The sequence below is a fragment of the Hibiscus syriacus genome, unplaced genomic scaffold (assembly GCF_006381635.1).
Source record: "Hibiscus syriacus cultivar Baekdansim isolate YM2019G1 unplaced genomic scaffold, ASM638163v2 tig00110809_pilon, whole genome shotgun sequence".
Classification (NCBI taxonomy): Eukaryota; Viridiplantae; Streptophyta; class Magnoliopsida; order Malvales; family Malvaceae; genus Hibiscus; species Hibiscus syriacus.
In genome coordinates this window covers 279104-350135 of record NW_024062869.1, presented here as the reverse complement: position 1 = coordinate 350135, position 71032 = coordinate 279104, and the positions used below count along the sequence as shown (strand labels likewise).

Here is a 71032-nt window from a genome sequence, read left to right as displayed (position 1 = left end):
TATAATATTTAAACAATTTTGCACTAACATGACAATTTAGTTTTTGAATGTTTCATTCTTATAATTTATTATTTATATAAATTTTGATTTATTAATATTGTGTATTATATATATATATATATATTACAATTGATGAAGGAATTTGATGGGTAAAAAGTTCAAAATGATTAAATATCATTTTGAAGAGTTAAGTACAATTAATTAAGCTAATGCCGTGGTTGGTGGCCGGTACATGCAGTACCTTGGCCTATAAAAGAATGTGAATAAATTGTGAATTTTAGGTAACACTGCATGAAGCCCAATAGAAGAAAGTGAGCACAAATGGGCCGCTTCCTTAAAAGAATCTTAGGCCTATATTATATCAAATCTTGAGTCCGAGTTAGGGTAGCCATAGAATTGGGAATAAATAGTTCCATAATTTATTTTTTAAATTAGTATGAGATGATTATATTATTAAATAATATATATTTAAAGATTTTTAATTATTTAATAATGAATATTCACACATTCTTATAAAGGTTGTATTCAAACGTAAGATCTCAAATGAAAAAAGTAATCCTTTAATCACTAATTTTTTTAATTAATATTGTCTAACTAATATAAAAATACTTTAATCCCATGTATTTTTTTTACATTTGTACCTTGTAGTAGGAACACCATGGCACGTGTAATGGTCACGGAAATTTTTTTTTTTTGATAAAAAAGCCAGCCTTTCATTAGAGAAAAACAAAGTGGAAAACAACCCATATGCACCGTACAAATCACACGTTAATAAATGGTACAACTACTAAAAGGTAAAGAAATGAAAGAAAAGTAAATAAAGAAAACAAACAGACAAAAAAAAAATCCTCGACTAGCTTTCTTCAACCTTGCACGAAACCACAAAAAATTGATAGCAAAAACGCAATGAGCAAAACAATCCATGACAAATAGATCATGAACTCAACCGTAGACCTGGAAAGAAGACTAAGGAGGGTCAATCCAACGTCTATCCTCGGGCGCCTGTCTTTCAACGAGGAAGGGAGCTTCCTCAACCCAAAAACGATCTTCCGTCCCAAAATCTCGATCTGCAGCGAGCAAGTGAGCAGCTTCATTCCCTGATCGTGGAGAGAACTGAAACACACATGCATGAAGAGACTCGGCTTGCTTTAGAGCCTCCCAAATCAGAGTGCTCACTTCCGAAAAGTCCTGGGCTGAAAAAGAGAACTTCTCTATTATCTTACGCGCATCTCCTTTAAGATGATCAAAAACCCATGCCCACGACGAACTGAATAGAGTACACAGCTACCATGGCTTCCGCCATAAACGGAGAGGAAATTCTTAAACAGCTTCTTATGCAAGCACCCAAAATATACATACGACTCTTTCGAATAATAGTTCCTGACCATGCTTGTTGTTTCGATTGCGAGAACCGGGCATCAAAATTAGCTTTCATGGTTGGGAGGGAAGGGGGAGCCCAACGAATAGTGGCTGAGCGATCGGGACCCTGGATGCGAACATGAGTGTAATACCCCCAATTTCGGTTAGTGATTAAAATGTAATTTTTAAAAGTTTGGCGACTAAAATATAAATTTTATAAAAGTTTAGGGATTAAAATATAATTTTAAAAATTATATATTTTAGCTCGTAAATGAACAGTTTGGCCTAATACAAGAATTTTTGTGGTAATCGGATTTTCGATATAAGATTTGTGTTAAAAGCTATAAAGTGATAAAGTTCGGTATACAAATCGGATAGTCGAATCGAACCGAAATTTTACGAAAATTTAAAGGATGATAGATAAGGGTTGAAAAATATTATTTTCAAATTTTAAATCAGAGAAATTTAGCACATTTCAGTGTAATTTTTCATAATTGGTCGAACAGTGGAAATTTAGTGACAAAGATGCAATTTTTGAAAATTGCATGACCAAAGTAGAAAGTCAAACCTAAATTGGTTCATTTTTGACTAAGTAATATTTTAATACAAGATAATGTCATGACATTTTTGTAATTATCAAGGTTCATTAATGGTAAAAATGAAATTTCTCATTAATTGAATATTAAATGCAGTTGTATTATATTAAACCATGTGTTAAGGATTATTAATACAAAATAATCAAGAAAATTAGCTATTTTCATCCATTTCTCTTCTCCAAGTCGTAAGTCTCCATACAAGGTAAGAAAAATTTTCAAGTTAATTTTTAAGTTTACATGATTGATTTTTGGAATAAGTTGTAAAATAGAGTATTAATCTACATGAAATTCTCTATCATTTGATATAAATATTACATGGTGATCATGCTTATTTTAAGAGATTGGAAATTAGGGTTTATGTAAGGTTTATGGATTTTGAAGAATTGATGAAGAATTCTTATGTTTTTTTATGTTGTAGATTAATTCTAAGGCTTGTGTAATAATTAAAATTATGTGTAAAACCTTGTATTAAATTCGACCAAACTAGGGTTTTAAGGGATGATTGAATTTTGATTTAATTTGATGTTGTGATGGTTAGAATAGCATGAATTTGGTGTAAGGAAGTTGAATTTATGCTTGAAAATGAATGAAAACCTTACCCTAACAGACTAGGTAGATTTGGCCATAGGGAGAAATTGGGGGATATTGAAAAAATTCCTATAGTCTAGAATTGATATTAGAAGTGTTCTATGTAATTTGGAGATTGATTTGGAAGCTTGAAATTGAAAATGGGTTAATTTACAAGTGTTGAGAATTATGGACATTATAGCAAGAATGTGATAATTGGGGTGTTCAGTTTTGAATTTTAATTATGCAATATTGGAATTTTAAGTTGGAAAGTTGTTTGGAACCAAATTTGCAAATTTGGTAAATTACAAGGTGGAATTCGAAAGGTCTTGACACTTTAGGGACTTAGTTGCAAGCTTATTAAATGTGAAAGTATTATTTGGGTAAAATATTATATTGTTGGAAATTTTATTTATATGCTGATTTTTGAGTTTAAATGTTGAGTTAGGATCAAATTGCAAGTTTATAAAGGTGGATGGTTGAATTTGAAAAGTAAAATTTAGGATGAAATTGCAAGTTTTTGAATGTTAAAGTATTGATTTGTGTATTTTATTAAGGTGATGGAAATTTTAGTAATTAATGTGCAATGATCATAATAGTGAAGGATCATCATGAATTTAATGGAAAAGTTAAGATGAATTCTAGAAAGAATTCATAAATAGTGGCTTGATTTTATGTAAATGACAAAGTTGAAGGGTTGATGATGAAAATAAATATTTATGGAATTGAATGAATATTTTGAGAAGTTTGAAATTATGATGGAAGTACGATTTAGTTTCATATTTATTTAAGCATCGATTTTATCTTTATCGAATTCTATACTTAAACTTAGATTATGTTAGTTCGATACTAACATACAATTTGAATATTTTATGTTATTATATGACGTCGTCAAACCACGATAAATCTAGTGGTCTAAGTAACTTGAATGGGAAGGAAAAAGTGTGGGATTGAGAAGATTATTGTAGAGAAGGTTCAATAGTGTGACAAATGTGAGTGTATATTTAATTTGTACTTATGTTATCGAATGAATATTGACTTACGATAAGCCAGTGATAGAGTTATTATGGTAAGTAGTGATTCCTAAATATTATATGATTTGTGAGTCATACATATAAGTTCATTTGATAAGCTAATAGAATTGTGGAATAAGCTAAGGACGTTAATTAAGGCAAGCAACCTAGAAATTATAATTTGAACTGTAAGTTTAGAAAGTCACCATAAATTATAAAGAAGTGATTAGAGGATGAACTCTATACCGCTGGATTTGAATATCAGTCTAGTTTTATTTAAAACAAACGGTTATTGATTTCGAGGTGTATACTAAAAAATATGAATTTTTATTCGATGATAGGTTAGAAAACAAGGCAGCAAATTCTGCTCAAAACAATTTCTATAATTTAGATTTGAAAATTTGTTATACATTGTACAAGTTGAATTAGAAGAAGTTCCTTATATGGTTAGATTCGTATTCGAGTCTAGTTTTTAGTGGTATAAACGACATAATTTTTAAATATTTTACATAATAATACTTCTATGAAGGTAGTGCAAACTACCAGAGTATGAAATTAAAATAAATTATGTAGTTGAAACTATTGAAAAACAAATGATTAAACCTAAAGCTTAGTGAGACTTATATTTTGATTTATAAGTAAAGTTTCCAAGTGATCACAACTAGTTTATTTAATTAATCTGATTGAGGACGATTTGTGATAAGTCAACCTCGTTTTATTTTAAAGTATATATATTTTTTAATTTAAGTATGAATTATTTAAATAATGTTTGTATAAAGTTTTATCGATGATAGGGTATGAGCTGCCCACGTTCTATTTTAATGATGATAAAGTAAAAATGATTCTGAATTTGAAACATTGATTATGAAACGAATAAGATATGATATGAAAGCCTATTGTATGTTGCATCGAGAGTCGTTGGTACAATTGGCATGTCATGAGGTAGAGTGATTATGATATGGTACATTTGTGTACATTATGTGTAGCACCGTTGGTGCAAATGTAACACCCCCAACCCGTACCCGACCCGGATCCGAGTCCGAGGTGTCACAATGACTTTTCAAAACGTTTACTTGTATAAAATAGTGAGTAATTTAAAACTTTTATACATGTAACTTATTCAAAAGATTTCCAGAACTATTCAGAGCTTAAATGTTTTTGCAAAACCGATCAGAGTATATACAATTCAAAACATTAATTACATGCCAACTATTTTCAATATACAAAATACATCTAATTCAAGACATCTTTTCTGATCTGATCTTCGGTAAGCAGTAACTGACATGGTTTGCTCCACTTTTTTCTTTACTCTTCTTACTTCTGCAATCTACGTGTGAAACAATCACACGCTAAGTCTATGACTTAGTGAGGCAAATAAACATGTAATATAAACTATAGCTTGTAATCATGCATGAACACTTACTGCTATCACTCATACCCTTATTCATGTAACAAATCCCTATAACACCTATGCAATACATCATTTCATGTAAGAACATATATACACACACATATATTCATCACTCATCATTTCCATCTTTAGCCTTATTTCATTATCAATATTATTATCGTTTATATCACTTAATACATATCCTCTTATACCTAGTATTTTAACCAACATTTGACCCATTTAATCATACCATCAACATCTCATCATATAAATTATATATACTATCATTCATAGCACAAAAGCATACAAGTCACATGTTATATGATGGTTGTTATTTCTTTATTAGCCCATGTACACATGTGAGAACTATGAATATGTGAGTCTATAGAGGTTGTGCACTAATGTTGTCACCACAACTCATATAAATTGCACCGTAGTTTCACGTAGAATTTTGCACCGAAGTGTCGCGTAGAAATTTGTCCCGAAGGATCGCGTAGAATTTGTCCCGAATGGCCACATAGAAATTCCTTAAGAATCATATATATATATACAAAGGATCAAGCATGTGTCTCAAAAGACATCACACATGTTCCAAGGAATACATATATGTCCCGAAGGACCGCGTAGACCCTCGACTCTTGGCATGTCAACTATACCTCTAGCTCTCAATACACTTAACATGGGCATTGTCATTTCACATATTCATATATACACATAGTTCAATTACGCATAGAACATTTTCATATGATTCACATTTACATGTCACATAGCTTATATACTTTCTCACGTAGTCACATAGATCTATGTCATATAACATATATCCCAAAGTGCATATAATCACATATATCATATCATATAGCTTAGATCATTTCTCAGGTATTCATATAAACATACATATCATATCTTGTTCACATATGATCATATATGCTTCATATAACACATAGAAACACCTAGAACACTTTCTCATAGCTTATATCAATTTTCAGAGTTCTTTCATATTACCTGATGCCATATATCATATAGGTATATAATAACTGATATCATATCATCTACCTTATGCTCCATTTCTTTGTATTCCCTTAGATTATATAAATTATGTTGTATTTCTAAACATATATCATTTAATAGTAGTTTTATTTAGGTACTAATTTAATCTCTTTACTTAATTCAATTTCATATATTCATTATAATATTTTCATATAGCTCCATAGATATTTAGCATATAACTTATCTTGCATATTCGTATCGTCCCTTTATATTCAAGTTTCCTAATTGATATACTATTTCCATTTCATTCTATAATTCAATCTTATTTAGTTCCTTTAACTCTCATTAAATCAAAAAGCTCTATTATACTAATTCTCATAATAAATCATACCACTGTGTACTTGTCCAACTCATGTTTCCATTATGCATATACTATTACCCATGTTTACCTAGTTCATATCACTTCTCATGAACTCACTTTCATCATATTTTCCTATTATTACATATTTTATCTCATAACCATGTATTCACATAGTCTTATATTTCATTATCATATTACTTATATTTGTTCTCCTATGACTCTTTATAAACATCTATTTCCATTTCCCTACATCTCTTGACTTATCTTCTATATTCCTATAATTTCATAACTTATTTTATATTCTCTCATTAACACTTAATCGTGTTTTTACATAAACCACATGACACATACAAAATATATCAATTCAGATAATCAAGTACATACACTCATTTTCAACTCATGCCTTTAATCATGAATTCATATGTAACACTTCAGGAAATAGACTCATCGCAAGTCTTATTCCCATCACACATCATATACTATTGAATATGCACTCACCTGGCCTCACTAGTCAATCTCGATCTCTAATCTTTCCCCTGATCGATCTTACTTGCCAAATGTTCCGGAATTGCCTTATGCTCAGAATCTACATAAATATACATTTTAAGGCAATTATTAGATACCTGCACCTTGCAATTGGATACTATCAACTTAAACGAACTTATTAAACCCATATTTTCAATTTTCCTTTAGGGGGTATCGATACCCTATTGGGGGTATCGATACCCTACTGGGGGTATCGATACCCTCATGACATTATGGAATTCTGTTCGTTTGAGAGGGTATCGGTACCCCTTTGAATGGGTACCGATTCCCTCTAGCCCAGAAATCATTTTCAACTACGAAAATTCACTATTCCAACTTCAATTCTTCATATTTCAACCCCTTTTTATACTCTTAACTCATATATACATACTTAAACTAATTTATACCCATTTATATCATCTTAAACCTCAAAATTCTATTCTCCATATAGAAATCAATAATCATACCAAATTTTCCATGTTACACAAACTTAATTCTAACACTTCTAGCTTCTTATTCTCATAGATGACAAGTCAAATTCATAATTAAAACTTCAAAAACCTCTTTATTCTAACAATTCATTTCTACACCCTTCATATAATTTCCTCTTTAATTCACTATTTGTGATGTTTAAAGCTTATATAAGCTTTCCTTAAGCTTATATAACACCCAAAGAATCAAAACCAACTTATAAATCCAAGAATTAAACAGCTGAAATTATACTTACCTTTGCCATGGAGCTTACGGGAAGAGAAGAAGAAGAAGGTTGAACCAAAGCCTCCAGACTTTTCTATTTTTTTCATCCCTTTCCACGTGCCATCTCCTATATAAAGGAGAAATAAAAATCTTTCTTATGGAATTACCATTATACCCTTCAAACTTTCCAAAAATTACCATTTAATCTAACACTGAAATTTTTCTATTTAAATCCTTGAACTTTTAACTTGTTTCGAAACCGAGCATATAGTTTTCAAAATTTGCAATTTAGTCACTGACCCTGATTCAGGATGTTACAACAAATGATATGAATTCACTTGGAGTTCATATTCTAATTACGATGTTAGCACTGAAGTGCTTGCTACTCACACTAGTTTGACTCGCGTACCTTATGCTCCCTTACATATACATTGGACTATGAAAGTAACTGTAAAAGTTATTATTACAAGTATAAGAAAGTAAAGACTATGAAAATGAAATAAATGTTCTAGAATATGTATGAATGAAAAAGAATAAGAATTGTTTGTTATATTTTATGTTGGCTTACATGATTTTTGATAAAATTAGGAGATAATGATTTTCAGGTTTTCAAGAGGAAAACGACTTAGATAGCTCGGTTTGAAAGTTTTAATGTTTTTGTTTAATTTACAGTTTTATGTTACTTTATGATATTTATGTTTTGTCTCACCTTAGCTAAGTTATTACCTCACTAAGTTTTACTTAGCGCGTGAAGATTTTCATGCATAGGTTCAAATAAAGAAAGGAACGTGAAGTGAGGAGCCTCTTGAGAACCTTTTTCAGAAAATCATATTTAATATCGGTATCAATAAGACATCTTATCTTTGATTTATTAGTGACATGTATATTATATATGTATGATGTTTTATCAGATTTGTTTTAAATGGTCTGTAATAGTAAACTATGACTATTTTTTTTTTGGTTAGTCTAGTTATATCCGTATTTATAAATGAATAGTACTTAGGTACGTTTATGTTTATAAAATGGTTTTCAAAGTAAGCAATATTTAGGCAGGTTTTAAATAGTTTATGAAATAGGACTAAATTGCCTAAAACCAGTTATCAAGCCCATGACATACGTGGTGTAATTTCTCAGGAACCGAGCTGATAGCCTCCTTCCACAAGTGTTCCACCTCCTCCTTACGAGAGTCCTCTAGCAGCCAAGAGGCCTTAAACTTAAAGTTTTATCTTCGAATAGCGGTTGAAGTCGAATCCGTATTCAAAAGAAGAGGACAATGGTCCAAAAAAGCATGCACCAAATGATTTAGCATGTAACTAAAAAAAAGAGACATCCACGAGGCATTTGCAACCCCTCTATCAAGACGTTCACGAATGTTCATAGTAGGTTGTTGCCCACGTTCCCAAGTGAACCAAGAGCCTGTGAATCCAAAGTCCGAAAGGCCACACTCCTCAAGAACATTACAAAAGTCCTGCATCTGGCGATCATTGCGAACGAGACCGCATTCCTTCTCAAAAGAAAGCATTATTGTTAAAGTCCCCTATCACAAGCCACAAAATATTCGAAGAAACATTCAAATGCCTCAATAAATCCCAAGATTCAATCAACGAGCTTCCTCCGGAGAACCATAAAAACCAGTCCATCTTCACATCAAACCATCAGAATCCTTCATAATAACATCAATATGTGACATCGAGACAGATCGTAAAGTCACATCACAATTTGATTTCCAAGCAAGACAAAAACCACACTGAGTCCTCCAAGGCTCTACATCAACACTATGCAAAAAGCCACACGATTTACGAACCTTTTCTATATAAGAATTTTGTAACTTCGTCTCCATTAAAAAGGCTACAAATGGGTTAGCATCTCTCAGCAAATGTCAAAGACGGCGAACCGTCTGAGGCATCCCAAATCCTCGGGCGTTCTAGCTTAGGAGTTTCATTGCTCCTGATTGGCATGGGAGCTCAGGCCTACCGATACAGAATCATTCGCAGTCACTTGATCCAACGAACCAACCGAAACTGCTGAGGCACTTCGTTACCTTTTAATATTCTCGTGTTTACTGAGCGAGTTATCTTCCTCAGCTGAAACCATGACAACATCGATTCCACCACTCACTACATCGCCTTTGCTCGGAAACGAACCAAAAGCCTTTGTCACACTCCTTTGTCTGAATTTCCATAGTATTAGGAGCGATTACACCTTTGGAAAGGTCTCCCGATAAATCTTGCACCACTCCCTCCCCCATGTTTTCCTCCTTGAGCCATGGGCTAGGCGTGATTCCCCTCATTATTAGTGGAGCACGAAGAGACACGTCCTATTGAGGGATCAAATCCTTTTTAGGACTCACAAAGGACAAAACTTTTCACCATGGCCTAGTTTCTCATAAACAAAACAAAACAGTTTTAAGTTTTTCATAATGAAAGACCACATAAGTAAAGTTTCCATTTGATAGCCCTAGTTTTTTCATCCGCTTCAAAGGCTTTCGAACATCAAGCGCCACCTTGATACACATGCTCCCCTTATATCCTAACGAGATCGCAGTAGTATCGTACTCCACAAAACACCCCCAAAAATTACCAAAATGCTGAGCAACTTGTTCAGAAACAAACCCCATTGGTACTTCATTCACCAACACAAAAAAATCACCATATATAGCGCCACCAACCAGCCGGTGTAAAACAAGCAAATGAGAGTTGAAATACCATGGCCCCTCTGCTTCAATATGATCACCGAAGATAAAGACTCAAGATTCATTTAAAAAAATTAAGTCACACCCATTTTATCAATTGTTTTCCATTTAAAAAAATCAAAACAAAAATAAATTATCTCCATCAATATTCCATTTTTCTTTTAATTGTATTCATTTTTAAGACATTTTTTTTAACTCCAATAATTTGTTTAGTTCAAGCATGCCACGCGGCGAACATGTCTGTTTCATTGTCTGGCAAACGAAACACAGATGTCAAGTGGCTCACAATTAATTCAATCATAAGTTCAGCTTATTTTGCTATCATTATTATTTTTTAAATTCCATAATGATGTAAGATCATATTTTATTTGTGAAAATATTTACAAAAAGATGTCTTCAAATTATGGCTTAAATTTTAAATTGATTCTTAAATTTTAAAATATTATATATCGATCTTTAAATTATGACCCCAATTAGTCCCTAAATTTTAAAATATTTTATATTACTCCCCAAACTATTAGTATCATTCATTTTTATCATTTCATTAACGTTTCATTAACATTACTAGTTAAAAAGTAATATATTTTTAAAGATCCTAAAAATTAAACATGTGACATTTTTAAAAAATAAGATATTTAAAAATATATTAATTTTGAGAATGAAATTGTTCAATTCCAAGATATTCAAAAATATATTAACATTTCATAATGTCACGAGTTCAATTCCCAAGACCTTTAACATTAGTAACATTAACAATACATAAGAAGATGATCAAAATAGAACGATAATAATAGTTTAAAAAATAATAATAATATATTTTTTCTTAAAGATTAGGGGCTGATTTAGAATGTGATTATAATTTGAAGATTGATACATAATATTTTAAAGTTTAGATCAATTCAGAAAATAGTTTATAGTTTGGGGACCTTCTGTACAATTAACTCTTTGTTTATAATGTCCAACAAATTTATTAATGAGAAAATAACCTCAGTGACAAAAAATGCCTTATAATATATGATTTTAACCAATTTTTTTTGGATTTGCCAAAATGACCAACTAAATCGCAATGCGATCGATAATTCGCAACGCGATCTCCGGTATCGCAAATCAGTTTCCAGATTCGCAACGCGATTCTGACTATCGCATTGCGATTTTCCTAATTCGCAATGCAAATACGTAAATCGCAACGTGAATTTGGAAAATCGCAATGCGATTACGTAAATCGCAATGCGAATACGTAAATCGCAACGCGAATCTGACTATCGCAACGAGATTCTGACTATCGCAATACTGAATTTCAAATTCGCAACTCGATTTCTGAATTCGCAACAGGTTTTAGTTTCGCAACACAAATGTTTTGGGTATATAACTACGCAGCAGCAGTAACTCATAACCTAAATCCCTAAATCACAACTCATTCCATCTTCATCTATCACTCTCTCCGGCGACATCCGTTCCTATATCCAACGACATCCTTCCCCATCCGACAACAGGTTTTAGTTTCGCAGCTCGTTTGTTTAGTAAATTAATTTACAATAATGAAATCATCTAATGTTGATCATGTTTGGATAGATTTGTGTTTTGGAGGGTCATGGGAGAATGTTCATGGTGTTTTACAATATATGCCTTTACCCATGAATCTTCAACTAAAACTGTCATTAAAAAAGTTAACTTATGAAACTCTAATGTTACGTGTTGCAAATAAATTGAATTTAGAGCCCCTAAGTGGATTTAGGCTATCTTATCAGAGAAATGGTAAAGTTTATTTGTTAACCGACAATGAAGATGCTGAATGATTCATTGCTTACATTAGTGTTTCAAGTGATGATGTTACATTGTATGTTGTTGAACCTAGAAGTAGTGAAGTTGGATCAGTAGCGGATAGTAATCAACTAAGTTTTTCAACCCCAATTTATGGTGCTCAAAATTTAATGGTTCCACCACAATTTCATCACCAAGCAAATATTGTTTCACCACATTTCCAATATCAAACACAATCTCAAAACCCACAACCTTTCCCTAATCCAAATCCCAATCAACTTTCAGCACCAAATTTCGGTTTTCGTATTGACCAGTTAGACGATGATGAGCCAACAGAAAAAATTGTGAGTACTAGTCAGTATTCGAAATTTGATCTTGGTCAATACCCTGACTTTGATCTTGGTCAATACTCAGATTTTGATGATTTTTCAGAAGAAGAAACAGACCCTGCGTGTAATGATTTTGATATTGGTCAATACTCGAATTTTGATGATGAAACAGCCGTTGCCGAGGAAGATGTTGTTGATGATAATGAGGAGGAAATTACGACTGTAAATGCACATGTTGAACATCCATTATGTAATTCATATAACCATGAAGAAGAAAAAGAAGAAGAAGAAATCCCCAAAGAAAAGTCCCCGAAGAAAATACCACGGGAGTATAACTGGAATATGCCAGAATTACTTCAGATACCGGAAGAAGAGTTGGTAAAGATAGTAGTTGATTGTTACACAAAAATTATTCGTATAAAGAAAGATGATTGTTTTGATACAAAGGAAGACTTGAAGATGGCTATCAACTAAAAGTGTATGATTGACAAAGTCCCCGAAGAAAATGCCACGAGAGTATAACTGGAATATGTCAGAATTACTTCAGATACCGGAAGAAGAGTTGGTAAAGATAGTAGTTGATTGTTACACAAAAATTATTCGTATCACGAAATGTGTGGAAGATGGCTATCAACTAAAAGTTAACAAATCAAGCAAAGATCGTTTCGAAACAAGGTGTATGATTGACAAAAACTATATGTGGCGTATGATTGCAAAGAGGATAAAAGATTGCGAAATGTTTCAAGTTAGGACTTTTATTGATAAACATACATGTTCAATAACCCAAGTTTTTCCTCACCATAGACAGGCAAACAAAAAGGTGTTGGGTGGTTTTCTGGCTGAGTTAATGTTTTTGAATGGCAGGGTATATCGGGGACATGAAATTATGACTGACATGAATGCTCGGTTCAAGATTAGTATCTCATATTCTCAAGCTTGGAGAGCCAAATGTTATGCCTTGGAATTGTTGAGGGGGTCGCCAGAAGCATCGTTTGCCCAACTGCTGGCTTATTGTCACAATTTAAAGCTGAAAAATCCTGGGTCGGTAACTCATATCAAAACAGATAGAGATGGACGCTTTGAGTTGCTGTTTATCGCCATTGGTGCTGCGGTTAGTAAATCAATATAATTTTGTTGACTCATTTTTGTTAGTTACATGCATTTCACATTTAAATGATTATATTTCTTGTGTATATGATTTTGTAGATTCGTTCGTTTATTACTTGCATGCGCCCAGTTATTATAGTTGACGGAGCACATTTAAAAGGTCGATACCTTGGAGTAAACTTATTAGCAGTAGCCATGGATGCTAACAATGGGATACTGCCAATAGCTTACGGGGTTGGCAAATCTGAAACTTCTGATTTATGGACATGGTTTATGGGGCATCTTAGGGATTACATAGGTCCTATTAATAATCTGACAATCATATCCGATAGGACAAACTCAATTGACAACGCTGTTAGAAGGTGTTTTCCAGATGCTTTTCATGGACTTTGTGGTGTTCATTTGTATAGAAATCTAAAATCAAGGTCTGCTGGTATAAAAAATCACAAATAGACATACTGGAAGGCTGTAAAAACTTATCGGGAAGTGGATTTTAATAAGCATATAAACTGTTTAAGACGTGTTTTGCCTCAGTGTGCTCAAACACTAGAAGATGTCGGGTTTGAAAGATGGTCAAAAGTACATCAACTTGGAGCAAGATATGGTTTCATGACGTCTAATAGTGCAGAATCAATCAACGCTCTAAGTCGTCATTCCCGGAAATTACCCATTACTATGTTAATGGAGTTTTTTCGAGCCTCTATTCAACAGTGGTACTACAAGAAAAGAAACCATGCATGTATTATTTCTTTAAATTCGTAACTTATCATATATTTTACTAAGTATTATTTATTTAAATTTACATGAACATTGGAACATCGTGTTACACCATGGACTGAAAAAAAGATACCGAAACGTGTTGTGAAGTCAACGTCATAGAGAGTTGAACCATGTTCAAACACTTTGTTTGAAGTACTGGATAATAACTTAAATGGGCTTATCAATCTAAATGCAAAGACGTGTAGTTGTATGAAATGGAAAACATCTGGTTATCCGTGTTGCCATGTTATAAAAGTTGCTCTTCATCTAAACCAAGATGATTCAAGCGCATACGTTATGGATTGCTACACTACAGAAGTATATCGACAGACTTATGTCGAGATTGTCTACCCTATTCCACATCCTTCTGAGTGGGACATACCAGATGACTTACAAACAGTTTTGCCACCAGCCATGGACAGAAGGCTACCTGGCCAACCAAAAAGTCACGATCGTATACCGTCTAAGGGTGAAGAGAAGAAGAGATCGACATGTAGTCGGTGCAAGGAAAGTGGTCATACAAGGTTGACATGTGGATCACCAGTGCCATCACAATCATCTTTTCCTCTACCAAAATATGGATCCTCATCAAAATACCAATCACAACCGGCTTTACCTTTTGGGACTGTTAACTTAGGTGATTTTTAAATGCAACCGTTGTATTATGTGTATATTATGTGTGAACTTTTAATATTTTCAGTTAGGCATGTATTAGTAACTTGAGTTTGAACATTGCTATGATATGTTCAGTTGTTATCACTTATTAAACATTCATTTGACTATCGCAACGCGAATATGACTATCGCAACACGGAAATGACTATCGCAACGCGGAATTGACTATCGCAACGCGGAAATGACTATCGCAACGAGAGAATCGCAATGCGATTTTCATTTCGCATTGCGATTCTCTCGTTGCGATAGTCATTTCCGCGTTGTGATAGTCTATTTTGCATTCAACATAATGCAGATTGAAATCAACAAATCAACTATTACATTTCAATCAATTAAACAAGCACAAATAATAATTATGTACACATCAATTAAACAAATCAACATTTACAAATCATCTTTTACAAATCAATTAAGCAATCAAAAAATAATAATAAGAATTATTTCCTCATCAATTATTGAATCAACTTTTGCACCCATACATCCATTTCATGCAGCTCACTTCAGGATTAACCTGCAGAAACCAAACATTGAATCAACAACACTTTCTACACATCTAAAACCTACAAACAGCAAATTATTGAATTCTAGCTACTTAACCAAACATTTTCAAACCAAAAATAGTATATATGTTTAACAACACTTGCATTTGACTTACAAATTGTTTATGGACACTTTCATAACGCAGATGCAGGTAGGAAGCGTCTCGCATATATCGCTCTAGCCATAAAATGCCGAAACCACAAGCCTACTGCACCTCTATCTCTATCGGTGGGAGGTAGAAACTGTGTACTTCCTGTCGTCAAACGCTCTAAGCACATGCATACGAGAGGACCACAATCCTCTCTGGCTTCCTTCGTTTGTTATGGCGCGGTCTCGTCTCTGATAACTGTAACATTGAACTTCTTTGGCTTCTTGTTTCCAGAATTAGTCCAATAATTAATTGCATCCAAGAATTTAGCCAAATGAGAGCTCAATCCCTTAATAATATCTCTCAAATCAGACAATGATATGTAATTTATCATGCTGTCATATACTATTGTCTTTAGGGATGGGAGCTAAAGCTCGACGAGAAGCCAATGAGTACGTTCCAAAATAGGGATAAACACCTGCATCGAAATGTAATAATTCAAATTGCGCACTTATTTATGAACACCTTTAAAATATTTAAACAAATATACTAACCTTATCGACCTCCCACCATGCAGGATAAAGTTTATCTTGTCCATTAGCCAACACATATGATTCATGTCGTTGATTCTTCAAGTGAACTACGTGAAAAGACGTCGGCATAATTGTATATCGCGTTTTTTTATATTTTTCTTCAATTTCCTTACAATTAGATGACGTGTCACCCATGCATCAATATGCCGTTTTACAAAAAAAAGACATATATTAGTGAATTACATAAATTTTAAAAACAATTAATCAAACTGAAATATAAGAAGAAATATAAGACTTACCCCCCAATCGAAATAGCCGTTGTCTTCAACCCCTAATAATACACTCCACCAAGACCGTTCAATCAACAAATGCATATCATCGTTGAGTTTGTATATGTCAGCGTAACACCCTTGGCTCCGCTCATGTAGATAAAAATCAACTGCGGTCTTAGCCCAAAGGGGATTATCCAGAATTGTTTCCGGTAGTTGTTTCCTCTCCACTTCATCTGCCGGAATGGTACTGGCCGGTAACTTATACGAAAGCCAACAGTCATCCATCATGTCCGACACGTGAGGGGGCTTCTCAATAATTTGATATATTACGCCGTGTGAATCGGGCTCTAGAATGTTGGGAGGGACCTCTTCAACGATGACAGTGGCCTCTTGAACGGTGGGAGGGGACCCTTGAGGGATGATAGGGGCCTCTTGAACGATAGGGGAGGCCTCTTGAACGATGACATGTGAGTCGGGTTTTTTTCTTACGGATTCTTCGCACTATTAGGGTGAACGGAGACGTAATGACACGTGCACGCCGTCTGATGCGTGAACTCCGTCTTGCAAGAAAAACCCGACGTAGAGCATCCACCTTAACGGGCCGCTAAAAATAAATTAATACATAAATCAATAAATAAACAGACATGATATTAAACAGTGAAAACAAAGACAAATATATTTCAAACTTGCACGGTATTCACCCAAGTCATTATTATATCATTGTTCACAAAATGCATCAGATAACATTCCAGAAGTAAGCACTTATATAAACATTTAAAAGGACAACATATAGGTTTAGTGCAGGTTCAATGACAACATAAAGAGTAGTAGTTTATTCTTGAAACTTAAATTTTCAACACTGTGAAGTTAGTATTTGTCTCTTGGTTGAAGTAATGCAATTCATTCAAGTTTCAATTTGCAGAAGAAGAATAGAATATGAAACTTAAAATCGCAACGCGAAAATGACTATCACAATTCGCATTGCGATTCTCTCGTTGCGATAGTCAAATTCGCATTGCGATAGTCATTTTCGCGTTGCGATTTTGTTGTTGCGATTTTCATTTCGCATTGCGATTCTCTCGTTGCGATAGTCATTTTCGCATTGCGATAGTAAACTATTCTTCTTATGCAAATTGAAACTTGAATGGATTGCATTACTTCAACCAAAAGACAACCAAAAACAAATACTAACTTCACAGGGTTAAAGAATAAACAGTTAAACAGTATTGGCAGCAACCGAATGAATTTATTAAGCAATCTAAGTGAAATTTGAAATTTGAAAAAAAAATACGCGTTGGATACGAATGGCGCTATGTAAATCGCATTGCGATAGTCAGATTCGCGTTGCGATTTACGTATTCACATTGCGATTTACGTATTCGCATTGCGATTTACGTATTCGCATTGCGATTTACGTATTCGCATTGCGATTTACGTATTCGCATTGCGATTTACGTATTCGCATTGTGATTTTTCAAATTCGCATTGCGATTTACGTATTCGCATTGCGAATTAGGAAAATCACAACGCGAATTTGGAAAATCGCAATGCGATAGTTAGAATCGCGTTGCGAATCTGGAAACTGATTTGCGATACCGGAGATCGCGTTGCGAATTATCGATCGCATTGCGATTTAGTTGGTCATTTTGACAAATTCAAAAAAGTTGGTTAAAATCGTATATTATAAGGCATTTTTTGGCACTGAAGTTATTTTCTCTTTATTAATTTGTCGAATAGTGTTACAACTGAAGCGTAATTTTCGCTTTCGTCGGCAATGAATAATTATCTTACGTTTTCTGAATTTTGAGAAATAAGTTATAAAAAGGGTATCAATTAGGGGTGAGCGTTAGATCGATTCGAGTCGAGTAAAAAAATTTGAGGTATTCAAATTGATGAGTCATATTTTTCAATTCGGATTTAGTTTTAAATTTTCTTGAGTCGAGTCGATTTTTGAGTTTCTGTTTAAATTTAATTGTGAATATTTATAATATTATAATATTATTTGGTTCCAATTTAAGTGAATTTCTATAGCCATATATACAATACAAATATGTTTCTTCATATTTTTTCCATATGTGATATACATATATTATACAAATTCGAATGACTCGACTCGAACTTGAAAATAAATTTACTAATTACTAGAAATTTTGAGTTATTCGAGATGCATAATACAACTCGATTTAAATTTGAAATTTTGTCGAGTCGAGTCGAGTTTATAAAATTCTAACTCGAAGTCAATTCGAGTCGAGTCGAATTTTGCTCACCCTAGTATCAATGTTATTTTATAAAAGTTATTAAAACATAGACACACATATAAAGAAAAATAATAATTCCATAGTGAGCTATCCTTATTTATTCGCTTCAAAAATATATAGATTACCTTAATTTTAAAGAGAACCGATTGAATTAATTTATAAATAGATAAAAGTTTAAGAAATACTTAACGTGTTGGTTCAACTAATAATAAATTAACATTTTTTATCCAAATATTATATTTTTCAAAATACAAGAAAGATTAAAACATCTTTTTTAACAGTAGAAATACTAAAATGAATATTTGGGCATAATAGAGGGACTTCTAGTTGACTGTATGGCGTAAGTAAATGTAAAGAGTGAAAGTGGAGGGGTTAACGAAATCAGTGTCGGTCACTCCCCACGCGCACCTCCATTAAAAGCTTCCTCCTCCACGAATCAAAGTAGCTGGCCATAGTCCGTGATTCCCATCACCAAGTAAACCAATCCACTTTACTTTTAGAAAACAAATTCAGAAAGAATGAGCTAAAAAGATTAACCAAATGAGATCCTCAAGTCGTCACTAACTATTTTTCTTTCTCTGTAAAATGCGGAATAGTAACCGTTCCATCTCTCCTTCTCCGCCTTCTTCTCCGCGGTTTCGCCACGGACATTCCAAGAACTTCACTGCTAGTGGCGGCGGCGGAGGCGGATGTGCACGTGGTGGGAAGCTGAGGGCGGCGGATAGGATAGTGTTCCTGTTGATATCCGCGGTGTTCCGCAGAAAAGGCTTGCTGTTGTTCGCACCGTTGTTGTATATCTCGGGAATGTTGTTGTTCATGGGGTCTTTAGGCTTCGATGTCGCGAGTTTGCAAAACGCGGTTTCTGTTGTTCATAGGCGTTTGCCGACTGGCTCCGTTTACTGGAGTCCTCAGTTTTTTGAGAAGCTTTGGCCGTTTATGGAGGCTGATAGCCTTAGCAATGCCAGTCATAACGCGGTACTGTTTTTTTTGGGGGCTTCTACTGTCTATTTATTGTGCTTTGAGAATTCTAAGACATAATCATGATTTTTTTTGCTTATGGGAAGACCAACTTCAGTAGAAACAAATTGGTACATCGAGCTAATTGATGTTCAATATTATAGTGCTGCATTAGGCCGTGTAGGCATCAAAGTTTCATTATCTTGGTATTGTCTGTTCCTGGTTTACCGAAGAGTGTTTAAACCGTTTCTTTCTCTGGCCGCTGGCTTAGTGTCAAATTTTGGCCTGCACTATTATATCCTTCTTTTGAAAAGTTTGTTTTTGAATTTGTTATTGTGTTGTGATGGGTAAGGAAAACTCAATCAATTAGATGGAAAATTCTCCAAGAATCACCAACACCCAAATCTATTTTCAAAACTCATTTACCTATCTAGCAGCAACTATTGATATGAAATAGGTAGTAGAACAGGATTTCCAGAACCGTTACATTTAGAAAATGAATTCAGCTGATCCAAAAATAAACACTTCATAAGAGCCTTCGTAATTTGTCTAAACCCAACATAACACCAAAAGTTATCATGCCTTAGTTATGATTTTGCAAAGGGATTATTACTAAATGCCTTGTATTGCAAAATTTAATTTCTAAATTGGCTTTAGCTATCATGCCTTGGTTGATCAAGAAGCTATGATCCCAGCCTCTGGCTCTGAAAGGGGATAAATCCTAAGCAATCAGTTTAGGCACTTTCACCTAGTCAGAATTGTCATGCAGGGGCCCATCGGGAGAGTGGACAAGCTTTGAGAAACGGCCTTTAAATATACATATGAACAAATCCCCCTCTATTGTACTATTGCAGGAGGGAAAGAAGATCTTTAGGTTTATGCAAATCATCCAAGTTGATCTTGTAAATACGGTATTTTAGAATCCCTGTTTGAGGGTTCATAACTTCATATTTCAACTTCATCCAGAATTTTATGTGTATTTTAAATGCCTCTCTAAAAATTTCTGAGTTTTTGGCGGCTTCTCCTTCATGTAGCACCTATGAAGCACTGACATAAGGTGCCTGTTGTTCCAGTGTCCGACACAGATTTATAAGCAACATGGAAAAAAACATACACTACACTTGAAGAGAAAAATAAAATAAAAATCAAAGGTTACATGCGCGGACACAAAATGACAGAATTGAGATGAGTGGTTTTTTTTTGGATGGGGGGTGGGGTTGGGGGGCTAAAAGAGATCTGACACATGGAGGATGACATGACATCAGTGTTACGGGTAACAGTAACAAACAGATTTCTGAAATCTAGAGAAGAGAGGCAGACCAAAATCAAATTCTGGTTATCCTGAAAGAATAAGAACTTAGATAGAGAATGAGAAAGAAGTGAAAAAAATGGGGCCTGTAGTATGAATAGTTGCTAAAATCTCTGGAACAGAGGCTTTCTTTGTGCTTAGCAAGAATGAGAACGAACACATAGAGAAGAAGAGACAATGAGGGGAAGCTTTCAGTCTTATGCCAAGTATGAAACACACTATTTGGGAGGAGGAGAAAAAAGGATAATTACCTTGATCTATTTCAGCAAATTAGGCCCACCTAGCACAATGAATCTTAACCATTTGATTAACAAATATTTCATCATTCGTCCTTTCCATCCTTCATAGTTCATACCAAGCAAAGCCTTAAGTTTGTAAAATCCTGATTTATAACTAGTTTTCTCACTTTTCAGAAACTATCATCGCATGCTCATGATATATCAGATCCATATTATGTGTTCATGTCCATGTTTGTGCTTCATAGTGTGGCAGTAGTGAAAACTCCATATCTGTTATTTCAAGGGATTAGTCGTTGTCAGGTTGATGATATCTGCAATTCTATTTACCCGTCTCTTGCCTCTTGTAAAGTTAGAAATTAACTGCTGCCTTTTTTGTTTTCAAGGTTTTTCAGAATTGCCAGAGTCTAATGGTTTCCTTATAATTGAAGCAAATGGAGGCTTGAATCAACAACGCTTATCGGTTGGTTTTAGTTGTTACTGATTTTGGTTGCCCCTATTAAAACCTCGAATCGATAAAAATGATTGCAAAATGCTTGATTGCTGGAGTGATTGCTGTTAGTTCCTCTCCATTGCTTCTTCATATGTTATAAATAGCCATAATGTGCGCTATATTACATGGCTTTGTTCTTACCGAAACTATTTAATCTGCTGCTTGCAAGTATGTTGGACCGTTGGATGCATATGATAGGGCATTCATTCTCAAGAAGTCAAGAACTGTTAAAACATCTTTTTGGAGATTTCCTTTAACTATCGTGAGGCAACTGTTAAAACACATTTTTGGAGATTTCCTTGAAATATCGTGGAGCATCTGGTTTTTAGTTTCCTCTATTGTTTCTTCATACTTGCTTGAAAAGATTTAGCTGCACTTTCTTTTATATGCATTTCATAGTTGAATGGCTAATTTGACAGTATTTTAGGCGCATGGATCTTCATCTGAACGTGTTCTGATTGTTTTACCTTACATCACAAGCCCCAACTAAATATTAGACTGACCATACTTTGTCAAAGTTTGATCATTTTGAAAATCATACAGTTTAAGAAGCCATAATTAGTTATGACACATTTTTAATAATTTTCAAAGTCTTGCTTCAACACTGTTCTTTCCTAAACTTAAATAGGATGGAGTTCTTAGTACTAAATATTTTCAATCTTTGTTGTCTTGTCTCCTTGTAACAATTTGGGTTCACATGTTACTTGTAGTACTGCTTTTTGTTATTTCCTTACACTGGTTGTATTGAGTAAAAGAATAATAATTGTTTTGGACAGTTCATAAAGATCATGCTAAAGAAAAAAGAATATTTTGAGACTTCCTAGAAATAATATGGACGGGTATTATGATATGCAAGGAGAATAATATTTGATACGTTATATTGATTTGCTATATAGATGGCCAAAGATGCAAAACGATTGACATTTCATCTGAGAATACATTTTAGTATGTACGTTTGGGTATCTGGCTGAGACCATATCCATCAGTCTTCTTTGTATGATTTTTTTTTTTATCTTTTCATTGTTTTCTTGAAGGGTTGACATGATGAGCCAATTTGTATTTCTGCCCATCAGGCATGTTGACTTGGTAGCATATGTTTCTAGTTTCTTCAGCTATTTTGTTCAATATTCAACTTGAGCTGAAGCTGTGTGCTTTACTAGACTAAAAAAGTTTTTTCAACTTGTATGTCTGAATAATTCTTATGACGGACACAAATTGAAAAAGTACACATCTGTCAATTGTTTATTATAGAGGATAATGATAGTATTATTTGATTGCATCTTCACACTTTTGATGCAGATATGTGATGCTGTGGCTGTGGCTTGGCTGCTAAATGCAACTCTGGTCATTCCAATTTTTCATTTGAACAGTGTTTGGCAAGATTCCAGGTTATCATCATCATCCTTTTAATTATGAGTGCACGTTCTGACTAAATTCAGGTTTGAAAGTAATTTTGACGACCATTCTCTTTGTGTAGAAGAAATGGGTTTTTGACAACTTCATTACATTACAGTCACTATTATGGTTAAAGGTTTCTAACTTTCTATTAGTCAGGCCTATGCCATTTGTTCATAAACAATTTCATTGGGTTTAAATGTCGAGTCTTCCTGGTCCTATTGATGCATAATATGATAAGGTACTTAAATATATTAATTTTGGTGATCTTGTTCTCTTTTCCTTTCAGTAGTGTTATCAAAGTATATCATTCAAATCAAAATGAAAAACAAGCTCTCTTTTCCTTGCAAAATTTTGAATTTTATGGGAGAACTGCTACTTGTCTTGGAAATTGTAAAGGTCTCCAGCCAATCTCAACCGAGACAACAGTTACTATTGGTAGTATTTTTTATTCATCTACCTACAATTGCCTTTACATAACAAAGGGCATAATTTTTATTCTGCCTCAATTTAGACTTATAGGAGAATAATGCCTCCTGGAATGTATTTTGAGAAGAAGTTACAAACAAGAAGTGATTTATTATTTATTTGAAAAGGACCTTAGATGTTTGGTTAAATATCTATTTTGTCTGAAAGATATCCCATATATATATATATAGACCACAGTAAAAAATGTTTCAATTCTTTAATATGCTTTCTTGTCATTTTTCATTTTATTGCAGCAAGTTTGGAGATATTTTTGATGAAGAATTCTTTATACATGCACTTAGAAATCATGTGAATGTGGTCAGAGAGCTCCCTGAAGATGTACTTCAGAGGTTTGACAATAACATTAGCAACATTGTTAACTTGAGAGTAAAAGGTTGGTCGAGTCCGGCTCATTATCTCCAGAAGGTTCTTCCAAAACTAAAGGCAATGGGGTATGCAATTTACTCTTTTCTACTATGAGTACCCAAATTTTAATTCCCTGGAGGGAAAAAAAACTTGTAAGAAAATTAAATCAATGACAATGATCTTGCAATTCCTTTAAAATGTAAATGAGAAGCAGGTGAAAACTTAGGTGGTCTGGTGTAGCAAAGTATATTCATCTCTATACGAATCACAATTTCTGACTGAAGGATGATGAATAAGAATAATGTCTAGTGCTGTAAAAACTTTCTGAACTAGTTGGATCAGTTAAAAGAATCCTTCTCGACTCCTTTTGGTTTGGGACAGCTAAATAAATTTCAGGAAAATTTCAGCATTCTGAGTAAGGAGGAAAGATTTACTAAAGTTCAATTTTCAAAAAACTGATGGGAAGTGACCCAAAATTGCCTTTAAATTGCAGCATTTAAACTTCTAGAAAAAGTTCCAAAAGGTCAAAATTTGTCTTGCCAATTATCTATTCAACACATGACGTCAATTTCATCTCAGAGATTGCTCATGTTGCTCTCTTTACTATCAAAACTTTCATGTTCAGAGGAAATCAATTATTGATAGCATTGCTGTTCTTCAATTTTGTTTATTTCACTAAACATGCCTTGTGATGGTTAGAACATAATCTTATTTAATTTTGCTGTATATATTTCTTTATATATCTGCAGAAATTTGAGGTCTTTTATTCTTTTGGATTGGTTTAAGTCGTAAGTATTACATATATTTGTTGTAGAATGCCTTTATATGTTGCAAACTGCAAGACCTGAGTTATGTTCAGTGAGAGCTGCTAATATTTTAGAGATGTACGGTTATCACTTTTTTTGTATCATCTACCCTTTCCCATGCTCAATTTCTAACAACAGGGAATATGATTTATTGTCATTGATTTGTAACACATAAGTAATGAGTTAATTGCTATATGATTTCATTTTTTCAGGGCTGTTCGCATTGCACCCTTTTCTAACAGGTTGGCATATTCAGTTCCTTCAAATCTACAAGGGCTTAGATGCTTATCCAATTTTGAGGCACTGAGGTTTTCTGAACCTATATTGGCACTTGCTGATAAAATGGTTGAGAGGATGCTCAAGAATAGCTCCCATAGTGGAGGAAATTATGTTTCTGTGCATCTTCGGTTTGAAATGGTATTTTTGTTGTTCCTTGTGCACGGATGAATAATTCATTGATTCTTGAGTTCTCCGTTTAGCCACTGTGCTTTATTTTTGAAAGATATTTTTCTTTGGGAAGGATATGGTTGCATTTTCATGCTGCGAGTATGATGGTGGGGAAGAAGAGAGACAAGAGATGAATATTGCACGAGAAAGAAGTTGGAGAGGAAAATTTAGGCGAAGGGGCAGAGTTATAAGGCCAGATGCAAATCGTGTGGATGGAAAATGCCCATTAAGTCCTCTGGAGGTATCCAACTATAACTTGTTTTGCTCCTTTTTATGGTAGGGCATAAGTTATTCATGAATATTCACTAATTTATTAATTTGGTCCTGTAGGTGGGAATGATGCTTAGGGGCATGGGTTTTGATAAGAATACTTCAGTGTTTGTTGCCGCTGGAAATATTTACAAAGCAGAAAAATACATGGCTCCCCTTAAACAGATGTTTCCACTTTTAGAAACAAAGGATACAGTGGCTACTCCAGAAGAACTTGCTATATTCAAGGTACCAATTTCACTTTTAACCTGTTGCTTTGTTAGATCGGCCAGGGCAAAATCTAATAGTAACTGCCTCGGAAGAGGAAGAAAGAAGAAAGCTAGAAATGAATAAATTTTGTAACATTCTAGTTCATAATGTAGGACCATTCATCTAGGTTGGCAGCACTTGACTACACAGTTTGTCTTCACAGTGAAGTATTTGTCACGACACAAGGTGGAAACTTCCCCCACTTCTTAATGGGTCATCGACGATATTTATATGGTGGACATGCTAAAACAATTAAGCCCGACAAGAGGAAATTAGCACTGCTATTTGATAGCCGCCATATCAGGTAAATCGTGGTCGAAATCTACTTAAATCATCTCAGTATTGTTTTGATCGATTAGTTAGTTGTTTTAAAGTGTTGTTTTTGGGTCATGTGCCATTTGTGAGTTATCTTGGACTGCTGCCCTAATAGGCACACCCTTCCTTCCTGAGTAACTTCTTGCTATGTTGCTATGATTTTTCATTTTTCTAAAAGGACCCAAGTTCCCCACCAATGATGGACTGAGCCAGTCGCCTCTCCTAAAATGCTCAAATTCTCATATATTTTAGATATTTTTTTTGTATTTTCCATTGATAATTTATATTCTATAAGTTTGTCCGCCTCTAAAATATTATAAGTTCGTCATACCTATTATAAAATCTTACATGCATCCCTATTCCCCACATTTTAGGCATTACGACCCTCTAAATAAATAGAAAAACTTAGAAAAAAATTGAACATATTTGTTTCGACATATACTTGCATCCAATACTCACACCCGAATCCAAGTCACACCCCTCTTCTCTATTATGCTTGGTAATTCGCTTTCGGATTTTGTGTGTTGAATGATCAGCTTTATTTACAAGATTTTTGTAGTTATTATGTTGAGCATAATGATCAGCTTTACTTACAATGTATATTCTGCATTCCCTCAAGTGCATTTCTATATCATATTCTAATGTATTAGAGTTTATAACATCGACTGTCTTGTGTTCCATAGATGGGAAACCTTCAAACAGCAGATGAAGGATATGCTACGCCATAGCGATGCGAAGGGAAGTGAATTGAAAAAACCCACCGGCTCGGTCTACACTTTTCCAATGCCAGATTGCATGTGTAAGCAAACAGAATCCGTTCATGAAAACGGCAACACGACTAAACTTATATATAGTTAAGTTTAAACCCTCTTGGTTAAGATTTTCCACAACCTATAATTTATAGTGTATTATACAACCAGTCGAGTTCTAGAATTACAAAACATTAATTCTTTTTTATTTATTTAGGTAATAGTTTCAGTTTTTTGTTCTTAAATTTCTTTTTTTTTAACATAACTTAGTTCACTGTACAACCGTTGCATGTATATGATACAATAACAGTTTATTGTATGTAAATTCCTTTCTCCTTCGCTTGAAGACCTTTGAATACTGTATTATTCTGATATGGGTATGAAATACTGTTTTCCCCTGATTTTCATTGTTTATATATTTTGAATAGGGCTGTAAAAAGCTGGCCCGACCTGTAAAACTGACCGAAACCGACTTGAGTCAAAATTGTTTTTGACCTGCATTGTGGCGATCCGAAATCGACTCGAGTCGAAATTGGTGTTGATCTGAACCCGATTTGGACCTGAAAATTGTAGATCCGAACCCGAACTACATTCGACCTGAGAACGACCTGAACCCGAATTGAATCGAAAATATGATACCCGAACCCGAACTGCATCCGATTGATATGAACCCGAACCCGAGATTGACCTGGTAAATAACTGGTATTACCCGACCTGTTTTCAACCTGACCTGTTTTTAACCTGACCTGTAAATGATCCGACTTGTTAATGATCTGATATGATATTTACTTGACTTATATATTTCAATGGACGAAGTAATTTATTTTATATAGTATATATATATATACTATACATGGTTTATACATACATATTATATAAAATTATTTAATAAAATTAATAAAATTATTTAAATATAAATTATATAAAACATGATTAATTAGGTGTTAAATAATTAGTATGTCACATTGCATATTATATGGTTCATAAATAATAGTACATGTCATACTAATTTCATTTACATAATTAATATTTTAGTTGCATATTAGGTTAATTCACATTAATAGCCCATTTATTTTATTGTTATGAATAAGTAATAATAAAATCCAAAAATAAGTCCATTTGCAATAGTGATAGTCCATTTACATTAGTTTACATAGGCCCAATACATAAACTCATTCTTTTATTACAAATATATATGCATTAGTGATAGTCTATTTATATTAGGGTTTATGGTTTAGTATTTAGTGTTTATGGTTTAAAGTTTATGGTTTAAGGTTTATGATTTAGGGTTTAAGATTTCTATAAACTATATACTTTATATAGTTTAAGCATAGTGTTTCTATAAACTATATAAGTAATATACTTTATATAGTTTATATATATATATATATAGGTTATATATATATAGTTTATATATACTATATATGGTTTATACATACATATTAAATAAAATTATTTAATAAAATTAATAAAATTATTTAAATGTAAATTATATAAAACATGATTAATTAGGTGTTAAATAATTAGTATGTCACATTGCATATTATATGGTTCATAAATAGTAGTACATGTATGGTTTATACATACATATTAAATAAAATTATTTAATAAAATTAATAAAATTATTTAAATGTAAATTATATAAAACATGATTAATTAGGTGTTAAATAATTAATATGTCACATTGCATATTATATGGTTCATAAATAGTACATGTCATATTTCATTTGCATAATTAATATTTTAGTTGCATGTTAGGTTAATTCACATTAATAGCCCATTTATTTTGTTGTTATGAATCAGTAATAATAAAACCAAAAATTAAGTCAATTTGTAATAGTGCTAGTCCATTTATATTAGTTTACATAGGTCTAATACATAAGTTCATTCTTTTATTACAAATATATATACATTAGTGCTAGTTCATTTATATTAGGATTTAGGGTTTATGGTTTAAAGTTTAGGGTTTATGATTTAAGGTTTAGGGTTTTTATACACTATATATTTTATTAATTTATGTAGTTTAGTGTTTAGGGTTTAAGATTTAAGTTTTAGTGTTTATGATTTAGGGTTTAGAGTTTAGGTTTAGAGTTTTCATAAATTATATATTTTATTATTTTATATAGTTTATGCATAGTATTTCTATAAACTATATATATATATATATATAATCTATAAATTACTTATATTAGTTATACATACAGATATATACTATATTAATATAAATTATAATTTATAAACTATATAATTTATACATATATAGTTTATATATATACTATATTAATATAAATTATAGTTTATAAACTATATACTTTTTATAGTTTATACATATATATACATAGTTTATATGTATAGTTCATATAAACCTAATTTATATATAACTTACAATAATTATATAGTTTATATTTAGTTTGGGTGCAAATTGAAATTCAATTGCGCACGAAATGAAAATCGGGGTTTTAGGCGGGATCTGCGTCTCCAATAGAAACCAAACGCCCACAATGCACGTCAATGGCCTTGATCGAGACCCCTCCACTAGGCTCAAACGGCAAATCAATAATATTACTTTCTAAAGCAGCACATCCTTCCAATTTTGATCCCATGTGCGCCCTATTAAGTTTCTCAAAAGCATTAAAATAACCATTCCAATGACAAAGAAGTGCATGCGCACTACTTGTGTGGGAATAACCACTATCATAACGCACTAACTGGGAATCAAGTACCAAACGCCCCATGCTAGCTAGCATCAATTACCATTTTTTATATTAATTTAAACCTCACATTTTAAATTTATTTCGATTTAGTCCCTTACCTATGTGTGTTGTTTAATTTATATTTTAAAATTTTATTTGTAATTTTACATTTCTTCAATTTTGTCCTGAAATTTATATTTTTAACAAAATTGATCCATGATTTTTTTGTAATTTACTCGAAATCATATACAATTACAACTTGTAATTGTTTAGGGTGTAGGGTTTAGGGTTTAGTGTTTATGGTTTAGTGCTAGTCCATTTTTTTGAAAAGAGAGTACTTTGTATTACGAATAATTGCAAAGTACACCACCTCGAGGGCCTCATTAAAAAACCTCTCTAACCCTAAGTGGAGAAAAAAGAGTGAACCAATAGGTGGGAAGGATCGAATACAAAAATAACACTAACAACACACAAGGCATACCCCAAACCACAACCCAACTCAAACTAACACCATTACAAACCATGCAACAGAACGAAGATAGAACGAGATGGACAACCATATCCAAACAACAACAAAAACTCTGATCACCAAACCTGCTAAAAACACTAACATAGTGCTAGTCTATTTATATTAGGGTTTAGGGTTTAATATTTATGGTTTATAGTTTATGATTTAGGGTTTCTATAAACTATATATTTTATTACTTTATATAGTTTATGCATTAGTGCTAGTCTATTTACATTAGGGTTTATGGTTTAGTGTTTATAGTTTAAAGTTTAGGGTTTAGGGTTTCTATAAACCTATATAATTTATTACTTTATATAGTTTATATATATATGTGTTATATATATATAGTTTATATATACTATACATGATTTATACATACATGTCTATAAGTTACATATATAGTTCAAGGGTTAGGGTTTAGGGTTCATGATTTAGGCTTTAAGATTTAGGGTTTTATAAATTATATACTTTATTACTTTATATAGTTTATGCATAGTGTTTCTATAAACTATATATATATAATCCATAGATTACTTATATTAGTTATACATACATATATATACTATATTAATATAAATTATAATTTATAAACTATATATTTTATATAGTTTATACATATATATATATATGGAAAATTAAAATTAATTAGAATGTATACATGATTAAATTGCATCGAATTGAAAATTCAATAAGATATTTACAATTAAACCATTACTAAAATGAAAGAAATCAAAAATCAAATACAAGTGGAAAAATGATGATTGTTGGAGGAGCATGAGCCTAATTAACCCAAAATATATTTCCAAATAAAATCTCAATTCTCAATTTCCCTCCAAAATTTTCTATTCCCTCTAAATTTCCCAATTTTCCTCTAAATTCTCAATTTCCCTATATTCTCAAAATTTCCCTCTAAATTCCCAAATAAAAAAAAATTGCATACAAAAATATCTTTATTTTAAAAAGTTTTCTCTCACCACTCACTTTGAATAATATATATATAAATACTATATTAATAAAAATTATAGTTTATAAACTATATACTTTTTATAGTTTATACCTATATAGTTTACATATATAGTTTATATATATATATATAGTTCATATAAACATAATTTATATATATAACTTATAATAATTATATAATTTATAATATAAATATAGTTTATATATATAGTTTATATATAAACTTATATTATATATATATATATATTATGTTTTTTTTCAATTTTTAAATGAATGCAATTTACTATATTTTTTATTATTTCTTCACATTTTGTATTTATTTCGATTTAAACCTTTTTTGTTTTTTAATTTATTTCAATTTTAAGTCGTTCACTTTTATATGTATTCAATTTAGTCCTTAAATTTATATTTGCATCTTCATTTGGCCCATTGTTAGTTGTTATTTATATTTTTGTAACTGGCCTATAATTTTTAAATGTATTTAATTTAGTCCTTTTTTATATTAATTTAAACCTCACATTTTAAATTTATTTCGATTTAGTCCTTTACCTATGTGTGTTGTTTAATTTATATTTTAAAATTTTATTTGTAATTTTACATTTCTTCAATTTTGTCCTTAAATTTATATTTTTTACAAAATTTATCCATGAATATTTATTTTTCTCTTAATTTACTCGAAATCACATACAATTACAACTTGCAATTCAACAATAATGAAAGATGACAAAATAATTAATCCAAAAATAAAAACGACCCGACCTGAACTCAATCTGTATCCGGTAAACATCCGACCTGAATTTTATCTGTCAATGATGTGACCCGATCTGAACGAGATCCGACTGAAGTCCACCCGAACCTGAATTAACCTGGTTTTTATATGCTTCGGACATGAACTGTTTTGACCTGAACTGACATCGATCCGAACTGAAAATGACATGACCTGAACCTGAACCCGATCTGGATCTGGTGTCAAATCAACCTGAAAATAACCCAAACTGATTTGTCCTGACCTAAACCCGATCTGGATCTGGAGTCAAATCAACCTGAGTTGACCTGTATCCGATTTTACCCGACCTACCAAGATCCGACTGAAACCTGACCGATTACCTGATTTTACAGTCTTATTGAAGGATTGTATCTTATATCCCTATTTGAATGTGCCCTGTAACTTCAGACTGTTGTCCCGCTAAAGTTGATTGAATTTGGAGGGGGAAAAGTCATGTTACTGGCAGCATGAATGCATGCATGCATGCATGCATGCATACCATATAATATAATGTTATCCACAATCTCTTCATTTCTGTCTCGTAGGCTTTGCTTCGTAGTAATAAAATATGTATATAAAAAGAATAAGAAATGGTTTAGACAACAATCACTCGAGGTATAGCAATGCCTTGTTCGTCATGAAGCTGTCAGCAGCTGATAGGTTTGATAATTTTAGATACTATAAATTTGAATATGATAACATGACAAAAATAAAATCACGCTTTCATATGATTTATCTATTAACTTTTTTAAAAGATTTACGTTGTTCAAATGTAAACCATCAATTTATTCTTTTTTATTATCTTAAATATTATTTTATCAAAAAAATTAATTAAAAGAATATTCATAATTTGTTTCTCCAACAAAAAAAACCATAAAGTGTGTAGTTCCTTAACTATAAAACATTTTAGTTGGATCCTTTAGTTCTGAAAAAATTAATTTCCAGTGAATTTCTCATAACGGGAAATACCAATACATTTTTTTGTGTAAATAAGTTCGTTTAAAATTGTTTACATTAATTAACAAATTTATTTAAATATTACGGCTATTAATTTTTTTAATATAACGTGTGTATTAAATTTGGTGCATTTGGTAGCTTCCTCTCAAGTAATCCTCATTTTTTATTTAAAGAATAATGTATACACTTCATTTCGCCCTGGTCCTTTTATAAGCAACTTGCTGCCATCACTATCCCAGAGCGTTAATGCTTGTTTCCTACCAATCCTACAGACGCATGTGATATCTGATCTAAAGTATGATTAGATTGCAAATTGTTATTTTTTTATGTAAAAGCTATGTAAGAAAATGACTATAAATAGCCGATTGAAATGGAAGAAAGAGGGAAGGAAGAATTGTAAAAGGGATTACTCTCGTTTTTCAGAAGGGGATAGCAATAAAATACAGATTTTTTTTTCCAGCAATTCCTAAGGTAGTTCAGTTTATATTTCAGTTTTCTTTAATTTTTTTGTTCAATTCGAATGCAACTAATAATAAGAATTTTAGTTTGTAATTTTGTTCGTAGTTAACGTAAATTCCACGAGTTTAAAAATAATAATTAAAATACAAATAGAGAGTTAAGTTACCTTGCTGTAGTACGTCGGAGTAGGGGTGTCGTCGTCGTCGGGTCTAGGGTCGAGTGGTTGGTGTGGCTCTCGATTTCACTGGAAATTTGGGACTCCATGGATGCTCTGCGTGAAAGAAAATGAGAAGAAGGTTGTGGGTTTGATATGTTACAGAATAAAAAATGGGAAATGGGGTTTTATTTGGGGTTCACGTGTTCTGGAGTTAATTTAGGTGGGGGAGTGCTTTTAATTTGAATTTTGGGTTAACCTCACATAGGATCTTTTAATTTATTGTCATCTTTTATAATGGTCTCTTTTTGTTTTGGTCTATTTATGTTTAAGTCACTCAATTATCACATTTTTTTTAAAAATTAGCCACCAAATCCTTGAGTCTAATCACATTTAGGTCCCTCTAATATTACCTTATTTTTACATTCTAGTCACCAAAGCTCTATGTTTTTATTTTATTTTATTTTTAGCGCTTTATTTTCGTTATTTTCAATTCGATCACCAATATGTTATATTTTGTGATGATCTATGCCTGTAACTTTCATTTCCTTTATTTTAGTCACTATTAACTTTTAATTTAGTCACTGTTGTTTTAATTTTTTGAATTTAGATCCTTGCTTATTTTTATTTAGTAACTATCTTATGTTTTCTTGCATTTTTAGTTAACATAATTAGGTTTTGGGTCCTTCTATTCATTTTAAATTAATTGTTGAGGCTCTTATTTGTTCATATATATTTATTAGATCCTTCTACTTTAATCCTTTAATTTTTTGTTTGTGTTATTTTAGTACTTTATTTTTTTTATTTTTTCTATTTAATCTCTTAAGTTTTTGTTTTTCTTGCAGCTCGTTCTTAAGATTAATTCGACCCATAAATTTTAATTGTTTCCAATTTAATTTTTAATTTGATTTTTTTTCATTCCTTTTATTTATTTATTTTATTTCAATCTTAATACTAACTCTTTGTGTTTGTTTGTTTTATTTTCTTACTTTATTTATGATTTTTTAGGATAATTTTAATCAATTAAAGGTAAGTAATTTGAATCGAATCTCTAAATTTTAATTTAAATTGTAATTTTCGCAATTAAAACAACCGATAAATTAAATGGTACCGAAAGGGCAGTTCAAGGGTGCTAATCCTTCCTTGACTGTAACCGACTCCCGAATCCGACATATTTCTGGTAAAACGCAGATCAAGTAAGATGGTATCCGATCAACCAAATTTTTACGAAAAATAAATGATCGATGGTGACTCCAATATTTTATTCCAAGTCGAAGCCAAATTCTGAACCCACCCGAATTACCTTGGATTAAAGTAGGCTCCTTGTAAGTACATCAATTCTTCCATTGCATTTTTTGAAGTGCAAGCATAAAAGAAATAATTGCATAAAGTAACAATTTATATTATAAAAATCATTCAGAATGCACAACAAAAGGGGAAAATCATAAAAAATATTTTAATGTTTTCTCTTGCAATTAATCAAATAATTTATTAAATATAAAAATAATACTTTTAAATTGATGCATATAAACAAAATCAGTGTAGTGAGCACGAAACCGAGAAAATAACTATTTAAAGTAGGCTCCTTGTAAGTACATCAATTCTTCCATTGCATTTTTTGAAGTGCAAGCATAAAGAAATAAGTGCATAAAGTAACATTTATATTATAAAAATCATTCAGAATGCACAACAAAAGGGGAAAATCATAAAAAATATTTTAATGTTTTCTCTTGCAATTAATCAAATAATTTATTAATATAAAAATAATACTTTTAAATTGATGCATATAAACAAAATCAGTGTAGTGAGCACGAAACCGAGAAAATAACTATAAAAGACACCACCGCTCATAATTACATTACGAAACTCAAATTTTAGTCTCTCACATTGCATTCCATTCCATTACAATTATTTTATTTATAAAGATCTTTTTCCTCTTACATTCATCAACTTAAGCAGCCTGGGAAATGCTCAGAAAAGTCTAAAGCTCCTGCTTGGCATCATCAGCCTTGAGTTGGGGTGCTCCTCCCCCGGCAATGTCGACAACCCTGGGACCCTTAATCTTGTCGGGAGACAACTTGGGCAAAGACAAAGTAAGCACCCCATCTTCAAGCTTAGCCTTCACACCGTCCAAATCCACACTCTCAGGCAGCTTAAACTGTCTCCAAAACTTGCCGTAAGAGCGTTCAACCCGATGCCAATGGTCGCCCTTCTTTTCTTCCTCCCTCTTCCTCTCTCCACTCACCCTCAGCACTCGGTTCTCTTCCACCTCGATCTTCAGCTCTTCCTTCTTCAACCCCGGCACATCCACCGTTATCGTATGCCCCTCCGGCCTCTCCTTCCAATCAACCCTCGCCGGCGACAATGCAACGCTCTCGTCCTTCTCGAGGGCAAGCGGGATTTGCTCCAACACTCGGAACGGATCGGGGAACAAGAGACTGCCACCGCCGGGGTATTGGTTGTCCATGAATTGCAGCAAACTTGACCCATTGCATAGGCCAATGTAACACACTAAAAGCAACAGCAAGAGCCTCATTGTGTATATGTACAGAATGAGAGTTGGTTAATTTTCTTGAAATGCAAGTTTGGAACTCCACCAGCGACTTAAAAGACGACAGAACAGAGTATCTTGTTGATTTCTATTGCATGGATCGTAAAGGTTAGAGGGGATATTTATACATGGATAAAAGTGGGTAAATTTCTTGAAATTTCTGATTTAGAAAAATTGGGAAGTTTCTAGCGACAACCAGCCCTCTAAAAGACAGCAACCGAATCGTGCAGGTTCTAGAGCCTTTGATTTCTGTTTCTTTTGTCTTTTTATTTTGTTCACATTAGTCTTCAAGATGAAACCCGTGAGGGATAAATGTTTTAATTTTCTTTTTTATATAAAAAAACTTATATAACATAAATATTAATAAATTAATTATATCATAATCAAATATAATTTTTTTTTATTAAGCTAAGATAATTACAAAATAATATCTATTTAAAATATTCTAAGCCAGTAGACAATACATGCTCAATCGTCCTGTTACAACATTTTGATGTTAAAATTCGTAACTTTTATAAACAACAATAATTTCTTTTACTAATTAAATAAATTGATGGGTGTCATAATCAAAATATAAATAAAATAAATCATCTCATCATATTTAATATTGTCAATACTTGGCAATACAACTAGATCGAATTAATGTTATTGGGCTTAGGCCTAGAAACTTATCGTACAATAATATGCCCATAAAAGTATTAAGATAAATTATATAAATAATCATTGAAACATGAACATCTTTTTTAGTACCAAAATTTTAAAATAATGAAACGATTATTAAATTTATCACTTTATAATAAATCGATTATTCAATCGTTAACGGTCATTGCTTCGGCGACGAAAATAAAATTGAATGCGAGTTATTTGAATGGTTAAGTTGATATTGGTTAATTATGTGTCGATACCCTTTGATAAGGCACTTTAACCCTAATTTAAAAGAATACAAATCTCATTTTAGAGGAAGGTAAAATTGAAGAACATCACTTACAATGAAACGAAATATCCTTCGTCAGAAAATAAAAGGGTAAATTATATAAATGGTTACTAATATTTGAGTAAACATTTGTTTTTCTCACTGAAATTCTAAAAATAATAAATTGGTCATTAAAGTTGTCAATTTATAGTAAAATGATCATTCTACCGCATTCCCGTTAAATTGATGACATGACAATATTAATAAAAAGGTTCATGTTTAGTTTTATCCTTAAACTATTAGTAAAACATCAAATGGGTAATTGAATAAAATTTTGTATCTAATTCACGCCAAAAAAAATTTAATTTCCAGTTTTTCCAAACAGCCTACCCTCCCAGAAGCCCCGGAAAAGCTTAGTACAGGGCAACTGGCAATGCCATCAAGATAAGAATGCTGTTGATTGATACCATGTTTTTTGATTTTCTGTCTATTTTAGCAGCTTCTCTTAGCTGGTTCAGGGGGTAGCAGGATCGCATTTTCCTTGAGGCATTCCTCATAATCTTGGTAATAATGTCTAGGGCCAAAAGATGCGTAAGACGCCATGGATAGGCCTTTCTCCTCATCGTCTCCCACGAAATTCCCACTAAACTTCTTGTAGGCACTTATTTTCGTTCATATTTATTTTTATTTTTTTCATTTTTGGTCATTTTTAATTCATTTTATATATGTATATATTATATAATTTTGAAAACATTTTGAAATCTATATGATATATAGTTTTTAAAACATTTTTGAAAACATATATATTATATAATTTTGAAAACATTTTGAAAAAAATATATTATATAGTTTTTAAAACATTTTGAAAACATATATATATTATATAGTTTTTAAAACATTTTGAAAACATATATATATATATATATATATATATATATATTATATAGTTTTTAAAACATTTTAAAAAACTTATATATATTATATAATTTTTAAAACGTTTTTGAAAAATATATATAATATATAAGTTTTTAAAGCAATTTTTGAAAATATAAATTATATAGTTTTGAAAATTATTTTTTAAACATATATATTATATGGTTTTAGAACATGTTTTTATTATAATTATTTATTATTATTATTATATTTTCTTTACCTTCTTTTTTATTTTATTTATTTTTATTACTTATTTTTTTCTCTTTTCTCGTTTTGTCCCAGGGTTAGTCCAATAGTCCAAAAAGTCCAGAGTGGGCCTGACCCAGCTCGTACCAACATCAAACTAGGGTTTCTGGTAACAGTCAGCGCCGTGCAAAGTCGGGAGATCAAGGGTCACGCGAAACGGCCGGACGTCGGCCAAGGATCTCGAGACTGAACCATCCCGGGATTTCAACAGCAACACCCCGAGCAAAACAGAACAACCCGGGGTACTGGTTCACCGAGCAGGGTATAAATACCCCGGTTACCAACACGGAGGGGGGGCCAATATCATCAAAACCCATCAACCACGGTACCAACAAGGTACACCATCGAACATCACAAAAACCATCGAAGAGCCACAAAACAAAAAACCTCACGAGAACCATCTCTCGAACCAAAAACCCACTGCCAACAGACAACACCGAACAGGAAACCGAGAATAAAACAGTGACTACAACAAACAGTACCCATGGGAAACAACACCAAACATCAACCATCGGCTAGCAAACCCAACACAGAGTACACAACAGAGAACCAAATATCATCTGAGCAACAAACCACAACCAAATAACACGAGAGCCGAAGCAAAACCAAACCAGAAAACCAAAAGAAAAATAACCAGCAGTGAGCAAAATACACATGCAAAAAGAGTAAGAGCAGTAAACAACCAAGGCCACGGAGCAGGACGAGCAACCGGGAACTCGAACGGTCGCAAAAAAAAAGGGAAAGAAGAAAAAAAGGTAAAAACCGAAGGTTGTTTCCTAGATCCACGTCGGCGAGGACGTTGTTTGGGTATTTGGAGGTCATTCTTGGGTTTGCGAGACCGACGGGGTCATTTTGGGTTGGTTCAGTTTTGCTCGGCCGTCGCGAGCGGCAAATGGCTCAAGCGCAAGGGGCCACCGGAGCGGGATCGCTCGGCATTGAGAGAGTTTTGGTGAGGGAGAAGAGAACTTTGGCCAAAAATGAGAGAAATTAGGGGGATTTTGGGCTATTGGTATATATATATAGCAGGGACCATTGTGCAAATAAGGGATTCTTAAATTCTTTCCGCCGTCCCCCATATTCTGAAGTGTAATTCGTTTCAGTCACCATATGCAATTTGTCCACTGAATTTTCAATTTGGTCCCCGTTTATATTTTACATTTTTTGCAATTTGATCCCTAAATTCTTATTTTATTTTTTATTATTTATTATCATGTTTTTTAATTATCATTAGTATTATTTATTTTTATTTCATATTTTTTCCATTTTATTACTTTTAAAATATTTTTTTATTTATCTAATTTTTTTCATTTTATTTCTTTGATTTGTTTTTGTTTACTATTATTTTTATTTTATTTTAATCTTTATTTCTTTTTTCCTTTGATTTTTTTATATCACTACTATTATTTTTTATTTTTATTTGTCTTTTCATTTTTATTTATTTATTTTTCTATCTAATATACTTTTTGTCTTTTTCAGTAATAATCTCAATCGATTAATAGATAATTAATTCGGACTGAATCTTTGAATTTCAATTTAAATTTAATTTTTCGCAAATAAAGACAACCGGAAAATTAATTGGTAGCGAAAGGGCGGTTCAAGGGTGCTAATCATTCCTCCCCCCGACATGTACAACGCAGATCAGGTAAGATGGTGTCCGACCCACCTAAATTTGTTTTAAAGTGGTCGGTGACGACTCTAACCATTTAATCTAAGTCGAAGCCCAATTTCGAGGCCCACCCGAAAGACGGTTCCGACACTTCTAATACCTTGTTTTTAGAATAAGAGGATTGATCTAAACAGAGAGTCCATCCAGATTCACAACACTACCATGGTATCAAAAGCGGAAATGAAAGCAATTGGTAACAATGGTGATAAAGAAAGCGGTTAACAATTCATGCATAAATGTTGAAATACAACAGCCTGACGATGGAGCTGCCATTTCGATAAAAACTTAGAAGTGGAATTGTGGAAATTGGTGGATGTATTTTACTGCTGATTTAATAGATCTATAACACCTTTTTCTTTTCTGCATGTGATCGATGTTCATATATAGTCTTTGATTAGTTTGGTAGTGATAGAATGACTTCAAACAAGGTAATAATATCACTTCAAACGAATGTATGTATCAAGTTGGACACTAAATAAACAATAATGCAAACCCCTTTTAACCATTTACGTTTCCATGAAGCTATAAGTAAAACGTAAAACTTGTTCATTATGCAATTCGCCGTTTAAGGCAATGAAAAGAGGATTAATCAGCGGTAAAGAGGGGGAGATATGCTGTTATAGAGAGAGAAGTTTGGAAAACAAAACCGGGGAATAATAGGGACCATATAATATTTTAACAATAGTTTAGGGATCACAATAAATATTAACATTTTTGTTAATGTTGTCACATAATTAATTTAACGGAATTAACGATAGAGTGACTATTTTCTTACAAACTAATAAAATTAGTGACAATTTTGTTACAAATTAATAATGTTAGTAACCGAATTTGTTATTACTTCATTGGAAAAAATGAAAATTTACTCAAACAATAGTGATCTTTTGTATAGTTTACCCAAAATAAAATAACTTCCAATAAATCCGTGCTCATTTCATATGTCAATGTATGCATTAATTCAGTCAAACCTTTCTCCATTTGTCTTACATTAGAGAAAAGGCCACCCTTGTATATTGTTAATAAGCTTTCCGTCCAGAGCTATTGTCATCATGTGTATGTTGTTACAAGGTGTTATTATGCAATTGTCAGTTCACATGGTGATAACAAACACTTAGTTCCAATGCTAAAGATAAGGGAAATCTATTTTTAAATATGTGTAATGAATGTGCCGGACGACAGGAGTAGCTCTATCCAGGGATTCAAAAAACGGCCGTGTAACGGTATAACGGCCGTTATATTGCGGTATCGGTGACTTCCGTTACTGATATCAACCGAAATCACGATGTGAAATGGAATCACAATCATAACGGCTGATAACAGCCGCAATTTAACGAGTAACGATCGATCGCGACTATAACGAACCGTTTTTCCCACTAATTCCCGTTACAACACCACAAACATCACCAAACATCTAGGTGAACTTTGGAAGACCCATTATCAGTCCGAGTCTTGGGGTCTGATTTCCGAAGCCTTTTGATCATGATGATAGACTTGGATCGGGGACGAACAGGCCACTGGAGGCGAGAAGAGAGACGCTTGATTCTCTTGTTGAGGAGTTTGAGCATGGTGGAGAAGTGGGTTGTGATTTGTGAACGAAATGGGTTGTAAAGCTTTTGAAGATTGCATGAGAGAAGAAAGAGTTACACAGAAGTTTTCAAAGAGTTTGGAAGAAAGAAATAATAAACAGTTTAATGGCATAAAGCAAAGATTAGGTTATAAAACATGGCTGATTGGTTTTTGTTAGGAGTGGAAGAGTAAAAGGTGACTTCCAAGAAAGGGTATGCTGACTCGTGACAGTAAAGCAAGGGTTAAATGTGACTTTTTATTCTTCCAATACAGTGAGGAGGGCCAGGAAACATTACCAACTGCTCCCCAGAATATATATATATATATATTGCAATTTGTAGGTTTTTTAATTTAATATATATATTTTTGGCAAGTTAAGTTAAAAATCTTTATCACTTTGGAAAGTTGTTAAGTGCCTTTAAATTACATTCATTAAAATAACAAAACAAAAAAAAAGAAATAAATTTGTTAATTCTTTTGTGAGTATTTTTAATTTTACATCTAATGTATCTTACACTATTTTTTTTTATCAAAATAAGATTTATAATAAGTAAGTTGAAATAGTTAATATAGTTCATTATTCAAATTAAAATGTTTACTTCATCTTTTTACTTAGAAAACATTTTAGGTTAAATTATATTAAATATATGTTAATTTCGTTTAGAAAATATTTTAAAAATCATTAAAAATTATTTCTTATAATTATAATTATAATTATTTTTATTATGTTTTAAGATAATTTATGTAAAATTTAAAAAAATTCACAACCGCGATGACATCCGTTATGTCCGCAACCACGATAAACGCGACGCGACTGAAAACGTGACCGTGAACGCTATTTAAAACCCTGGCTCTATCCTAGTAAAATAAATACAAGCTGATCAGAGCTCTTGGAAAATCATTTCAGATGGTTGTCCAGTCGGCCATGGATCTACAATTCTTCTCCTATGCCACCTTGTTCTTGTTTTCGTTTCTTATGGTCAAAACAATGGTTTCCATAAAAAATCGTTCCAAGCTTCCGCCAGGTCCATTGGCGTTACCGGTCATCGGCCACCTCCATCTCCTCAGCTCCCACATTCATCAAACTTTCCACAAGCTCTCCTCCGCCTACGGCCCCCTGATGTTTCTCCGGATTGGGTCCATCAACTGCATCGTGGCTTCTTCCCCGGAGCTCGCCGAAGAGCTTCTCAAAACTCACGAGCTCACCTTCTCCGCCCGCAAGCACAACGCTGCTATCCACCACCTTACTTACGACTCCTCCTTTGCTTTCGCACCCTACGGACCTTACTGGAAATTCATCAAAAAGTTCAGCACTATTGAGCTGCTAGGGCATCGAACCCTGGGCCAGTTCCACCCTGTTCGAACCAAGGAACTGCATCATTTCATAAGATTCCTCCTCGACAAGTCTAAAGAATGTGAAACGGTTAACGTAACCGAAGAGCTGTTGAAACTAACAAACAACGTTATATCTCAAATGATGCTCGGCATTAGGTGCTCGGAAACAGGAGAAGAGACCGATGGGGTCCAAACCCTAGTTCGACAAGTGTCTCAGATCATCGGGGAATTCAATGTCTCGGATGTTATATGGTTCTGCAAACACTTGGATCTTCAAGGATTCAGAAAGAGATTTGAGGATATTCATACAAGGTACGATACATTGTTGGAAAAGATTATAAGTGACAGAGAGCACGTAAGAAAAAACAAAAAGCGAAATGATGATGATGAAGTCAAGGATTTTCTGGATATGTTGCTTGACGTCTTTGATGATGCTAATTCAGAGGTTCAATTAACCAGAAATCATATCAAAGCCTTAATCTTGGTTAGTATATGTTATTAATTTCAGTATTTTAATCTTGTCCACGTTGACAAATGCAAGTGATTTATGTAGGATTTCCTAACAGCCGGTACAGATACAAGTGGGAGTGCGATTGAATGGGCATTAGCGGAACTCATCAACAACCCAGAGGTGCTAAGGAAAGCACAGAAAGAGATTGATGAAGTTGTGGGAAAAACCAGGTTGGTTCAAGAATCGGACACTTGTCATCTGCCATACCTTGAAGCCATAATTAAAGAATCATTTCGGCTTCACCCTCCAATCCCAATGATCAGCAGAAAAGCCATTGAAGAATGCAATATCAAAGGATACACAATCCCGGCTCAGTCCTTGTTGTTTGTAAACATGTGGAGTGTAGCCAGGGATCCTAAGCTCTGGGAGGATCCGTTAAAGTTTCAGCCCGAGAGGTTCTTGAAACCTAACGGCGCTGATAATAATTCAAGTACTGTAGATGTTAAAGGCCACCATTATCAGCTGTTGCCTTTCGGTACAGGGAGGAGGAGCTGCGTTGGTATGTCTTTAGCCATGCAGGAGCTACCTGTTACTCTGGCAGCCATGATTCAGTGTTTTGACTGGAAGGCGACGGAGACGCCGAATACTGGTGGTGTAGACATGACTGAAAGGCCCGGACTTGTAGTACCCAGGGCTAAAGATCTCAAGTGTATTCCGATTGCACGTTTTATTCCCCCTCTCTTTGCAATTTAAGCAGACGATCTCATCACATTTCCCTGTTTGCTTGAGCCAAAATAAAGAGGTGTCTAGTTGAAAGATGCTATTTAACTAACGCCGAATATTATACTAATGTTTTCATGAGTTTTAGGTTATCCCAAGTTCAAATACAATATTCTCATGATTTTGATAAGCAATTAAGAAATGGTTGTAGTTAAGGTTGAGTTTTGGTTTGGGTAATACAAATTTATAAAATAACAACCGAGTTTTTATTTATTTATTGTTTTGTTAACCTAATCATCTATGAATCATAAATTCAACCTATATTTGTCATTAGTTTGTTTTGGTTTTGGGTACCAAACTATCATTGTTATTACGTTTTAATTATCTAATTATTATTTTTTTTAAAAATCATATCTAATATTATATTTTTTTATTTTATTTTGATCACCCATCATTAAAAATTTATTAAAATTACTGACATAATTTTTTTTTATTTTTCAATGATGATGTGATATTAACTTATGGTGACATATCAATATCACTATTAATTTTTTAACGGTAGTTGATCAAAATGAAATCAAAACTAAACATTAATAGGTATATCTTTGGAATAAATTGTCAAAAATAAACTTAAAAAAATAATTAGATAATTAAACTGAAACAAAAATAATAGTTGAAATACTAAACATGTAGTTTATTTAATATATTAATATATATATTAATTGTATTAATAATATCTACAAATATTTTTAATTTGGTATAGCCACATGAAAATGGTAGATCAACTTGTATATCATATTCTAATTTAATATTGATGTTAAAATTATAATATATATATATATATATATATATTATAAATAATTCAATAAATTATATTTTTAAATAACCCTACATTTTATGAACCAAAAATCATACTTTTAGCACGAACCAACTTACCACAATAGTTAAAAGAATTGTTATTCCTAGGTCACAGGTTTGAGTACCAATGCTTGTAATAAAGTGATTGAGTGTTCATTATCAAATAGTTGAGAATATTTAGAAAATATACTATTTTGTACAACTTAGTCTAATAAAAAGCAATCATAATCTTAATTCTGATAATAAAAAAACTAATTAGAAAAATTAACATTTCTAATAATATTCCATCTCATTTTTTACCTAAATTCCTTAAACATATTGTCATTAACGTTTTTAGGTTGGAACAATCGTTTAATTGTTTTTGAACGATTACGACTTTTAATTTTGAAAAATTGGGTAATTTTGGATTAAATTGGATAAAATTAAAGAGAGTCGCTATCAACCTTTGGGTTAGGTAGGTCGAATACCTAAAAATGTCTTTTAAAAACAATTTTTTTTAAAAAAATCGTTTTTAAGACAAAAGTTGGTATGCGTTTACCAAAGATTCGATTAAAACCGATTCGGGAGTCGGTTACACGTGGGGAAGAATAGCACCCTACAGCGCCCAAAATTGGTATTGTTTTGCTTACACGTCGTCGTAAATGGTGGAAATCATGAATCGGATATAAAATTAAATTATGATCCATTTATTGAAATTAATTAATTTGCTTCAAATTAATTGTTTAAAAGAAAATCCTTATAATCGATAAGAGATGTAGCAAAAACATGAACTTAAAGAATTAAAAATAGTATAAACAAAAAGTTAATAGGCTAAACAGCAAAAATAGAAAATTCAAGGACATATACATATACTTATTCAAGACATAAAATATTTGTTGACTATAATATAAAGAAATACATGTAAATGAAATACTTATATCATACAAAGAACTTATAAAATTTTAATATATAATATTGTTATACATATAAAGTACATACATGTAGATTTGAAAAGTTTTACATTCATATTCGAGAATTTCATAAATAAACAACATTAATATGCTTATCTATTATACCAATGAAAATAAAGCATTAAAAAAAACCATAGTAACACATTACGACGAAGAAGCAAGGATTAAATGGGTAATATACCTCAAATATTAAATTCCAAATAAGAGAAATAGTGAAACATAATACTACGCTAAACATAAGGACCAAAGCATAAATTCACAACTTAAGGAGTTAGAAAACATGGAATTTAAATCATGCGTACATATATATATATATATATATATATATATATATATATATATATATATATATATATTATGCACATCTCGTGGGTTAGAAAACATGGAATTTAAATCATGCATTACATATATGATTATTTCCATAATAAAGGCCATAATACCAATATATATATATTAGACACATATTAAATCACCAAATACAATTATAGCATATTCTACCCATAACTTAAGGAAAACAATAAATGTATCACACGGGAATATATATATATATTATACAGGGGAAAAATGAGAAATATCATAATGTATAAAATGAAATAACAGTAAAATACAGTAGATCAATTCGAAATCAATAAATAACGAAATTGAAATAAAATAAAGATATCATGTTAAATTCAAATAAAAGAAAAGATTTGAACTAGTGACCGAAATGCAGGAATGCAATAAACTTATGAGGACTCGAACAGTGATTTACTAACACATGCAATATGTAAAATTATATAATCAAGACAGGCAACTAAAATTAATAAAAATAATAATACAAATCTAGGACTACATTATAAAAATAGGAAAAATGAAAGGTTTGTACCACAATTAACCCTAAAGGTTTTAAGTATATATACTATGTTTTATTTGAGTTTAGTAAATCTTAATCCTAAACCTAAAGTGCACAGCCGTCTTAAGTTTTGCTCTCTTCTTCTACTTTACTTCACGACCGAGAGCCTCCTTCACATGAAAAACCAACGCTTCCTCGGTCGTCGACAGCCTTCTCAGTGACTACTCCTCGCTAACGTGACAGCAAGTTAAGCTATACTAAACCTAGGACTTGCTAAACTCTCACCATAACCTCCTAAACCAACATGCAAACTCCATAGACTCTAAAGCTTCCAACAATGACATACGATCGACGAACAACCATTGTCCGAAGCAATTAAGAAATGGTTGTAGTTAAGGTTGAGTTTTGGTTTGGGTAATACAAATTTATAAAATAACAACCGAGTTTTTATTTATTTATTGTTTTGTTAACCTAATCATCTATGAATCATAAATTCAACCTATATTTGTCATTAGTTTGTTTTGGTTTTGGGTACCTAACTATCATTGTTATTACGTTTTAATTATCTAATTATTATTTTTTTTAAAAATCATATCTAATATTATATTTTTTTATTTTATTTTGATCACTCATCATTAAAAATTTAATAAAATTACTGACATAATTTTTTTTTATTTTTTAATGATGATGTGATATTAACTTATGGTGACATATCAATATCACTGTTAATTTTTTAATGGTAGTTGATCAAAATGAAATCAAAACTAAACATTAATAGGTATATCTTTGGAATAAATTTTCAAAAATAAACTTAAAAAAATAATTAGATAAATAAACTGAAACAAAAATAATAGTTGAAATACTAAACATGTAGTTTATTTAATATATTAATATATATTAATTGTATTAATAATATCTACAAATATTTTTAAAATTTGAGTATAGCCACATGAAAAATGGTAGATCAACTTGTATATCAATATTCTAATTTAATATTGATGTTAAAATTATAATATATATATATATATATATATATATATATTATAAATAATTCAATAAATTATATTTTTAAATAACCCTACATTTTATGAACCAAAAATCATACTTTTAGTACGAACCAACTTATCACAATAGTTAAAAGAATTGTTATTCCTAGGTCACAGGTTTGAGTACCAATGCTTGTAATAAAGTGATTGAGTGTTCATTATCAAATAGTTGAGAATATTTAGAAAATATACTATTTTGTACAACTTAGTCTAATAAAAAGCAATCATAATCTTAATTCTGATAATAAAAAAACTAATTAGAAAAATTAACATTTCTAATAATATTCCATCTCATTTTGTACCTAAAGTCCTGAAACATATTGTCATTAACTTTTTTAGGTTGGAACAATCGTTTAATTGTTTTTGAACGATTACGACTTTTAATTTTGAAAAATTGGGTAATTTTGGATTAAATTGGATAAAATTAAAGAGAGTCACCATCAACCTTTGGGTTAGGTAGGTCAAATACCTAAAAACGTCTTTTAAAAACAATTTTTTTTTAAAAAATCGTTTTTAAGACAAAAGTTGGTATGCGTTTACCAAAGATTCGATTAAAACAGATTCGGGAGTCGGTTACACGTGGGGAAGAATTAGCACCCCACAGCGCCCAAAATTGGTATTGTTTTGCTTACACATCGTCGTAAATGGTGGAAATCATGAATCGGATATAAAATTAAATTATGATCCATTTATTGAAATTAATTAATTTGCTTCAAATTAATTGTTTAAAAGAAAATCCTTATAATCAATAAGAGATATAGCAAAAACATGAACTTAAAGAATTAAAAATAGTATAAACAGAAAGTTAATAGGCTAAAACAGCAAAAATAGAAAATTCAAGGACATATACATATACTTATTCAAGACATAAAATATATAAAATATTTGTTGACTATAATATAAAGAAATACATGTAAATGAAATACTTATATCATACAAAGAACTTATAAAATTTTAATATATAATGATTCACTTGTATACATATAATAAAGTACATACATGTAGATTTGAAAAAAAAGTTTTACATTCATATTCGAGAATTTCATAAATAAACAACAATATAACATATGCTTATCTATTATACCAATGAAAATAAAGCATTAAAAAAAACCATAGTAACACATTACGACGAAGAAGCAAGGATTAAATGGGTAATATACCTCAAATATTAAATTCCAAATCAGAGAAATAGTGACTAACATAAATACTACGCTAAACATAAGGACCAAAGCATAAAATTCACAACTTAAGGAGTTAGAAAACATGGAATTTAAATCATGCGTACATATATATATATATATATATTATGCACATCTCGTGGGTTAGAAAACATGGAATTTAAATCATGCATTACATATATGATTATTTCCGTAATAAAGGCCATAATACCAATATATATATATATTAGACACATATTAAATCACCAAATACACCAATTATAGCATATTCTACCCATAACTTAAGGAAAACAATAAATGTATCACACGGGAATATATATATATTATACAGGGGAAAAATGAGAAATATCATAATGTATAAAATGAAATAACAGTAAAATACAGTAGATTAATTCGAAATCAATAAATAACGAAATTGAAATAAAATAAAGATATCATGTTAAATTCAAATAAAAGAAAAGATTTGAACTAGTGACCGAAATGCATGAATGCAATAAACTTATGAGGACTCGAACAGTGATTTACTAACACATGCAATATGTAAAATTATATAATCAAGACAGGGCAACTAAAATTAATAAAAAATAATAATACAAAATCTGGGACTATATTATAAAAATAAGAAAAATGAAAGGTTTGTACCACAATTAACCCTAAAGGTTTTAAGTATATATACTATGTTTTATTTGAGTTTAGTAAATCTTAATCCTAAACCTAAAGTACACAGCCGCCTTAAGTTTTGCTCTCTTCTTCTACTTTCCTTCACGACCGAGAGCCTCCTTCACATGAAAAACCAACGCTTCCTCGGTCGTCGGCAGCCTTCTCAGTGACTACTCCTCGCTAACGTGACAGCAAGTTAAGCTATACTAAACCTAGGACTTGCTAAACTCTCACCATAACCTCCTAAACCAACATGCAAACTCCATAGACTCTAAAGCTTCCAACGATGACATACGATCGACGAACAACCATTGTCCGACGAGATCACCAACAACACCAGGTAATAAAACTGACCCTTCGCTTTACAACTCCAGTGATAGTAACCCGATTGAAGAACGAAAACGACTCCTAAGGTATGAAACTAGACCCTTCTATATTTTAGTTTATTCTATTTTAGTTTTCATCAACACACAAAAAATAAAATAATAAGGTTCCTAAAATTGAAAGTGATGGTAAAGAAAACTTACAGTGATATTCTCTATGGATATTTAGACTTTTAAATCGGAAAATCACTCTGGGTTATACAGGAATTTTTTTTTCTATTTCTTTTAGAGCTCTCTGCTTACAAGAACGAAGGGGAAACCCCCTGTTTTTTACACTGTATTTCTCTCGTTACAATCCAGTAGCAGAAGACCCCCTACAAACTGTTTCCCCCTTTTGCTAATCCCCTGCACCTATTGCTAAAAATGCTTTCCTTCCTTTCGAATGATTGCATGCATCCATTTATAATGGATTTTTAAATGGGGTTTCCACTGATTCGAATAGTTGTAGGGTAGAAGACCGAATTTCTGGGATTTTATTTGGTTTAAAAATATGTTTAGTGGATTTGGTTTGGTTGATTCTTGGATTGATTATGGTTGCTATTTGACGTATGTAGTGACGATGGTGATGATGACTGGTTAGGCGATGGCTCGGCAACACCTCGTCGGTGGCTTGGGGACTAGCTCGGCGGTGGCTGGCAACTGGAGAGGAAACGTTGCATGCAGCGGCTTGGGGAGCTAGGGTTATGGTCCAATCTGGGCCTGGTACTATGTTTGGGCCGGATCCGGGTCGAGTCTGGTTGGGGTCTTTGGGTTTGTATCGGGTCATCTTCCGGGTTTCGGTGTTTCAGCTGGATTGTATTATGGCCTTGAATTTTATTTGTAATTAGGGGTGCACAAAAAATCCGAATATTCGATTTTGCGAAAAAAATATCCGAAACCGGATTTGGGAAAAACCGGTTTTTTTTTAACCGGATCAGATTTTTTTTAACCGGTTATTTTAACCGGTTTGGAGAAAAAATCCTAGACCGGTTTTTTTACCGAATAAAAAATCGGTTTGAGAAAAACCGGTTAAAAAATCGGTTTTTATCCGAAAAAAAAAACCGGTCTGGGTTTAAAAAACTAGCCGTTAATATAGCCGTAGGGGGGGTTTTGTGACCGTTTTTGACCATTTTTTCTTTAAAAAATTACCATTTTACCACCATAAACATGTATAAATAGGTTGGAGATGTATTTGGTTGATTACAACTTTCTCAAATCTTATTACACAACACTTAAACATCTCTCAAATCTTATTTTTGTAATTTTTTGTTCATCATGAGTAACACGGCTGAATCTTCCATCGGGGGAAACCTTGAAGTCGTGAGAGTGATCGAACACACTCGAAACAAAGATATTTGGGATCACTACGATTTATGTGAGATGTCAAATGGCTCGAGGAGGGCTCGTTGTAAACTTTGTCTAAAGTTTCTTGCATCGGAAGGAAACACAACGTTAAAGAACCATTTGACAAAATCATGCAAGGCACTTCGCTCAAGATCGGATCCTAGTCAATCGAATCTTACACCGCAAGGTGGTGTTTTTGTTTACGACAACGAAAAATTACGAGAAGCGTTTACAAAGTTCGTGATTACAAAAGCATTGCCATTCGACCACTTTGATGATGAAGATTTCATGACAACAATTCAACAACTAATGCAACCACGTTATACTCAAGTAAGTCGTACTACCCTTAGAAGAGATGCTATAAAAATGTGGCGTACGACGAGGGAAAAAATGATTTTAGGATTCCAAGAACACCGTTATGGTGTGTCGCTTACATGTGACGTTTGGAGTTTCCCTCATAATACCGGAAATTCTTTTTTAGCTGTTACGTCACATTGGTTAGATCAAGATAATTGGCAAATGATGAAAAGAACAATCGCGTTTGAATTATTCAGTGAGCCGCATACCGGTACTAATTTATTTACACTTTTAAAAAGGGTAATTTGTCTTTATAAATTAGAAAATAAAGTTTTTTCTATATCCTTTGATAATGCATCGAATAATACAAACGCAGTTCCAAGATTGAAAATATTACTTTCACCGATTTTAGACGGTGCGTTTTTTCATACCCGTTGCGTTGCACACATAATTAATTTATCTGTGCAAGCCGGTTTGGAGGTTATTGAGCCGATTAGATTAGAATTTAACTCAACTTGGATGATGATGCATACTGCCTTAAGGCAAAGGGAAACATTGCAAACATTTCACGATCGGCTTTTCGAGAGGGGTCATGTCCCAAACATTTATCCGGATTCGAGTTGGGAAACTATAGCCAAAATAACCGATTTGCTTGAGGTTTTTAAAAATGCAACAACTTTTTTATCCGGTGTTTATTACCCTACTAGCCCGTTGGTTCTTAATCAAATATTTTTGTTGGCTACCCGACTAAATGACTTTGAATTTGAAACCGAAGTTTTTCAAGAAATTGGCTTTGTAATGAAGGAAAAACTTTTAAAATATTTTAAGGAGATTCTCCCATTTTTACTTGTGCCGCCGCTTTAAACCCAACGTTAAATGTTGGTGGGGTTGAAACACTAATTGAACAAATTGCGTTTGCTTTTAATCTAACCGATGATGAACCCAACTTTGTCCAAAACCAAATAAATTATTTTAACAAATGTTTTCGAGACATGTTTGCAATTTATTTAACTAAATACGGATCAAGTAGTGTAATACACGATCAAATGAGAATGAATGCGGAATCATCTAGTAGACGTCCAAGTAACATAAATTTGAATCTTTTTAACACTCTTGTAAATTCCCAATCCAAACGATCACGTACTACCACCCCAAGTAGCGAGTTGGAAAATTACATGTCATGCGATTTTCTATCAAAAATGACATTTGAAAAGTTTGAAAGTTTGGATATTTTGGCTTGGTGGAAAGAAAAGGAAGCACAATTTCCGATTCTAGCCGCCATGGCCCGTGATTGACTAACCGTCCAAGCTTCTACGGTAGCTTCGGAATCCGCTTTTTCTGTTAGTGGCAGGGTTATATCGCAACGGAGATCAAGACTAAGTCCCGAGTCGGTGGAAGTATGCTTTTGTTTAAAGGATTATTTGGATGGAGCGGCTCGTAAGCAACATATCACCACCCTAGAAGATGCAATTGATGCCGATTTGGAAGCAAACTTACACATTGAAGAAGTCGAACTTGGAATATCCCCTCCAAACGAAGAAGGCGAAGATGATGAAGAAGAGATGGCAATGTAGTTTATTTTTAAACTTTATTTCAATTATCGTAAACTTTGTTTCAATTATCGAACTTGAAGTTTTTAAGCATTTGAATTTATCGAACTTGGAAGTTTTTAAGTATTTGAATTTATCAAACTTGGAAGTATTTAAGTATTTCAATTATGTTGAGTTAATTAAGTATTTCAATTAAGTATTTGAATTTATCGAACTTGAGGTTTGATGCTTTCTCTTTGATTCTCTCTTGATTCTAGTTGCTTGATGTTTCTTGTCTTTGATCAATGGCTTCTAAGCTTGCTTAAATACATCTTGAATCACTTCTGAACGTTAGTGATAATTAATGAAGATAATATAGCCGTTTAAGTGTGAAAACATTTAATAAAAATGCTTGGAGCGTGGGGGAATCGGTACCCTCTCATAGGGAATCGGTTCCCTAAGTGTAAAATTCAAATATTTCGACCGTTGAATAGGGGGAATCGGTACCCCCTATGGGGGAATCGGTTCCCTCCGAGCATTCTGGAAATCTCGGAGCCAAACCATTCAGGGAGGAATCGGTACCCCCTTGGGGGGGAATCGGTTCCCTATGAGCAATCTGGAATTTTTGACTTTGAAATGGTTCGAAATACTTTGAAAGATTATTTTGAAATTGTTTTAAGATTAAAACTTAATTTTACACTTAAGTAAGGATTAAAAATGATTTTTGAAATATTTGGAGTAATGTTTTGATATTTGAATAATTATATTGAATATACTTAGAAAATCATTTGGAAAATCTTAAAATTCATTTAACTTAATTTGTTATATCGAAATATCAAAATATTTTCAACAAATTATCGTAAACTTTGTTGCAATTGATGACGATGTAATTTTAATAATATTAAAATCGGTTTTTTTATAACCGGTTTTTAAAAAAAACCGGTTTTTTTAAAACCGAAACCGGTTAGGATATCCGGCCCTCCAAACCGATTAAAAACCGAACCGGTTATTTTATAAACCGTTTTTTTTCTATGGGAAAAAACTGGATTGGATAAAAACCGATCCGGATCGGATTGAAATCCGACAAATGTGCAACCCTATTTGTAATATGGACTTGGGGTTATTTGTCTTGTAATGGTTCTGCACATATTATAATATAATTAGAATAATAATAATAAGATAAAATAACTTCATTGACCAAAAATGTCTTATAATATACGATTTTAATCAACTTTTTTTGGATTTGCCAAAATGACCAACTAAATCGCAATGCGTCCGATAATTCGCAACGCGTCCGATAATTCGCAACGCGATCTCCGGTATCGCAAATCAGTTTCCAGATTCGCAACGCGATTTTGACTATCGTATTACGATTTTTTAAATTTGTGTTGCGATTTTCCGAATTCGCAATGCGATTCTGACTATCGCAACGCGATTCTGACCATCGCAACGCGATTCTGACTATCGCAACGTGATTTTCAAAACGCCATTATTATTGTAACGCGTATTTTTTTTCAAATTCTAAATACGAATATTAATATATCGGAACACTGAACCGTCCACAGTATATCCCGTAATCACAACTCATAACCTAAAACCCTAAATCACAACTCAGTCCCATCTCCATCTCTCACTCTCTAAGGCGACATTCGTCCCCATCTCCAACGAAATCAGTCCCCATCTCCGGCGAAATCCATCTATCTCCATCTCTCAGAGCCACACTCACAATCATTCACGGTCAGAAATGGAAAATCAACCAAATCAACCACCGAGGCTTAGTTTTTTTAATTATTTTTATTTTGAAATTTTTGCATTATTATTAGGTTTTTCATATTGAAATTGATGATAAGTTTACTGGTAATTTCAATAATAGATTAAACATTTCATTTAGATTGTTTATTAAATTCATTTGATTGCTGCCAATACTGCTAAACTGTTTAGTCTTTAAACCTTGTGAATTTAATATTTGTCTTTGTTTTGTCTTTTGGTTGAAGTAATGCAATCCATTCAAGTTTCAATTTTAGTATTTGAAACCGAGAATCACAACGCAAAATGAAAATCGCAACGACAAAATCGCAATGCAATTTTAGTTTCGTGTTGCGATTTTCATTTCGCGTTGCAATAGTCAAATTCGCGTTGCGATAGTCATTTTCGTGTTGCGATTTTCATTTTCGTGTTGCGATTTTAAGTTTCAGAAACTATTCTTCTTATGCAAATTGAAACTTGAATGAATGACATTACTTCAACAAAAAAACAAAGACAAATACTAAATTCACAGTTTTGCAAATTTAAGTTTGAAGAATAAACTACTACACTTTATGTTTATTGTTCTTGGTATATCTTCACAGTGTAGTTTTTGGTATATCTAACTTGGTATGTTTATTGTTTTTGCAGAACTTTTATTCGGCTCAATTGACCTTAAGAAATAAAGTAAGCCTGGCCAAAACAATTGCGTCGAAGCTTTCACCTGCACAAAGAAAAATATTTGAGGATACTTGCTTCGGGCCATGGCTGAAAGTACAACATCCGGGTGGAGATGCTATGTTGACCCATATGTTTCTTCAAACCATGACTAGCGATCTACCAGAGACTATACAACGTCGTGATGAAGAGATATGGTTTGATTTTCCACCGGCGTATACGTGTTTTGGGCGGGAGGAGTTTTGCTTAATCACCGGTCTACGCTTCGGACACGATGATGTAGGTCGGTACACTAGACATATTACCCGCCTATCATGGTTATCCCGGGTTTTTCCTGAGCTGTCAATGGAGAAGCCGAATTTACACGTGAAAGACTTGACGAGATTATTGAATAAGAAAGATGGTTTTACTCGGATGGATGACGTCAATGTTGTCCGAGTATGCCTTCTAATACTTTTGCATGCCGGCTTTTTAGGCAGAGAGGCCAGACAACCTATTCCTAATGATCTAATTAAATTGGTAGAGGACCTAAATGCATGGAATCTGTTTCCGTGGGGTTCGTATCTATGGAAAGCTACATGAAATAAGTTGTCGTATGCCTTTGATGATCGAAAACGTTTGCGTGGTGATGGTTCCAAATACACTTTGTCAGGCTTTATTTGGGCATTTAAGGTAAGAATTTTTATATAATGTTTCCAAAATTATAATTAATTATTTAACAATTACTAATGTTTGTTATTATATTGTTTGTAGATTTGGATATTTGAGGCCTTTCCCGCCATGCAGACATATGCATTAAAAACTTCTAATGATATTCCTAGGGCTATTTCCTGGAAGAGGAAACGGACCTTGCAGCAATGGGAAGATTTACTACCGTATTCGACAATAAATAATGTAAGTTAACACAAATACTACCATATGTTTATAAACAAGTTATTACTAGTACACGTTTAACTTTGTTTGAGCTTTTATATTGTTAGGAGGCCAACACTCCATTACAGAGGCTGACACCCACGGAAGCTGAGCTTGCTACTGATTAGTGGCAAGCTAGTAAGCGTTTTTTTGATGGCACGGATGATGAGCAGCCTCCACTTCGAGAGCCATCAGCTCACCCAGAGCCATCACCTGATTGACCCGACTATACACCTCCACAACGAGAGCCATCACCTATTCTGTCACATCATCGAGCCTCTTCTCCACCATCATCTCATGATAGGCGACCGACAAAGATGCCACGACATTTATCTCCCTGTTCTCCACCTCCACGGGATGAGTTAGGGGAGTTACGTGATGAGGTCAATGCCTTGCATGAGGAGGTCGGTACTTTATGCGATGACAATGGTGCATGGCGTGTTGAGGTGTCTACTTTACGTGGTGAGGTAGCCGCTCTACGTGAGATGGTAGCATCGTTGCAGAATGAGGTTCATACTCTACGCAACGAGGTAAGTTTAATATTTTTCATATTTAACTTGATGATAAATTTACTCGTAATTTCACTTAGATTAACCTTTTCACTTAGATTAACCATTTCAATTAGATTAACCATTTCACTTAGATTGCTTAGTAAATTCATTCGGTTACTGCCAATACTGCTAAACTATTTATTCTTTAACCCTGTGAAGTTAGTATTTGTTTTTGGTTGTCTTTTGGTTGAAGTAATGCAATCCATTCAAGTCTCAATTTGCAGAAGAATAATAGTTTACTTTTGCAACGTGAAAATGACTATCGCAATGCAAAAATGACTATCACAACGTGAATTTGACTATCGCAACGAAAGAATCGCAATGCGAAATAAAAATCGAATTGCGATTCTCTCGTTGCGATAGTCAAATTCGCGTTGCGATAGTCATTCGTGTTGTGATTTTAAGTTTCAGATTCTATTCTTCTTCTGCAAATTGAAACTTGAATGAATTGCATTACTTCAACCAAAAGACAAAGACAAATACTAACTTCACAGTGTTGAAAATTTAAGTTTCAAGAATAAACTACAACTCTTTATGTTGTCATTGAACCTGCACTAAACCTATATGTTGTCCTTTTAAATGTTTATATAAGTGATTACTTCTGGAATGTTATCTGATGCATTTTGTGAACAATGATAGAATAATGACTTGGGTGAATACCGTGCAAGTTTGAAATATATTTGTCTTTGTTTTCACTGTTTAATATCATGTCTGTTTATTTACTGATTTATGTATTAATTTATTTTTAGCGGCCCGCTAAGGTGGATGCTCTACGTCGGGTTTTTCTTGCAAGACGGAGTTCACGCATTAGACGGCATGCACGTGCCATTACGTCTCCGTTCACCCCAATACTGCGAAGAATCCGTAAGAAAAAGCCCAACTCACCTGTCATCGTTCAAGAGGCATCCCCTATCGTTCAAGAGGCCCCTATCATCCCTCAAAAGTCCCATCCCACCGTTCAAGAGGCCACTGTCATCGTTGAAGAGGTCCCTCCCAACATTCTAGAGCCCGATTCACACGGCGTAATATATCGAATTATTGAGAAACCCCCTCACGTGCCGGACATGATGGATGATTGTTGGCTTTCGTATAAGTTACCGGCCAGTACCATTCCGGCAGATGAAGTGGAGAGGAAACGACTACCGGAAACAATTCTGGATAATACCCTTTGGGCTAAGACCGCAGTTGATTTTATCTACATGAGCTGAGCCAAGGGTTTTACGCTGACATATACAAACTCAACGATGATATGCATTTGTTGATTGAACGGTCTTGGTGGGGTGTGTTATTAGGGATTGAAGACAATGGCTATTTCGATGGGGGGTAAGTCTTATATTTCTTCTTATATTTCATTTTGATTAATTTTTTTTTAAATTTATGTAATTCACTAATATATGTCTTTTTTTGTAAAACAACATATTGATGCATGGGTGTCACGTCTTCTAATAGTAAGGAAATTGAAGAAAAATAAAAAAATACGTGATATACAATTATGCCGACGTCTTTTCACATAGTTCACTTGAAGAATCAACGACAGGAATCATATGTGTTGGCTAATGGACAAGCTAAACTTTATCCTTCATGGTGGGAGGTCGATAAGGTTAGTATTTATTTGTTTAAATATTTTAAAGGTGTTCATAAATAAGTGCGCAATTTGAATTATTACATTTCGATATAGGTGTTTATCCCTGTTTTGGAACGTACTCATTGGCTTCTCGTCGAGCTTCATCTCCCATCCCTAAAGATAATAGTATATGACAGCATGATAAATTACATATCATTGTCTGATTTAAGAGATGTTATTAAGGGATGTAGCTCTCATTTGGCTAAATTCTTGGATGCGATTAATTATTGGACTTATTCTGGAAACAAGAAGCCAAAGAAGTTCAATGTTACAGTTATCAGAGACGAGACCGCGCCACAACAAACGCCGGAAGCCAGAGGGGATTGTGGTCCTCTCGTATGCATGTGCTTGGAGCGTTTGACGACAGGAAGTACACAGTTTCTACCTCCCATCGATAGAGATAGAGGTGCAGTAGGCTTGTGGTTTCGGCATTTTATGGGTAGAGCGATATATGCGAGACGCTGCCTACCTACATCTGCATTATGAAAGTATCCATAAACAATTTGTAAGTCAAATGCAAGTGTTGTTAAGTACCTAGAATTCAATAATAATTTGTTGTTTGTTGGTTTTAGATGTGTAGAAAGTGTTGTTTGAGCAAACGTTGGTTTCTGCAGGTTAATCCTGAAGTGAGTTGCGTGAAATTGATGTATAGGTGCATAAACAACTGTCTGGGGTACACTTTTTTTTGATTTTTTAATTGATTCTTAAAAGTCTGATTTGTTTAATTGATGAGGAAAAAATAAGAATTATTAGCAATTTTTTCTTGTTTAATTGATTTGTAAAAGTTGATTTGTTTAATATTGATGTGTAAATAATTCTTATTTGTTCTTGTTTAATTGATTGAAATGTAAAAGTTGATTTGTTGATTTCAATCTGCATTATATTGAAGGCAAAAGACATGTTGAAGGTACACTTTCGCAACGCTAAACTCAAAAGCGCAAGCCAAAATCGCAACGCGAAAGTCAATTCGCGTTGCGATAGTCTAATACGCTTTGCGATTTTCTCGTTGCGATAGTCGAATACCCGTTTCGATAATCAAATTCACGTTGTGATAGTCAAATTCGCGTTGCGATTTTTTCGTTGCGATAGTCAAATTCGCGTTGCGATTTTTGAGTTGCGATAATCAAATTCGCGTTGCGATATTCAAATGAATGTGTAATAAGTGATAACAACTGAACATATCATAGCAATGTTCAAACTCAAGTTACTAATACATGCCTAATTGAAAATGTTAAAATTTTACACATAAAATACACATAATACAACGTTTGCATTTAAAAATCACCTAAGTTAATAGTCCCAAAAGGTGAAGCCGGTTGTGATTGGGATTTTGATTTTGATTGCGATTTTGATTGCCTTTTTCTTGACATTATATGAGCTTTGGATTTTGATAAGGATCCATATTTTGGTATAGGGAAAAGATGATTTTGATGGCACTGGTGATCTACATGTCAACCTTGTATGACCACTTTCCTTGCACCGACTACATGTCGATCTCTTCTTCTCTTCACCCTTAGACGGTATACGATCGTGAATTTTTGGTCGGCCAGGTAGCCTTCTGTCCACGGCTGGTGGCAAAACTGTTTGTAAGTCATATGATATGTACCACTCAGAAGGATGTAGAATAGGGTAGATAATCTCGGTATAAGTCTGTCGATATACTTTTGTAGTGTAGCAATCCATAGCGTATGCACTTGAATCATCTTGGTTTAGATGAAGAGCAACTTTTATAACATGGTCACACGGATAACCAGATGTTTGCCATTTCATACAACTACACGTCTTTGTATTTAGATCGACAAGCCCATTTAAGTTATTATCCAGTACTTCAAACAAAGTGTTTGAACATGGTTCAACTCTCCATGACGTTGACTTCACAACACGTTTCGTTATCTTTTTTTCAGTCCATGGTGTAACACGATGTTCCAATGTTCCTGTAAATTTAAATAAATAATACTTAGTAAAATATATGATAAGTTACGAATTTAAAGAAATAATACCTATATGGTTTCTTTTCTTGTAGTACCAATGTTGAATAGATGCTCGAAAAAACTCCATTAACATAGTAATGGGTAATTTCTGGGAATGACGACTTAGTGCGTTGATTGATTCTGCACTATTAGATGTCATGAAACCATATCTTGCTCCAAGTTGATGTACTCTTGACAATCTTTCAAAACCGACATCTTCTAGTGTTTGAGCACACTGAGGCAAAACACGTCTTAAATAATTTATATGCTTATTAAAATCCACTTCCCGATAAGCTTTTACAGCCTTCCAGTATGTCAATTTGTGATTTTTTATACCAACAGACCTTGATTTTAGATTTCTATACAAATGAACACCACAAAGTCCATGAAAAACATCTGGGAAACACCTTCTAACAGCGTTGTCAATTGAGTTTGCCCTATAGGATATGATTGTCATATTGCTAATAGGATCTATGCAATCCCTAAGATATCCCATAAACCATGTCTATAAATAAGAGGTTTCAGATTTGCCAACCCCGTAAGCTATTGGCAGTATCCCGTTGTTAGCATCCATGGCTACTGCTAATAAGTTTACTCCAAGGTATCGACCTTTTAAATGTACTCCGTCAACTATAATAACTGGGCGCATGCAAGTAATAAACGAACGAATCTACAAAATCATATACACAAGAAATATAATCATTTAAATGTGAAATGCATGTAACTAACAAAAATGAGTTAATAAAATTATATTGATTTACTAACCGCAGCACCAATGGCGATAAACAGTAACTCAAAGCATCCATCTCTATCTGTTTTGATATGAGTTACCGACCCAGAATTTTTTAGCTTTAAATTGTGACAATAAGCCGACAGTTGGGCAAACGATGCTTCTGGAGACCCCCTCAACAATTCCAAGGCATAACATTTGGCTCTCCAAGCTTAAGAATATGAGATACTAATCTTGAACCGAGTATTCATGTCAGTCATAATTTCATGTCTCTGATATACCCTGCCATTCAAAAACATTAACTCAGCCAAAAAACCACCCAACACCTTTTTGTTTGCCTGTCTATGGTGAGGAAAAACTTGGGTTCTTGAACATGTATGTTTATCAATAAAAGTCCTAACTTGAAACATTTCACAATCTTTTATTCTCTTTGCAATCATACGCCACGTACAGTTTTTGTCAATCATACACCTTGTTTCGAAACGATCTTTGCTTGATTTGTTAACTTTTAGTTGATAGCCATCTTCCACACATTTCGTATACAAAGCTATCTTCAAGTCTTCCTTTATATCAAAACAATCATCTTTCTTGATACGAATAATTTTTGTGTAACAATCAACTGCTATCTTTACCAACTCTTCTTCCGGTATCTGAAGTAATTCTGGCATATTCCAGTTATACTCCCGTGGCATTTTCTTCGGGGACTTTTCTTTGGGGATTTCTTCTTCTTCTTCTTCTTCTCTTCAGGGTTATATGAATTACAGAATGGATGTTCGACATGTTCATTCACAGTCGTAACTTCCTCCTCATTATCATCAACAACATCTTCCTCGGCAGCGGCTGTTTCATCATCAAAATTTGGGTATTGACCAATATCAAAATCATTACACGCAGGGTCTGTTTCTTCTTCTGAAACATCATCAAAATCTGAGTATTGACCAAGATCAAAGTCCAGGTATTGACTAGTACTCATAATTTTTTCTGTTGGCTCATCATCATCTAACTGGTCAATACGAAAACCGGAATTTGGTGCTGAAAGTTGATTGGGATTTGGATTAGGGAAAGGTTGTGGGTTTTGAGATTGTGTTTGGTATTGGAAATGTGGTGAAACAAAATTTTCTTGGTGATGAAATTATGGTGGAACCATTAAATTTTGAGCACCATAAACGGTGGTTGAAAAACTTAGTTGATTACTACCCGCTACTGACCCAACTTCACTACTTCTAGGTTCAACAACATACAATGTAACATCATCTTGCGAAACACTAATACAAGCAATGAATCGTTCAACATCTTCATTGTCGGTTAATAAATAAACTTTAATTTTTCTCTGATAAGATAGCCTAAATCCACTTAAGGGCTCTAAATTCAATTTGTTTGCAACACGTAACATTAGAGTTTCATAAGTTAACTTTTTTAATGACAGTTTTAGTTGAAGATTCATGGGTAAAGGCATATATTGTAAAACACCATGAACATTCTGCCATGACCCTCCAAAACACAAATATATCCAAACATGATCAACATTAGATGATTTCATTATTGTAAATTAATTTACTAAACAAACGAGCTGCGAAACTAAAACCTGATGCCGGATGAGGAAGGATGTCGTTGGATATAGGAACGGATGTCGTCGGAGAGAGTGATAGATAGGGATGGAATGAGTTACGATTTAGGGATTTAGGTTATGAGTTGCTTCTGCTGCGTAGTTATATACCCAAAACATTTGTGTTGCGAAACTAAAACCTGTTGCGAATTTGAAATTCAGTGTTACGACAGTCAAAATCACGTTGCGATAGTCAGAATCTCATTGCGATAATCAGAATCGCGTTGCGATAGTCAGAATCACATTGCGATAGTCATAATCGCATTGCGATTTACATATTCGCATTGTGATTTACATATTCGCATTGCGAATTCAGAAAATCGCAACACGAATTTAGAAAATCGTAATGCGATAGTCAAAATCGAGTTGCGAATCTGGAAACTGATTTGCGATACCGGAGATCGCGTTGCGAATTATCGATCGCATTGCGATTTAGTTGGTCATTTTGACAAATCCAAAAAAGGTTGGTTAAAATCGTATATTATAAGGCATTTTTGGTCACTGAGGTTATTTTCTCTAATAATAATGATATTTATAAATTTACTTTGAATTTAATATTTTACTCTGTATTGAACTTTTATTTTAGATTTATCTAAGTTATCTCTCCACTGTAAGTTATTTCTCCGATAAGCCCCTCCGTTGTAAGTTATCTCTCCGGTCGTGTTCTAATTGAACACCCAACAACAACAACAACAACAAAACCCTATTCTCATATGCAATGAGGAAAGGGAGAGGTAGGGTAGTAGGTTGGCCCTAAAGCAAGATTGAGAGCAGTTTCCGTGTAAGACATCTGGCAGTCCGAAAAATTAAAAATAAAGATAAAATGCAATGCATGTATAAATAAATAAATAAATACATAGTTAAACATTCGTCATATACAGTCTTTATATGCGCGTCTTAAATGGGAAGTAATCCTTGTAAATAAATCCCTGCTTAAAAATCTCTGCATATAGATAGAAACATAAGACTCAGATAAATTTAAAAAGAAGAAACCTGAAGAGAATGATACACAGAAGTCAACGATAGCAAGCTACGAGAAGGAATAAAGTCAAATGGGTTAAAACCTACACTCAGGCAACACTACTTTGCTACCCTAGTTCTAAGCCTTCATAAATTCCAATGACAAAAATGTATAAAAAGTAGAAGTCATGAGAATTACTACAAAGGTATTAAAAAGAAGACAAAGATGTTACATCGTAAGGTTGTGACCCGCACTACTCGGCTACCCTGGTCTTAAGTCTCCATACTTTCCTATCAGAGGTCATGCCATCGGGAAGGGCTAAATCCTTCAAATAAGATCTCAAGCAGTCTTCCCACTTCCGCCTTGGTCGTCATCTCCTTCTGGCACCGTTGATTGTAATCGAATCTACCCTCCTGACCGCATCTGTAACATCCCAAACTATGGGTTAGTGATTAAATTGTAAAATTTTAGAATTTGGTGATTAAAGTGGAAAATTGAAAGGTTCAATGATTTATTTGAAAGTATTTCCTGAAATTTTTAGTAATTACCAAAGGAATTAAAGGGCAAAATGGTCATTGAACAAAGGAAATAATAAAATAATGATTAATGGGTATTATAATACCCATGTGGAGTATATGTTGGGAATTAAATTTCCAGACATTTCTCTCATCTTCATCTTCTTCTCTTCTCCAACGTGAGGTTCCAAGCAAAGGTAAGTTTTCTAATTAGTTGATTATTTGTTCAATTAAATATTGGGTTTTGATCCTTAGATGATAATTAAGCTTAAGGAAAGCTTAATTTGTATTAAAATCAGAAGATAAAGAAGTTATGAAAGATTAAAGAAAATGTGTTTTTAAGTGAAATTTTGAATAAGAAGGTTAAAATGAATTTGGAGGTTGAATTTGACTTGTCATCTATGAGAATAAGAAATTAGAAGTGTTAGAATTAAGTTTGGATAACATGGAAAATTTGGTATGATTCTTAGCTTTAAGAAATTGGACGAAATATGGAAGATTATAGGGTGTTGGAATCATAAGAATTGATTAAAGTTGTTATAGATGAATTTAGTAGCATGATAAGGATTTTATACATGAAAATTTGGATGAGGTATTGATGAATTTCAGGCTATTTTGGACATGTGCATCGATACACTATGAGTATGTACCGATGCACTAAGACAATTTTGAAGGTGCATCGATGCATTAAGGGGTGCATCGATGCATAGATATTTCGAAGTTATTTTGGGTACCGATGCACCCATAGTGCATCGGTGCACTCCTAAAGGAAAAGCTGAAATTTGGTTCATTAAATTATCCTAAGTTATTAATACCAAGTTATAAGGTTTAGGCTTCTGAAAATCGTCTTGAAATTTATGTTATGTAGATATCGAGCCTAAATAAGTTCCGGAACAATCAAAGAGTTATTAATTTTTTCACACGTAGGTTTCGAGAAGAGAAAGATTGATAAAAGTTATACAAGACAGGCCAGTTTCTCCTTTCCAAAGATCATATCAGAAAAGAAGTTAATAGTTAGGGCTGGCAATGGATCGGAGATGGGTCGGGTGGAGCTTCATCCGCCCCATCACCTGCGGTCCAAATCTCCATCCACACCATCCATCACCCGCCAAAATTTTCATCCATATCCGCTCCATCCATCATCCGCGGGTGGAGTGGGTGGAGCGGATGATAAATGGATGATACTATTAGGGGTGTAAACGAAAAACTTTAAATGTAAGCTCGACTCGACTCGAAAACTCACGAGCCTAAAATTTTCAAGATCAACTCGAAAGATAATATTAAAACTTGACTCAAACTCGAAAAGGCTCGAACTCAAAAAAATTCAAGAGCTCAATTGAAATTCGATTGAAGCTCAATTTTGATCTCGAACTCACCTCATTGCAAACTGAATCACCTGGCCGTATACATGGATCTGCCTCTATTGAGTCCTTCGACTCGAAATGGTATTTATCAATATAGTATCTTGATATTAAATGCTAAAATTAAAATTTGAGGGTAGTTGTATACTTGTATTATACAATTTTTAATATATTTTTAAAATTTTATAATTATCAATAATGCATTTTTAATATATATTTTTAATAATGTAATTTTAAAAAATCTAAAATTATAATATAACATTTTAGTATCAATAGGGATAAACCAATATTAAAAAATTAGACATATTTTCAATGGAATAATATATATATATATGGATGGAGGGATGGATATATTAATGGGTGGATGGATGATGCGGGTGATGGGTAAAAAAAATTTCATCCATATCCGACCCGACCCATCACCCGATCCATCCATCACCCGCCAATCATCCGTTTCACCGTGGGTTTTCATCCATTTATTCGGGGCGGGTGGATGGATAATCCACTCACCCCGTGGATAATTGCCAGCCCTATTAATAGTATGTATTTTGTAATAATTATAGTGGTTGGCATGTAATAAAGATTTGAATACGATATGCTCTAATTGGTTTGTAAAATCATATGAATGAGTTTTCTAATGTTAAACGTATTTATGTAAATGTATAGTAATGAACGGTTAAATTTTTTACGAGTTTTATGTATGTTTTATGAAAATCATTGTATCACTGTTCATGACACTGCTCATTACTGTTCGCGATACTGTTCATACCATATTTTACTGTTCATAAATATATTTTTGTCTCAAAATTTTATAACAAACACAATTCTATAATATATGATCGTATTTTCTTAAAATGAGTTCAAATGTTTTGTTATTTTATAAGAATATCGTTTATAAAAGCTAATGTGACATCTCAGACTCGTATCCGGATTGGGTATGGGTTGGGGTATTACAGCATCCAACGGTTGTCACCTAAGGACATGCCCAAACCACCGTAGTCTTTTCTCCCTCAACTTTTCAGATATATGCACCACCCCCAAGGACATCCTAATGGCAGAGTTAGGTGTCATGTCCCACAGTGTCCTACCACATGCCCATCGAAGCATTCTCATTTCAGCGGCCTCCATCCTCCTTATGTGATCATTCTTGATTGCCCAACATTCTGATCCATACAACAGTGCTGGTCTTATTGCCATTCTATAAAATCTTCTCTTAAGTTTTAGAGGCACCTTCTTGACATACAAAACTCCAGTAGCAGCCCTCCACTTTAGCAATCCCGCCTTTATACGGTGTGTAACATCATCATCTACACCTCCATATTTATGTATCATAGACCCTAGGTACTTGAAACAATCCTTTGAGGGGAGAACTTGTCCTTCTATGTATACATCTACATCTTCATCGTTTTGGTTCTCACTGAAGTTTGAACATAAATACTCTGTCTTTTCAATATTGATCATTAGACCTTTTTCTTCCAAAGCAATCTTCCAGGTAGCCAGTCTACTATTCAACTCAATTCTTGTTTAAGCAACTAGGACAATGTCGTCAGCGAAAAGCATACACCATGGAACACCGTTTGGTGTCGCACAATAGATTTCGTCCATAATCAAGGCGAAGATGTAAGGGCTAAGAGCCGACCCCTAGTGGAGTCTGATTTTCACCGGGAATGCCTCGGTGTCGCCAACTGTAGTCCTGACGTATGTAGTAGATCTACAGTACATATCACGAATCGCCCGGATATAAGCAGTTGGGATCCGTCTAATTTTCAAGGTCTTCCAGATCGTATCGTGGGGCACGCTATCATACGCCTTCTCAAGGTCAATGAACGCCATGTGAAGATATCTATTTTCCCCTATATTTCTCCACAAGCCGTCGAAGTAGATGAATAGCCTCCGTAGTATACCTACCTGGAATAAAGCCAAATTGGTTTTCCGAAACCCTAGTAACCTGTCTCAACCTAGCCTCTATCACCATTTCTCATAGCTTCATGGTATGGCTAAGTAGTTTAATACCTCTGTAGTTGCCACAACGTTGGGGATCTCCTTTATTCTTATAGATTGGTATCACCGTAGACTCTCTCCACTCCTCTGGTATCTTGACAGTCTCTAAAATAATATTAAAGATGTTGGTCAACCACTTAACTCCCTCTTCTCCTAGGGCCAACCAGCCAACCACACAGTGATAGGAATTTGATCTGGACCGACAACTTTGTCCCTCCCCATTTTTCTAAAAGCCATTTTGACTTCCTCAAATCCAATCCTACTTGTAGGGCAGTCAATTGTCGTAGTATGATGGTCGGCTGACCCATCAACGGTACTATCTCTACAGGGAGAGGCACCGTCATTAAATAAGCCAAAGAAGTAACTACCCCAAACAATCTTAATATCATGATCTTTCACTAAAAGAACACCATTGTTGTCCTTAATAAACCTAATGCTACTTAGATCTTTTTTCCTATTTTCCCTGGATTTTACAAGCCTGAAGATGCCATTTTGTCCTTCCTTGGTGTCTAATCTCTTGTACATTTCCTCGTATGTCCTTTGCTTTAGCCACTGTTTTCTTGGCTTCCCGCTTTGCCTCCTTTTATATTTGTTTAGCTCTCAATCTTTCTTCGTCGTCAATGCATTGTAGAAGCTCCTTGAAGCAAGTTTGCTTTGTCTTCACCTTAGTTTGAACTTCGTCGTTCCACCACCGCGATTCTTTATGTTCCTTGACCTTCCCTGACGACAACCCAAGGGTATTTTTGCCCACTTCTCTGAGGGTATTTACCATATTTTCCCATAACATATCTGTATTATTTGAGTTTGTAGTTCTAAAACCTGTATTAGACAAAACCTTACTCCTAAAGTCATCAGTTGTCGCTCCATGTAAGTACTTCCAAAGGATTTTAGGTTTACCAAGTTTAGCCCTCTTATGAGTGCTTTGCCTGTGGCAAACACGGAACACCAAAACCAACAATCTGTGTTGTGATGCACATGCCTCTTCCGGGAACACCTTACAGTCAATGCAAGCCCATCGATCCTGATTTCGAACCAGGATGTAGTTGATTTGGGTACAATGTCCTCCCGCTATGGAACGTAATCAAGTTCACATCTCTCTTGTTAAAGAAGGAGTTAGTGACTACCATATCGTGTGCAGTAGCAAATTCAAGCAACGTACGCCCCTCCTCGTTCCTACTACCAAAACCGAGACCCCCATGAACACCGTCATACCCGTCGGTTGCACTACCTATATGGCCATTGAAGTCCCCCCTATGAAAACTCTTTGGTCCTCCGGAATGCTCCTAAGTACATCATCTAACTGATCCCTGAAGCAACATTTCTCCCCTTCCCCTAGGCCAACATGTGGGGCGTACACTGAAAGGACATTCACCACTTCCGCTTCTATAATAACCTTAATCATCATGATCCTATCCCGGTATTTACAAACTTCAACTACATTTTCCTTGAGCCTAGAGGATACCAAGATACCCACCCCATTTCTAGCGTTATCTACACCTGAATACCACAACTTGTACCCATTACACTCTCTGGTGCAAGCCCCTTTCCACCTAGTCTCCTGAATACATGCAAAATTTATTTTCCTATTACTAAGTACGTCGGTCAGCTCCAGCAGCTTAGCATTTAATATGCCTACATTCAACGAACAAACTCTAAGTTTAGTCTCCTTTACACCACTCTGTCGAGCCCTCCCCCTATACGCCCTATGGGATCTAAAAGGACATAACCTCAAGTAATCATCTATAGCCGAAGCTATGAGGAACTATGAAAAAGGAATCCAAAAAAGACAAAAGATGCACACTAACAGTAACCGACGCTCAAGTAGGATGTCTCTTTCAATCCTCTAAAACCAAATTGAATAAAAAAAAATTAAAACAAAATATGGGAGCTCTTTTTTCCTTCCCACTTCCTTCACTTTTTCTTAGCTACCAAACATATAACAATGCAACCAAACCCAAAACATAATTACACCAAAAATTCAAAAAATAAAATAAAAACCCATTTTTCCAATAAAATCACTTACAAAGAACAAGAATCAGACAAATAAGCTTAGGTATAAGAATTATACAAAGAGAAAAGATCGTGCTTGGATCTAGATCACAACGCAGGTTCTTCAGCTAAAACTGAAGTGTTTTTACTCAGATCTAACGGCAAGAAGAGTTAAAAATAGAGAAAAATCCAAAGGAATAAAAGAACAAAACAAAAGCAAAAGTGGAAGAAATAAAGAATCCTGTAAAGTCTTACCTAAATGCAGAGCAATGTAGATATGGTGAAACCAGAGTAAAGTAGTAAAGTAAAAAGTATCAAAGTGAAAAACAATTATGTAAAAAATAGAATAAAAAAATACCATAAAGAAAGATACAAATAATAGGAAAACAGTAAGATATTCAAAGCAAAAGCAAGTGAGATTACACCTAATTCAATTGGTGTATATCCAAATTACAAGGAAGCCCCCCGTAATTTCTCCTTTTTAGATATTAGATTTCTAAGATCTAAATCTAAATGTAACACCGACGGTAAATCACCAGCGATGACAGAATAGGGTACCTGAATTCTAAGCCGTGGACGTTGTAGCGATGTTCCTGTCACAAGGCCTTTGTTGGTGGGCGTTAGTCCCCCAATTTCCAATTTTTAATTATTTTACCCATTAATTTTGATACTTAATTTTTATTAATTTTTATTAATTTTGATAATATTAATTTGACATGGTATTAATTTTAATCATTAATCTTCGCTTGATATTAATTTTGATCATTGTTTTTAATTTGGAATTGATTTCGACCATTAATCTTGAATTGAAATTGCTTTTGATAATTGATGTTAATGTGGTATTAGTTTTGCTTTGATATTAACTTTTATAATTTATTTTGATTTGTATTTATTTTGAACATTAATTTTAACTTTGACAATTCATTTTACTTTTCTTTGTTTAGAACATGATCGGAGTTAGACTATCTCAGCCGCGGCATCATGGGCTACCAGATCAGCCACTTGCTCCGGTGGCAACTTAAACGTGTTATGTCTAATTGGTCTTCCTCTTCCTAGTCAGCAACTCCATTTTCCTTGCGGCTAATGTGTTGCACCTTCACCTTGCATTATTCTTTTAATCATTTCTACCAAGGCAGAACCACCAAGTGGAAAAAAATTCCCTCACACCTAAGTGGAAAAAAAAGTGCACCATGGCTACGGTGAACTTCCATCAAACATATATATCCAGTGGTGGAGCCACAGTCATGCCCATCTTGAAAAATATTTTTGGATCCGCTACCGGACATATCAACAAACAATTTGAAAATTAAACACCCAGGATCTAACACCCAAAACCAGATCGAACTACAGCCAAACCAGAAATTGCATGGCATGCAATTCCCAACTTTCCAATGCAAATATGCTCACCAAAAAACCAGACATGCTAAGTTCTTTATGCTGTCTAAACTGTTAGACTCAACCATAAATTGATTAATCATCAAATTAAACCTCGGTTCAAAATAAATTATCAAATCAAAATTAATATCAAGTTGATATCAATTATTAGAATTAGTTTTAATTCAAAGTTAATGATAAAATTAATTTCATTTTAAAATCAATAATCGAAATCAATTTTAAGTTAAGATTAATGGTTGAAACTAAAATTTCAAGGCAAGACAGAGTCGGGAGAACCCAGTCTCAATTTTAGATGTCAGAGAACGGTTAGGGGATTGAATCAGTTGGCAATGGTTTGGATGGTTGTCATGTTGCTAGGAATCTTTTCGGTTGTAAATGCCAGGGGCGGTATGGCTAAAAAGTTTGTAATTTAATTTATTAATGAAAATAAGAAAATATAAGGAAATTTACATACCTAAATTTTTTAGAATAAAATTTTGAGATTTTTGACCT

General features: G+C 33.3%; 2 protein-coding genes and 1 pseudogene across 2 annotated transcripts; 2 read left to right on the top strand and 1 right to left on the bottom strand.

Moving 5' to 3' along the window:
• Positions 1–18963: 18963 nt before the first annotated feature.
• Positions 18964–26758, top strand: LOC120141413 (O-fucosyltransferase 9-like). Its single transcript, XM_039156292.1, has 9 exons — positions 18964–19542; positions 21272–21472; positions 22802–22890; positions 23620–23817; positions 24750–24954; positions 25058–25225; positions 25315–25482; positions 25617–25807; positions 26502–26758. Exons 1-9 carry the CDS (start codon positions 19093–19095, stop codon positions 26674–26676), a joined length of 1845 nt encoding a protein of 614 aa, XP_039012223.1. The 5' UTR covers positions 18964–19092; the 3' UTR covers positions 26677–26758.
• An 8134-nt stretch (positions 26759–34892) lies between these two features.
• Positions 34893–35720, bottom strand: LOC120141472 (22.0 kDa class IV heat shock protein-like). The gene has a single exon (XM_039156329.1). The coding sequence runs from the start codon at positions 35601–35603 to the stop codon at positions 35049–35051; it is 555 nt and encodes a 184-aa protein (XP_039012260.1). The 5' UTR covers positions 35604–35720; the 3' UTR covers positions 34893–35048.
• A 6115-nt stretch (positions 35721–41835) lies between these two features.
• LOC120141481 lies at positions 41836–43576 on the top strand (annotated as a pseudogene).
• Positions 43577–71032: the final 27456 nt, after the last annotated feature.

Coding starts and splice junctions, on each gene's coding strand:
- LOC120141472 (XM_039156329.1), bottom strand. CDS start 35,603: ATGAGGCTCTTGCTGTTGCTTTTAGTGTGTTACATTGGCCTATGCAAT.
- LOC120141413 (XM_039156292.1), top strand. CDS start 19,093: ATGCGGAATAGTAACCGTTCCATCTCTCCTTCTCCGCCTTCTTCTCCG. Junction 25,483..25,616: donor AAGAACTTGCTATATTCAAG/GTACCAATTTCA, acceptor TTCATAATGTAG/GACCATTCATCTAGGTTGGC. Junction 25,808..26,501: donor TTTGATAGCCGCCATATCAG/GTAAATCGTGGT, acceptor TGTGTTCCATAG/ATGGGAAACCTTCAAACAGC.